Raw genomic sequence first — 71,122 nt, 5'->3', positions numbered from 1 at the left:
AAAACACAGCTGTGCATGAAATAATTTTAGAATAACGACGTGGGCCATCCTTTAATAGCTTATACTTTGTTTGGCTGAGCGTCCCGTTTTTGTTTTTCATGCAAAAAAAAAAAAAAAAAGTGTCAGCGTAACCAAATCAGTAGCGTTTCTGGCTCGCAACCGAAGGGCCGTGGGTTCGAATCCCACCTCCACCTAAAATTCCTCAACTTTTTCCTTTAAAGGGGCCCTCCGGAGCGTTCTGCGATGGTCTATATATGGCGGTAACTCAATCTATGGGTCCTAAGGATCCTAAAAATCGTAAAATTACAGTCATGCGCGGCGGATTTCCCTATTAAAATTGCTATCAAAGTCCCCGGCACGCCCCCCTTTCTGAGATGACCCCGGAAAACGGGAGGGGCATCTCTTTACGCATCAGCCAATGGCAATCGAAGGATTCCAGTGTCACTGCGCGTCACCGACCGCCGACCCGCGGAGGAATCTCTCCAACGCGCGGACCGTCGTCAAGGGGCCCGGACCAAAGTTGCCCGGACTTTGTGCTCAGCATTCGTCGTTCGTCGCATCCCACGGTCGCGCTATGGACCTTTCGGACCTAACGTCTCTAGAGCTCGAAATCCTGGAACGGACAGCTGACATGGGTGCCATATCCTACGATTCGACCCCGATGCGCGACGTCGACGAACGCAGCGCCGCGGGCACCGACTGTGGCAACGACGAACGGCCGCGCCGCGGTGAAGCGAGTCCGCAAGAGCTGGAAGACGCACCCGACGATGGAACCGGGCGGCTTGGGAACACGGACTGGTACGTGGTGCGCTCCATTATACCCCGCTTTAATGGGTAATTGATGCGTGTTTTCTGCGAAGGTGTCTATGTGGTTCATGCGCGCCGATGGAGACCGTCGTCGAGTGCGTCTGCTGCCGCGAATACCCGGCCGTCGCACGGAAGCAGCAGGGCCGGCAGGGCTGCGTAACGGGCCACCCGGACTTCGAGGCCCTGTGCCTCAACCCTGAGGTGTTGAGGTTGGCCTACCTCAACATGCGGCACTACGGGCAGCAAGGGATGGGCGCAAGTGCCAGCGAGTGAGTACGATGTCATGCTTTGCGCGTGAGCAAACTCACCATGTCTCGGTGAGGACCGTGCCCTCGGCAACTACGTTCACTGTCCGATTCACAGCGTACATACGTACTTGTAATAACTTGTTGTTAGGCTAGATGAACGTTTAGCACCATCCTGGGAAGCGGTCGATGAATTGTTTGTGTTGCCGATAGTGAAATTAATCATAACCCCCACTGTCCAGGCGCAATATAGCGCTCCAGGGAGGCTTTCAAGAGACTAAATGAGAAGCAGCCTGCCTAGTTACCACCCAGTCATTTGTTCAATACAGAAACACGGACACTTCCAACTGCTGTCCCACTATAAACTACACATATTCTTATATGTTCTAAACGAACTGTTCTGACGAGACCGCCCTTTTCGAGCGTTACACTTCTTCCCGTTAGGCCAGATCATGGAGAGCAATTTTTCCTTGCATTTACGGTTATCAGTTTAGATATGTCATTTTCTTGCTCTGTTTAGATGCAATGTTATGCAACAATAGCACTATGAAATATATGACAGTCACATGGCCTCGTCTCTAGTCGAGACGGCCTCGTCTCGTCGAGAGCAATAGAAGGCGACACCTTGGATGTACATATGCTTTGGCGTTGTCCCCATGCCCAATGCTCCCTTACCTCCCTCTTTTTCACCCTTCTCGACCCTCTGACTAGGCAGGCTGGCTCACCCCCCCCCCCCCCCAGCTTCAACTCGTTGATACACTACTGCTCCTACTGGTACAGCATGTCCATGCTGTACCGGGTGAGCACTGGTGGCCCCAATCAAGCACCGGACTATGGTGTAACTAATAAAGGTTCCCTCTCTCTCTCTTTCTCTGTCTCTCAAGAGAGCAGTGGATATCCCACACGTTTGGCTTTGGCGCAAACGACAAAGATAACGCAGTCCGTGTCAGAAACCCAAGTCTGGCTTGCAGCTTGCTCAAATAGTGTCTCTGAACAGAGCCGAATTAGCGCCTGAAGCCCCTCTACAAGCTCGCAGAGAGCAGGTGGCCGCAAAGGCTTGAAAGTCCTACTTTGTCAACGAGAGGCGAAGATTAACTCACTCCCGAGATTGTATTCGTCTCATGCAGTTTCCTTGCTTTTCTGTCTTAGCATAACTCAACAAAGGGTGAAAGCTACTGCCCTTGTGGGCCAGTCTGAGCGACGGAGCTAAGCACGTGCCAAAATTCCACAGGAGGAGTACTTGAAGACATTACGTTGTCACATGCATTGTTCTTACACGCCCCGATTGGCTTGCTGATGCCGTAGCTTTTGCATTTTCCCAAGTTCGGAAAAACGAAGAATTACTGTTTCCAGATTCTTTCCTGCTAGCTTCATGGACTGGACCAGCACTATGCTACAGAACAACACTTTTGAAGCAACAAATAAATAAGCACGAAGTTATCATATTGACGCAGTAATTCGCAACCGTGTTGGGGAAGGATGCTCCAGTCACTTTGTTTCTCAGAGCTAAGAGTTCAGAAAACTGCATACACCTACTTTATCTTGCATGCACCAATGCCTTGTTGCTATCTTAAAAATGAGCTTAGCTATGCCAGCTAAGTTGATGCTGGGCAATCTTTTTGAGAAGAAACAAACACCAACTGCTTCAAGTGCACTGTCAACGTCGACAGTACAGTTGGCACCTTCAGCTCAGACATCCTCGTTTTTTTACCTGGTCTAGTCTCTGCGTGTGACCTTCAAGCCCATCAAAACAGGGGCCGATATCAAAATGACGAAAATCAAAATGTAAAGGCCAAACATTGAAACGTCGAAAAATAAAATGCCGAACAGCAAAACGCCGAAAGGTGAGAATGCGTACATATCTGATCGCCATATTTGGTACGGTATTGGCGGATGCTAGCTGCACCAGTGTGTTGGAATCATGGAAGTGTCTTCTGCAAAATTAGGAGCATGAAAAATGTGCAAGCTGCGCTCGAAGACGATATCGAGGCAGAAATCAGATTAGAACCTCGCCATCTACCACACAAGAAGCAAAGCATGCGAGAAGAGAGCCTGACAGCCGCTTTGGGCAACTGGGACAAGCTCAACATCCTTAGCTTTCTTTGGGAAATACACACAAACTATTAGATCATATTCAACAAACAAAGAATTCCTCTGGCAGAACAAATGTTTCTTCCACTTTCTCAATCTAGAACCCTGTAGGTTCGTGTTGAACATAATATTTTGGAATTGTTTGGTCTCTGGTACCGGGTGATTCGGCTAATAGAGATTTCGGCGGTTTGTTCTTTCAGCATTTCGATAATGCATCCTTTCAATTTTTGGGTGTCCCAAGCGAGTGCAATGTTCTCTGGTCAAAACAATCAAAAACTTGAGAACGATGACATAGGCACAGATTGCTGTTGAGTCCATGGATGCCACTACGTCTTTCCTCTAGAAGGCAAGTGGAGACTTATATTCCAACCCTATCGGCAAAAGTCATATTCTTTACTCCAGTATCCAAATTGTCAGAAGGGGCTTTAGACGGTGTTTGCATGCTTTTTGGTCAAGAAACTACACAAAAAGGCAGTCATTGAAGGCTCATTGCTCTGGTTCGTGCACCGTTTACAATGCAATGGCAATGCGAACTAGAAACCTTCCATTCGCCCAGCGATGCAAAGTATCCCCCCTCCCCCCCCACACACACACACCAGCAATGTAAAACACCCCCCTGAAACAAATTTCTGGCTATGCCACTGCAGGCCATGCACTCAAAAAAAAAAAAATTTCCTCCTTCCCAAACTATAATTGTCAAGGCAGTGCAGCCATATGGGGGGCGTACCATACTGATTTACGATTTATTTTTCCGCAGATATTGTCCACTTAGGGGTCGGTAGGTGTGTCGACCTCCTCAACGTAGTCCCCCTGGAGACGAACGCACTGGTTCTAGTAGTGTGGCAGCCTTTCCGTTCCGAGACCACTCTTTGGGAGTGCTTCGCACCCACGCCTGGACAGCCGCTTCGAGTTCACCAGTGTCCATGAAATAGGGTCCTCATAGGTGGTTTTTTTCATGGTGCTGAATGGCTGATGGTCACTGCGGGCTAGGTTGAGGGAGTACGGTGAATGTAGGGATGGGCATTGTCATGCTGCAAGAGCGTACCTGCCGCCCCTTTCCCTGGCAGCTTCTCGTGAATCGCGCAATCACCTGAGGGTAGCCACATACGGGGCGATGTTGATGGTGGTGGCCGGTTACATGCAGTCAATGAGCATAATGCCCTCCGTATTCAGAAAGCCACGCGAGGATGTCTTTGCGGACATTGATGACTCGGAGGCATCTGTCCAGGCGTGGCTGAGACACACTTATAAACAGTGCAGGAATGTGATTGCTGCGCCAATTGCGCCAAACTGCACCAAGGGGCTAACTTTGCTACATCCTGCTACATTTCACCGAAATATGGCTAATCCGTGCCAAGCCTGCGCCAAAGAAGCAATTTTGGTCGCCTTTCATAAACGAAACGAAACTGAGGACCGTAATTGAGCATGCGTAAGCTAGGTCGCACAAGACGCCACCCGACACAAAGTACCCTGTATTAATCGTCTATTTGGTCTTGCATGATTTTTCCCCACGTCTCGCGTTTCGTGCACTCGTCGTCTCAGGAATCTCGTCTCGCGTCTTTTCTTTTTTTTAGCGGTAGACACGGGCGTGTGCGGACTCTCAGACGTTAGTGTATCGGGTGCCAAACATGCCGTCATGCTGTGAGACAAAACCACGTTTTTGCGCGGCGGGAGTTACTTTTTGAGCTGAAGCGCTCGCGCGACGTCGTGTGTTGCCGTCCCCACGTCGCTGCAGATATGGCGCTTACTAAACTGAAACGCATCGACATTCCTGCTCTTGTTTAAATCATACGCTGCTATAAAAATCCCTCTCTAACTCAATGACTGCTTGGCAAAGTTTTGATTACTTAGGTTTTTCCTGGTGGGCTTTCTTTCGAGAGGGACCCCGGTACGTGAAAAATCTGCCGCTAAAGAAAGTTGGTGAAGAGAAGTGAGCTAAAGCAAAGAAGGCAATGTCTGCACGCTGAACCCGCACAGCGTGCTTGTTTGTCTCGAGTTCAGTCGTTGCACGAAGCGCTCCAAGAACTTTTTTGACCTTGATTCGCAGTGTCTTGCATCGATACGCTCAGGTTCTTTTTTTCTGTGTGTTTAGCCTGTACCTCGCCTGCCGGCCTGGCAAGCACAAGTCGCTGGACTGTTTATTGTCGTATGCTGGACAGTTACATTTTGCATACTATTTTGGGAACCATGCAGTTGGCGACGGAGCGCGGAGTGGCATGGTTTCGGTTTCGGTCGAACAGCCGTTGTCTCCGCCCGCGCGACGAAGCACGTGTAACTGCAAGCCTGCCGAAGTTGCCCTTACGTGCATGTGAACATCATTGCAACAAAGGCACCAGCCGGGACGCTTGCAATGCGTTGTTTTACGTTTGCTTACTTTTTTTATAAAAATCTGCCACGTCAAGAATTTTGGCGGTGCCAGAAGAGTCCATGTGCGTATGGCAGCTGCCTAATTTGCTGTGCCAAGAGCTGTACAATAGTTTGTGCCCACTTGATTGTCACAAGGGGGGACGCCACAACAGCCACACTTGCATCTGCTCGTTTTCTCTGTCGTAACTTTGCCGGCATCTGACAGCATGACACTTTGGCTCCCGTAACATATTTTGTTGCCACTTTGGGACGGCTTTTGGTCCATGGGAGGTATATAGGGCAGTAAACACCCCAGTCAGAGACATGTCAAGGCGTCCTGCCCTCCAATCCTTCCTAGCTTCGATCCCTTAATCCCCTGATCTAGTTGAAAAGCCAAAATCTCAAAATGGGGTGATAATTATTGGGTGTCTGGGTCTTGATTTACACTATTTTTGGATGCAGATACCAGACACCCTGAAGCCGGTGGATGATCATCTCGACATGTTCCTTGTGGTGCCAGCAACACTTGCACCGCTGGTGTGGCATTCTTTGCACGCTATGCTGGGATAGTTTTTTAGGAGTGCCATGTCTGGACAGCTTATTCAGAAGCAGGCTGTCGTCGTCGAGATCCATGCCTTTTTTTTTAACGGATGATGTTGCAGTGCCCACATGGGTGAGTATGACAGAAAGGATTCGAGATTGGAATAGGTCACCAAACAGTATCGCATCATTTTTCGTTAAAATATTTTTCTAACAACACTATTCATTGAAATAAACACTGAAATTCAAAGTTTCTCGTGCAAGAATGGGGAGGCCTGGGGGTGCTCATATGTATCCCCACTACTCTGATGATAGTAGTGTCACCTCTAAATCAACACAGCATAATGGAAGACATATCGCAGTCTAAAACGGGAAAAAATGTTGATATATGTGTCTTGCAGATGCGTATATGACCAAATAGCAAATGATTGCGGTGCCCTGAGCCCTAAGGTATTCAGGACCAATAAACACATGGGGGTGGTAGCAGCTGTCATGGCAAATGGAAGCTGTCAGAATGACATGTTCGGATATTGACACGGATTGTGTCGGAGAGACATGAAATCACAACTGCTGGAGCCACTCCAGTATTGCATGAGCACTTCAGCTCGTATGTTTACACCAAAACTGTTCTGTGCGAGCTTCATAGAACACTCATGGCCAGGCTGCTATTCTCAAATCCCTAATCACCAGTACCAATGCCAAGCTTCGGCAGTGCCAGCAGCACTTTAGACAATGTTAAATTGGGACGTTCTCTGATGAGTTCACATTCCCTGGCACTTGTGTGCAGGAAACCTTTGCAGTAGGTGTGTGCGAATATTGGTTCAAATTGAATAGTATGTTTGCCATAACCTTTGCGCTGCAAAGGGAAGCCGATGCAACCGGCTCTTTTTGCGCTGTTGATGCTAGAAACGACAGTGCACTATTTGATTCAAACCAATATTTGCACACCACTGCTTTACAGGCTTACGAACTGCACGGTTTTGTCCCAAATTAAACAACATCATATGGGGAGCTTTCCACTGTTCTGGATGAATGGCTCCCATTCCCTCTGGCCAGTGCACATAATTTTCATGTGTCCTTCCCAAAACACAGCGATGCAATATTCGTCACCAACACCAATGACAGATATTATCTACAATTGTGAACTGGGACCCTGTGAACTTATTTTATGTATCATGACCACGCAACAGATATTCCTTCCTTGTTAATTCCGGTGTATAACTGGTTGTTGTGTCGATTGGAGTTGGAGGTGCGTTAGGAGAACCAAAGCCTATAGTTTTTTTTTTTTTTTTTTTTTTTTTAAACTCTGGAGCATTTAGAATGAATCTACAGCAGTTCACTTCAATTTGGCTTCCATGTCTAGCCCATCCGACATGGACTGCCAAATAGGGATTCTGCTATGTGATAGCTGGAGTGGACGTAACAGAAAAGCAGAGTATGATTACATGCCTAGAGAAATGAAAACAAGTGTAGAATTTGCCAACAGAGTGATAGGCTTTGCTTCTTACATCCAATCTCTGTCATTGTTCCAGGCACTACAGATTTGCAGCCTACAGGCAGTGTGCCCTGTGGCTGTGGAGCCGCTTGGGAAAGAAGAATAGGCGGCCCCTGCCATCCTGTGTGGTCAAGACAATTAGGGGCAGGTACCCTGCTGACGTGTATGCGGGCTACAGGGATGCAGAATAAATTGCGTTGACCTAGAGACCACGCAACCCCCTTCCCTTGTCTCTTCACCCTCCCTGCATGTGTGTGAAGTCGCTCGTAGCCATGAACGGAATCCTCCAAATCACGTGACCTATTATCTACGATATCACGTGACCATAACTATGATCACATGATCGTAGTCAAACCAAAGCCAGTGCACCTACGTCACATTCAGTCACACGACGAAGCCGCCTCGGTGGCTCCGAGGCGAGAGTGCCGGCCTACGGATCCCCATGTGGCGGGTTCGAATCCCGGCCGAGGTGCCTGCAATCTGATGGAGGTATATTGCGGAGAAGGCAGCTTGGTAATCGAGCTTTCGATTGCACGTCAAAAGATCCCCAGGTGGTCGAAATTAATCCTCGGTCCTCCGCTGGGGCGTGCCAGATGCCCGTCGTTGGTTTGGCACGTAAAACCCCCAAATTTGATTTGAGTCGCACAACCGGATTGCTTCATTTTCCTCCTAGAATCCAAAGGCTGTCATCAAAACTACTAGGGCGTGAGAAGTGCTCATTTGGAACACTAACCTAAGCAGTAAAATTTGGCACCCACTAATACCATTTTAAAGTAAAGATAGAAAAAAAGTGAAAGCCGTTTACAACTTCCTGTAACGCCGAATTGGAGCGCAGCTCTTGAGGAGGAGGAGTGGAGGGTATATTCCTCCTCCTCCCTCGTGATCATGCGTGCTAGTCCTCCTCCCCTCCTGTTCCCCCTCCCTCTCCTTTACCACCTCCTCGTCCTTCAAGCTCCTCCCCTCCCCTCGCCTCCGCCTCCTCCTCTATCCTCCCCCCCTCCTCCCCCCCTCCTCCACCTTCGTACTGCTTTCCTCCTCGCCGCTGAAGTCATGTGACCCCCTCCCCCCGAGGTCACGTGACCCCCCCGAACCAGACAATGAGGGGAGGAGGAGGAGGGGGAGGAGGAGGAGGGCAGAGGTCCGGGGGTTCACGTGACCTCGAGGGGACGGGATCACATGACCTTGGGCGGGCCGTCACGTGACTTCGGCGGGGGGGAGGGGAGTCACCCCCCGGGGTCACGTGACCTGGGCGGGGGAGGAGGGGGAGGAGGAGGAGCGGGGGGAGGAGGAGGGGGAGGGGCGACGCCGACGCCGACGCCAACGCCGACGCCGCACAGGCTGGAAACGGGTCATGTGACCCCCTCCCCCCGAGGTCACGTGACCCGCCCGGACCATACTACACAATGAGGGGAGGAGGAGAAGGAGGGGAAGAGGAGGAGGAGGGGAGGAGGAGGGGGAGGAGGAGGAGAGGGAGGGGCGCGGTTACGCCGACGCCGACGCCGACGCCGACGGCGACGCCGACGGCGACGCCAGCGGCGACGCCGACGCCGCTCAGGCTGGAAACGGGCCCCTAAGAGCTGCGCTCTAAAAGCACCGATGTCATGTTCGCACTAACAGTGTTGTGCAGTGTACTTCTACTTTCTTCTGGATCTGTTCTTTCAAATGGAAAAACTGCATATAACATGGAAAAATCTGACTGCATGAAGCTACAAGATGCTTCCCTACATCAGCCGTCTGAGCGTGCCGGTGCGATGAGGCGAAGAAAGGCGAATTGCGATTGCTGCAGTTTTCAGAGGGACGTGGTCGATTGTTCCGAGGGTCTGGATGACGACGTGGCTAACATGACAAACAAATGACGTTCTGCTTGGGTGACTATAGTCCACTTCAATGCAGCGAACGACGGAGAGGAGGTCGCCTCCTCTCCAGCATTCGCTCTACTAAAGTGGAAAGAGGTGGGAGGAGCTTCCACTTCGTTCTTGACCTGTCACCGACTATAGGCATGCTGTAAATTGTATTACTTTTTTTATTTAGAATTCATTGCCAACCTACATTTCATTACTGTACTCTCAACATGTGCTCTAGTATAGACTTTTCCAGTCCAAGCCTTCTGCGAAATCCTTTTTTTACTTGGCTGTGGAATGCTTTTTGAGCATGCACAATAGATCCCCTGCATGGAATATTCTATGCCTCCACAGCCCAGTTACCCTGGAGTTTTCCTCCCGGTGGTAAATAGGATCTGCTTATATATTTCAGTGAATACTACGATTGTTAGTTTATATTGTCGTTATAATTGGCAAGTATACCCTCACATCATGCAAATACTTTGAGGAAATGGCACAATTTCGGTCGGGTTTTTAGTTAGGCATAGTGCAGTATTCTAGTTACATCGACCCATGTATTGACCTCACAATGCAGAAATCATCCAGGGGATCACAAAATTAGTACTACCATCGGCATCACTTGTTTTCAATTATGAAATTATTTCCTTTTGGTCATGCAAATTTCTACACCTTCCAGGTTCTGGTACCGAGAAGTCAAGTTGTTGGAAAATTAATGCAGTTTATTTCAATCGTAAGGTTAGCGAATGTGCCTCACTTATTTGCAAGCAGGTCAATAATGACAGAAGACAAATGTTGCAGACGGGGGGAAAACCGTGGTGTAGACTGGAAAATGCAGCACTGTTTTTAAATTGCCATAAAAAACTTCTGTTAATATTTCCAGTGTTATATGCAACCACCCCACTTATGTTATTGCTGCATTACCAGCCTACCTCCTGGATGAAAACCCCATTTATTGGAAACACGGGCGGGCTGCCCCGCCTCGGTGCAGTCTCCACAGCATGTCCGCTCATCAGCACATGAAAAGAAAGATGGATAAGGCATTGTGTTACAGTCTTCAGAAAAGTGTCGGTTGGGTTCCGAAAATACTTCAATTTTCTAAAACTGCTGCGATGGGCTAAGCTTGTGAACTGGGGATGGGATCTCTGGTGCAGAACTACATCCTATTCAAAATAGCACTTGATCCGCCTTCATTGTGGTGTGCCCACAATGAATATGACAATACGGTCACCGATTTCCTCGATCTTGAAAGCTTGCACAAATTATAGCTAGAATCCTGCGTTCTTGAATTTAATTTTTTTTTTAGCAAAATTAGAGGGTGTTTTTTTTTGTTTTGTTTTTTTGAACCATCAATTTGGAGCTTCCATTTATGTACGCAAAGTTCGGAGTCTTTCGGCATTTTCGATGAGGCAAATGAAAGGTAGAAAACAGCACTTTGTGAATTTAGTAAAGCAGTATTTTCATATGAGAGCGCCGTATTCATCTACTGTCGTAGAGGGCCTACCTCATTTTTATTATAAGGGGCTACATGGCAACGGAAGTTGACACTGCAATAAGAGGAGAATTGCAAAAATTGTTCGAAGATTCCGGGAAATATAAAGACTGGTGGGGGACCGAAAAATTGAGTTTTTCAAATGAATCTGAATCAGCAAAATTTTAACGGCTAGTGTTTTTTGGAGTTTATCAGGTTTATCTGAGAACGCAGAACCCTAATTACAGCTAATGGACTGGGAAGAATTATAGCACTGGCCTGTCCTCATCTCCTAATGCCTCTACTGTTGGCACTGATGTGCCAACAATAGAGGTGCACCATGCTGGGCTTGAAAAATCCGGCTTGAGAGGGCAGGTGCCAATGCTTGCATCTCTCCATTACGCTTGATCGTGGCCCTAAAATCAAGCATTATCAATAGAGGAGATCTGCATTTCTGTGAAAAATGATTGCAGACAGATCTAATGTCCTCCTTACTGTCGGTCAGGGTGTCCTAACGGAAAACAATGATCTATTTTGCAGCTCGGCTGTTTTCTCTTGGGTCTGTCTGCTTGCATTCGCCGTACGTTCTGCAAAACAAAGCGGTTATTGCCTACCATGGTAGTTTTCATTAGGACGAGGCTCCTGTGTGCTTACCACTGGCAGCATGAAAGATAGAACCAGGTCTTTGCTTCCTGCTGCTGTCCACCTCGTTGACAGACTTTCCAGCCAACAGTGAAAATTCAGACTTGCATAATTACATTCCTAGACATTCCAAGTTGGGCTAGATGGGCGTTCACACTGAAGTTAGTGTCGTCCTCACCGCAAGTTGAGCTGTAGCCTTGAGTCTCGCTGTTTGGTGACTTTTCTGTGAGTCCGACATTGCCACCGGCTAAAGTTCCTTGCCCTCTTTTGAGATAGGCATGCCATGACCAGCTTGATTAGGCCCTAAAATGGAACATTCTCATGAGGAGAGATCTGTATTTCTGTGAAAAATGATTGCAGACATATCTAATGTTTTCCTTACTGTCGGTCAGGGTGTCCTAACGGAAAACGATGATCCATTTTGCAGCTCGGCTGTTTTCTCTTGGGTCTGTCTGCTTGCATTCGCCGTACGTTCTGCAAAACAAAGCGGTTATTGCCTACCATGGTAGTTTTCATTAGGACGAGGCTCCTGTGTGCTTACCACTGGCAGCATGAAAGATCCAACCAGGTCTTTGCTCCCTGCTGCTGTCCGCCTCGTTGACAGACTTTCCAACCTACAGTGAAAATTCAGACTGTTGCATAATTACATTCCTAGACATTCCAAGTTGGGCTAGATGGGCGTTCACACTGAAGTTAGTGTCGTCCTCACCGCAAGTTGAGCTGTAGCCTTGAATCTCGCTGTTTTGTGACTTTTCTGTACTTCGACATTGCCACCGGCTAAAGTTACTTGCCCTCTTTTGAGATAGGCATGCCATGACCAGCTTGATTAGGCCCTAAAATGGAACATTCTCATGAGGAGAGATCTGTATTTCTGTGAAAAATGATTGCGGACAGATCTAATGTCCTCCTTACTGTCGGTCAGGGTGTCCTAACGGAAAACGATGATCCATTTTGCAGCTCGGCTGTTTTCTCTTGGGTCTGTCTGCTTGCATTCGCCGTACGTTCTGCAAAACAAAGCGGTTATTGCCTACCATGGTAGTTTTCATTAGGACGAGGCTCCTGTGTGCTTACCACTGGCAGCATGAAAGATCCAACCAGGTCTTTGCTCCCTGCTGCTGTCCGCCTCGTTGACAGACTTTCCAACCTACAGTGAAAATTCAGACTGTTGCATAATTACATTCCTAGACATTCCAAGTTGGGCTAGATGGGCGTTCACACTGAAGTTAGTGTCGTCCTCACCGCAAGTTGAGCTGTAGCCTTGAATCTCGCTGTTTTGTGACTTTTCTGTGACTTCGACATTGCCACCGGCTAAAGTTACTTGCCCTCTTTTGAGATAGGCATGCCATGACCAGCTTGATTAGGCCCTAAAATGGAACATTCTCATGAGGAGAGATCTGTATTTCTGTGAAAAATGATTGCGGACAGATCTAATGTCCTCCTTACTGTCGGTCAGGGTGTCCTAACGGAAAACGATGATCCATTTTGCAGCTCGGCTGTTTTCTCCTGGGTCTGTCTGCTTGCATTCGCCGTATGTTCTGCAAAACAAAGCGGTTATTGCCTACCATGGTAGTTTTCATTAGGACGAGGCTCCTGTGTGCTTACCACTGGCAGCATGAAAGATCCAACCAGGTCTTTGCTGCCTGCTGCTGTCCGCCTCGTTGACAGACTTTCCAACCTACAGTGACAATTCAGACGGTTGCATAATTACATTCCTAGACATTCCAAGTTGGGCTAGATGGGCGTTCACACTGAAGTTAGTGTCGTCCTCACCGCAAGTTGAGCTGTAGCCTTGAGTCTCGCTGTTTGGTGACTTTTCTGTGACTCCGACATTGCCACCGGCTAAAGTTCCTTGCCCTGTTTCGAGATAGGCATGCCATGACCAGCTTGATTAGGCCCTAAAATGGAACATTCTCATGAGGAGAGATCTGCATTTCTGTGAAAAATGATTGCAGACAGATCTAACTTCCTCCTTACTGTCGGTCAGGGTGTCCTAATGGAAAATGGTGAACCATTTTGCAGCTCGGCTGTTTTCTCTTGGGTCTGTCTGCTTGCATTCGCCGTACGTCCTGCAAAACAAAGCGGTTGCTTACCATGCAAGGCTGTATTAGGACCAGGGTGTAAGATAGACAGGTGGGGAAACGAGAGCCAAATGAGCGACCGGATTGTGTACCCCTCGGTTTTCTTTTTTTCTGTGGCGCCATCGATGTGGAGCACCGCAAACTCTCACTCCAGGTGGGCGACTGGCTAAACTGACGGAGATGGTTTCTCGTGGATTTTCAATAAAGACTGTCGTGCTCTCTGTTTATTTTGCGCACTCTCCCATAAAATTCCATGCAAATCCGATTCCGATTTTTTTCCTCTCGCCGCAGCGCCATCTGTTGCAAATCGGGGGTACCCGCAAGCAGACGAGTACACAATCCGGTCACGGCGCTGCGGTAGGCTTCTATGGGCCGTTTCCCCACCTGCTTATCCTGCACCCTGATTAGGACCAAGGTCCTGTGTGCTTACCTGCGGCAGCATGGAAGTCCCGACCAGGGATTTGATGCCGTTACTGGGGACTGTGGCCGAACCTGGACATTCGTGCTGCCACGAGTTCCTCTTTTGGAGGCCTTGTGTAGGCTGCAGTCATCGGTGCCGGGAAGACGACGGTGTTGGCCCTCGATGCAGCAGCCAGGGACCGCCACTGTTTGCTGCTCTCCATTGCCTCCTTGATGAGCTTTCCAACATACTCTAGAATTCAAACCTTTGCATGATAACATTCCTAGGCTCTCTGGACAAGGCATTCACACTGCAGTTAGTGTTATACTCACTGTAAGTGGGATCCGTAATCTCTGGTCGTGCTGTGTGGTGGCCCTTTCGTGCTTTTGATGTTACGACCGACCAACGTGGCTTGCCCTCTCGTGTGACGGCTTGGCAGCGGTTTGAGTTTTCGTTGAAATGGAGGATTGCAAGTCGAGTCCTGCAAGATGGTTACATTTCAGTGATGGTAAAGTGTGCCACTTACAAAGAGTGGTTATTCTGGCATCAATCCAATTCCATTATCTGATCATTAGGAAGAGACTGTCAGGTTTGTCGCATTGTAACCAATGGACTGGATGAAAGTGTCCAAACAAAGGAAATGTGATTGTAAATTGGTTGACTTACTTTGCAAGCATGCCTTCTGGGCTGAAAGCCTGGGACTTCGGGGCGAAGTCTATCAGGACGCTGTGGAACGCCTCCAAAGCATATGTCTGGCCATGTGGAGACATCTGTGCAAGGTCCTTCAGGAGCAGTTTGTTGCCAGTGATGCTCTTGAATTGGTTGTAGGCCTGCGAGTCTGAGGATGATACAAGTTTTAGAAAAACCACCTTCATTTGGAAGAACAAAAACATACTGGGATCCATCCATGGTCGTGTTGGCTCTGGCATGTCACCATGGAGGCACCTTCCATAGGTTCCTTCGTGCCCCGAGTGTTTGTTGATGACATGGTTGTGCATGCTGAGCCAGATGTCGATGAGCAGCTTCTCGTCGCCTCCTGCAGCCCTTGCTGACCAGTACATATGGTTTGTAGCTGTCTGGATCCAGATTTGCAGGTCTTGGCATCCAGCCCGTTTGCTTGCTGCTGTCAGCTTCTTTTTCACACCTAAAATTCAGAGTCGTGTCAGGGAAACCTGCAGCGTGATCGCTGGAAAATAAAGGCTACACGAATGGCCTGTTAGGATTGCTTACTTTTGGAGATGTGCCATATGTCAAAGAAGTGGTCAATCCCGGGTTCGTGCGTCTTCATGTGCTTTCGTGTGGCAGGGTGACGGTCAGTCACCAACGATCGGATCTTGATACCTGCACCATTAGGTTTCCGAAGATAGCAAAAGAATAAGTGATTATGCCAATTTGAACAGAGTGCCTGAAAGGCCGCCGAGTAGTGATATACATGAACTAAGCATGAACATACCTTTCTCCTTGAAGAATTGCAGCTGCTTGAGGAGGCCCTCCTTCTCCATGTTGACACTGGCCATGGCCTGTTCAGACTAAAAAAAGGTGTGAAATGAATATTTTACCAAAATAGTGCATAGCAGTGAAGTAACTGATGACATAACACAAGAGAAAGATTATGAGATTGTTGCAACTGGTTCACGTAAATTCGACTACTTGCCTCTTTTAGCTGGACCTGGACAGAGTGTAGAATCTTGTTAATTTGCTCGACGTGGACTGTGTACGTCAGGTACTTGGCACAGAACCCAGGGGAGTCAAATCTCCCGTCAGCAGAGATGTCCACCTCTTTGTTCTGCAACTCGTTGAGAAGTTCTTGTTGCTCTTGCAGCCAGACCTGTTCATGCAGATAAATATTGCTTTAGAAAGGCATGGAGCATACTACAATAGTCCCATCTGTTTATGTATGCATAGTGTAGTGTTGTAGAATGAATGACTGAGTGAAAGAAAAAGGAAAGCACAATGCAGCGAGTTTGAATGTGACTTAGATTGTGCTAGGTTGTGATTTGTGTTTTTATGTTTGTGTATTTCATAAAAGAGGCAGCAGGCCGCCCGTTACCTCGAAGCTGCCCTACCCTTTTCCATTCTGACAACCACCCTCTGTCTCTTGACTCTCACGGGGAACCTGACTCACTCAACCCAATGCCAGACAGGGAACTGCCCCAGGATACTACACATAGCAGAAATAAATTAAAGTATCGTGGATTTAGTAGCCCATGGCACATATGTAACATGATGTATAAAATTTTATCTCTTAGCACTATACCATTGAAGTGGCATACTACAAGAAGATATTTATTCATTTAACCGAAGTGTGACTGGGGCTCCAGTTTTGTACCTCATTGGAAAATTGGGTATATGGGAAAAAAATGCAGTTGCAGTGTCCCGGAATATTGCTCACCTTGTGGATTGCAGGTAAAGCGAAGGCCTTCCGATGCTCGTAGAAGCTCGAGTCGGAGATGACCTGCACGTTCATATGGCGTAGCATCCGCAGCGTAGGGGCAATCTTCACTCCAGAGAAGACCAGGTGGCTGGTCAGCAGTATGTTCCCTGCTGGTCTGCCGTTGACGATGGGCTGGCTTTTCCATGTGCGCACGTGCTCCACAGGGCAGATGCTGTAGACTGTGATCAGTGTGCCGGTAGTTTCGATCGTTGTTTGGCACAGTCTTGAGCACTCTTGGCACGTCTTGAAAAGCTCCCTTAGGCAGCTCTCGAACACCAGAAACTGGCGCTCTTCTTCTGGTGGTGGTGGTGGAGCTGATGCACCATGCTCGATTCTGAAATGGGATCATGTGAAGCATTCTTTACAGATTCTATGTGTTTATATGCACAACTTACCTCTCGTAATCCTCGCTGTGAGACGGAGAGTAGGTTGCGTCAGAGTCTGGCATGTTGCTGGGAACAGGAGATGTGCATTCATATGGCACCCCACTGCTACAAGTGGAGAAGGCAGACTCGGGTGGATGCGACTGTGCAGGCACGTCTGCGACAGGGACAGGTGGCACCACTGCAGGGATGTTTGTTTCAGCAGTACAGTCCCTGAGGGTCATTTCTGCCTCGCAGGGTGCAGGCAGTCCAGTTGCCGAGGCCTGAGTCTGCAAAGGGCACTGTTTATTACACATTTCATATTTTTAAAATTAAAGGGTGCAACTCGAGCACTCCACACAATGCCGTCACCGCGGCAAACATCCTTGATGCCTAGTTTTTTAGCTGATGGCAAACATCCATGAATTGTTTTGTAGCCTTTCCATAGCTTAGAATTTCATGCACTCAACCAAAGCTCTCACTGCAATACAAATCTAAGGGATGCCTCACTCTTTATATTTGTTTTTATAACTTACATTACCATCTATATTTTCAGTCTCTAGCTCAGCAACAATAAATGTTCATGTCGCGATATGATGTCACATTACATACATACGTAAAGCTGCAGCTTGACATGTATTTACCAACCACTGAAGGAAATGCAACCAACGAGCACTTATAGCCGCAAGTGGGAAACATACAGCAACTGCCATGAGTTCTCAGTGTCCAGAAGTGCCACCAAGCAACAAAATCATGGCGTGCATTTGCTATGTGCATACAAATTTGCAAACGCGGGTTTGCACGCAATCGTGGGTGCAGGATTGTGAGAAGAAAAAAAAAACTGAGTTTGCTCACAAGAGTAGATATAAAAGAAAACCTGCTTGTTAGTAGTCACGGACACTTGGAACTTTGCTAAGCTGATACGAAAGGGTTCCTGTCTGTAAACAAGCTGGGAAAACATGTATTGACTTTGGGTGGGTCAATAGCAGAGGGGGGTGGTGATGGTGGTACCATTAGAGGCGATTTATGACTCTGTCCTTTTATCTTATTTGTTCGTGTTTTCTTTTTACAAATGAGTTCGATCCTGCAGATGGTGCATGCTGATAGGGTTCTTCGTTTTCGGGTAAAACCCGATAATACCTAATTTTTCTCCCCCGAATAGTTCTGATGAAAATCGGGTTAAACCCGATTTCTCCCCGAAAAGCAGTGTTGAAATCACCTGACTTGATAGAAAATATGAACCATTCTGGATCTGTTTAATTCCTTGGTCATCAGTTGATGGTTACAATTTTCTTCGATTTGCGTGACCTCCGCAAAGATTCACTTCAGCGCCGATCAGAAGGTAGAAACATATCCTATGCCTATATAATATATTTTGTTTACTTTTGTTCATGTAAATAACACATTGCACGTATTTGTAATTGATAAAGAAATCCCGAAAAAAAATCCGAATTTCGGAATGGTTTCTGGAAAAACCCGATTTCTTCCCGATTATCGCCCGGAAAAATAGCGCCCGATTTTTACCCCCCCGATTTTTGAAAAATATAAAACCCGAAAATGAAAACCCCATGCACCGCACCATTCGCGCGATAAGCTCTCGAACCGCTAGTCCGGAACATTAGGCACCACTGATCGACTTGACGAATGCCATGTGGATTCCCATGTTACACAAATGCCTCCTCAGTTCTTAGTTCAGAATATAGATACCAGAAGCAGCCGCACTGCGCAACGCAGAATGCCATGTTCGTGACACTCCCAAAAATATTTGAGCCATCGAAAAACTCACCACGACTTTTTGGCGCTTTGGGGGAGGATCGTCGGTCTCATCGGCGACGGGAAGCAGAAGCGTCGGCACAGCATCTGATCGAAGACGGGAACGACGCAGGTCGTCCTTTCGGAAAGCAGTCGGCTCGAAATGTTCGGCACAAAAACGGGGAATGAGAGGCAGGTTCTCGATGTCGTGCCCTCGCCCGGCGCAGCGTAACCACGCAGTCCTTCGTGGTTCTTTCTCCGGCAAAGAGAAGAATCGCAAGCCCTTGCGAACGTTCTTCCCAGTTTGATGGCGGCACGTCTTGACGAAACAAACGTTCGGCATTTCAGGGAAATCGCTCACTCAAAGGATAAAAGAAACTACTGCAATACGCAGTCGCATTCCACAGATGACAAGGAAAAGTTTGACTCATTCACGTGGAAGGATCGCAAAGCTGGCTTCGGAGTCGGGATCCACGGGAAGAAGGAACACGTGTGTCGCAAACGCACGCTTGCACACGCCCCGGGAAGCAGACGACCCGACGCGCCGACGCATCACCCCCTAGCAACAAGCTTGCGGGGAGAAAACATAGTTCGCTGGCTTTGGAACGATAATTGCAAACTATGTTTCCCGCACCACAATCAGTTTACGTTTTTCTCAAACTCTAATTTACAACAAGCTTAAAAAGTATTGCAATAATAACGTTCGCATTCACCGCGAGATGCAGCATTTCCATTGGTCAAGTTTTAGCGATGGCCAGGGAATGGGCGATTGTCTTTCAAGAGAAAATAGTAACGATATATTTCTACTGCCATTTACTTAATAAACGGTTTTGTACTCTAAAACTTTGTATACATATTAACTTGCACCTACTACGCAATATAACAACATAAACAGACGATCGCAGAAAGCTCCGGAGGGCACCTTTAAGGTAAATTAATCACTTGGGAAAGTTAAATTATTTGAGACAAGCTGCGACATAAAAGGCGCATTACATGTCATGTTCTAATCGCGTTCATTCCACGTGTAACAAGTGGGTTGTTTAAAATTTCCGCGCGAGGTCATGTGGCTGTGACGTCATGGTCCTATCAACCAATCAGGATTTTTTCGTCCCACCGGCGCCGGCTTTTCCACGACATGAGGTCCTGAACGCTATCGCATTAATACATATAGCCCTATATTAAGCCATCCAACGTCTGAGACGAGCAGTTAGGAAACAGTAATATATCCGAGCTTACGTGCCCTTTCCTCGAGGCTGGAGTACGTGGGCGTGTTTTGCAGCAACCCGCAGGTGGTTAAAAATAGACCAGCAAACTTCCGAAGGTTCAACATGTAGGACAGAAGGACATCTCGGCTCACCAAATCTCCGTTTGAGGGAGTGGTATTCTCGAACACCTACGTGTAAGTGCAAGCAGTGGCTCATAGAGCGAAGAGGAGGTTACACTGGATGATATTGATCGTTAGAAACTGCTGACTTTAGGTGCGAGACTTCAGGCACGAGAGCCTCGCCACTGGTTATGTCTTAGCTAGATACATAAGATAGAGTGGCCAACTTGTTGTTAGACTTTGATGACGTAGAGATTTGACAACACCGATACTCCCAGGAGGGTTTTTCTGTACAAATTCCTTAATTAAAAAAATAAAAAAGAAAACGCGAGTTTTACGTAATCCTAGGCGTTTTCCGTTTAGCTACAAAAGCCCTTCATTGATTTGTTTAACGGCAGAGAATGAAGCCATGAAAAAATCAATGCGGTTTACGAAAGATCTCGGGGACTAAAATATTCAGGCAACTAACGTTTTAATGCAACATCATTGTCTGATCCCGTAGACTTTGAACATGGGACTCATATCAATATTCTTTGAGTTTTTATGAATGGACATTTAGAGTAAGAAATAAATTTTCTCCGCATTTCAGTTTTAGCTAATTGACCTAACTCAGCGTCGAAACAAATTTTGTTTACAGTCGATCTTTTTAAAAGATCTGATCTCATGACAGCCGCCCAATGACACAGAAAGAGACACATGTGCCTTTCAACCTTAGGTTTGACACCCCTGCAGCACATAATAGCTGGTTTTGCCCGGCACTAGAATACAACGATACTGCAAAATACCTTTGAATGTAAATTTATTGTTATCTGAAATGCAGAATTCACGTAGAACAGGTATGCAAGAAATAGAGAATACTGACGACAGATATGTTTTATATTCAAGATATAGCTCCCCGTTTTGTACATCGATTGATATAGAATTCCTTAGAAAATCGGTTTTGCAGTGTGGAATAACTGCTTAAGGGCACTGTGCCCGTAAACAGCTTAAAATCAGCTTAAAATGAGGGCCATCTTAATTTTGCTTCTACTTTTCACAGATCACAGCTCATAATCTGTCCTATCAGGCTCTTCAAAAATGCTTGGCAATATTAATTTTTTTTTCTTATTTTACAGAGCGCTAAATATACACAATTTCGCCAACGGGAGTATAGAAAGATAGGACGTTGCCAATTTCAAACAAGGCCAAGAAAGGGGTTGAAAAAGAATTTGTACAGGTGGGTGCTCAAAGTATATTAAATGGACTGTATGAAGAAGTTTGACTTCTTTAAATAAAAGAATGAACAAACAAATTAAAATATTCAGAAACAATATTTCGTTATCTTTGCGTGATCTTGATTGCATATTGCTCTGAATGTTTTAGGACAATACTTCATATAATCGTAATCATAATCGTTATCTTTATTGGTTGAAGAGAGCCGTGGTACCGCGGAAAGGCGGCAGCCCGTACCATGGAGGCCCGCGGTGCCACGTTTAGTGATTATGATTATGAGATGATATATGCAAAGGGAGGACCACGCCGTCTTGTCAACATCGCAAGCACCGTTGCTCGAAGGTTAGGGGTTTGCTACAACTCTTCTACCAGCTGTGAGAAGTGTCTTGGCAATGGGTAATGTCCGGAGGCTTCACCGTGCGTTGGGGTTGCGAAAGCTCTGGAGGTTTGATGGTGCTGAGGACAACGTGCGCTTCTGACCCGCCGCACGGGTCGTGAAGGTTTGGTAGCGGTTCAAGCCAATAGGCCAGGGAGCCAAGCTGACCTTTGGTAGGTTGTTCAATGCACCTCGTCTTATGTAAATATATATAAATACATCTATATAAACGCTACTTGTTTTGCAAACGCTAGTTCAACAGCTAATAGTAAAGTAACGTTAGAATCTGCACCAAGAATTGTTAATAATCAATCCAGGCATGAACAAAAGTATTATACAAATGGAGACCCGGCCGTTCATACGTATGTTCACATCAGACGAGCGAATCTTCTACGTGCCCCTCTTTCATTGGCTGTAAAGCAGAAATGAACAATAAAAAAAAAAACAAAAAAAAACAGCGGTGGTACGCGGTGCAGCTCAGCTTTTACACATCTACGGGACCACCTGCGCATTAAACGGGATGCACGGGCGCTTTATGAATATGCTCCAGATGTTTGCAAGCGACCGATAAGCAGCGGTGGGTCTACATGAGGTATGAAGTGTACTTTTTTCGTTATACTGAAAAATATTAAACAACGACTGAATTCAGAAAAAAATGTCTGGGACAACACCTGCGATTGCGGCAGATGTCAGGGCAGAATTGCAATGAGCCAACACGCTTCTCTAAACAGTATTCACCCCAGAAGACTAAGCACCTCCAACCTAACCTTAATGTACTTGTATCCTTTGATAAATTACAAAAACAGACAAGTTAAAAAACACTGAAGTGGGAAAAAAGTTTTCTTTAATTGGTTTAGTTTGTTTCATTAAAAGAAAAACATTTTGGGGCATTATTAACGTTGTTAGGCGCAATTTAGAGGGGAAGAAGGGGGGGTTAGCTTTTCCCCAGGCCCTTCCCGGTGTTTACAAACCTAAGCACCTTTTCTCGGCTCTCATTGGGTGAAGAAATGATAGACGTGTAAAATGCTGGTTGTGAAATTGTCTCTACGTGCCGTAATAGTTATTTAATCGATAATAATTTTATGTTTATGAAACAAATAATCTAGATAGAGGCATTATTGTTTGAGGAAAGATCCGGAGATTGCTTTTCCGCTTCGGTTTCAAACGATAAAAAAAGATGGCTGCCGTTGTGTGCGGAGTGATCAACGAGAGCAGCTCGTCGAGATCATGTATTGTAATCCGTGCGAGTCGTTCTGCTTTCACCGAGGTGTAAGATCAATATCTCCTCAACCGATGTAGTTTGCAGCAAACAAATGTATCAAGTACACGTTTTCAAAAGCGCTATTGGCGCTGTGCGAGTGCTTGGGTTCGTAGCGGCCGCTAGCGGTCTTGTTACTCTGTGAATCGCGCACCGTTGTAATTGCAACGATGGTTTCAATACCGAGAGGATACCTGCACAGGTAAGATTTTGCGAGCGATTTGGCTAAAGGCAGTATGGCGTTCGGCTCGCATAAAGTTTGTCCAGGTTTTTTGCCGTCATTTTGCTTCGAAAGGAAAGTAGCTCTTCGTATTGCAGTGCGCCTGGCCTGCCAGTGCGAATATTTTTAGGTCGCGTTATAGTTGTGCGTCATGACACTCACCGACCTTGCTCGCGGATACCAGGCGAAACAATTACGACAGAAAAGCTGGAAAAACACATATTTGTTTTGTTGATTCTTGTTTTTCTGCTCTCGGTCGCTTTTTACCACACTTCGACAGACGCTGACAGACGCTTTAGTATTGGACCGTGGCTCGTGCGTAATGGAACGCTAAGACGTCGCTTTCATGGTCGCGTCTTGCGAATGTTTCAGAGGTTTTTGGAAGGAAGGGAAGTAGCAGACGGACGAGGGCAAAAACGGTCGCCGACGCGCAGCATTCATGTACGCGTGATTGCAGACGACGTTAGGCGGTGGTGTGGAATGGCAGACGATGCAGGAGGCTGCCGCGCGTCTGCACGCACGACTAGCAGATGTTGTGTGACTTCCAGACTAAACGCACTGGTTATCGGGATTATGGCTTCCGAGTATGTTCGGTCGAGCAACCAAGACAGCCCCTTAATAACGGGCGGGATCACTGATCCGTGGGCAGGGCGCCCACAGATCAGTGGCCCAACCCATTAGAACGGGTCATGGGGCGCTCATTAAAGCGGGCCGCGAACACCACGTAAATTGCGTCTAAAGACGTAAATATTGCACATATATTTTTTCGTGGAGAATTACGAAAATAATTACGTGCACCAGTCTACTTTCTCACGTAAGTGTTTTATTTTATTTTATTTTTTTTTAAGAAATGCGCGGCATGGTTTGTTTCGACCATGTTATTATCGACCATCTCAAAGAAAATTATTGCGAAGAAAGGCTCCAACGCATTCTTGTTGGACGACAGAAAAATATGAAATGCCAGCAAATTTTTTAAAAGTGCTGAAGACGCCATTCCTGCGGTTACGGGACCTGAGTTGAATGCTCTAAAAATTAAATTAAAAACGTCACTCAAACAAGCCAAAGAAAGATTCCTTTCAGTGACTCTCCACAACTTTATGAAAACTGCGCCTCAAAAATTTTAGCTTCTTTAACAGGGAAGAGGGAAACGATCGATCAGATTGCTGAAAGCGATCTGCTTATTACTGACAGTGCAGAAATGGCAGATCGGTTTAGCTTGTTTTCCAATCAGTCTTGTCACCCCACCACGACTTACCAAATCTTAATGAAGTCTTTCATCAAGAATGAAAGATGAAAGATGAAGTCTTTCATCTTTCATTCTGATGCCAAAAAAATGACATAAGCCAACCCGGAATAATAAATAAGCTGTTGTCCATAGATACAAAAAAAAATCAATAGGCCAGGATAAAATACCGAATAAATTCTTAAAGCAATATGCAGAGTGGATACTTTTTTTTTTTAACTTACCTTCGACAGATCCTTACAAACAGAGTCACTCCCGCAAGAATGGTTATCCGCACGTGCCGTTCCTGTGTTTAAAGGGGGAAGCTACCGGCCTACTTCATTGAGCAGCGTTTGCTGTAAAGTGATGCAGCACGTCATTTCAAAATGTATATTTACTTTTCTAAAGAAGCGGAAGACGTTATACTTTCATCAGCATGGCTTTAGAAGCGGCTTGTCAAACGTAACACAGCTTGTGGAAACGTTTTATGATTTTTCTTTATCTCTAAATAATAAATAACAGATCGATACAATTTTTATAGAGTTTTCAAAAGCATTCGACCGCATACCTCAGAAAAAAAAACAAAAAAACTTCAATATTGAAATTAAAAGAGGTAGGGTTGTGTGATAAAATTGTCAACTGGGTAAAAGCATACCTGTCAAATCGGAGTCAAAAAGTTGAGATAAATGGAAACATATCTGCACCTCTATCTGTAACCTCAGGAGTCCCCCTGCGCTCAGTCTTGGGACCATTATTGTTTTTGATATATGTAAATGATAGAGCAACGCACATCGAAGAATCAATAAAACTAAAACTATTGACAGATAACTGCCTTTTTTACACTTTAATAAAAATTGTAATGATCAATTAGCCCTCAATAGGAACCTGGAAAATTTATGGAAATGATGTAAGGACAGGCAAATGCCAATAAAGTTTCGTAAGTCGACATATATCCAAACAACGATTTAAAAAAGCGTTTTAAAATTTTGTTATAATATAGGCCATGTTAAATGGAGTATTGTAAATCGTTTTAAGTGCCTTGTAGTGATGATCTCACACGATTTCCCGTGGCGCACCCATATAGGTAATGTCTGCTTTTCTGCCTCTCGAAGTTTGTGCGTCCTTAAATGAAAGTTAAAAAATGCAACTAGTAATGCCAAAATGGCAGCTTATCAGATAATCATCCGTTTAATCTTAGAGTGGGCCAGCGTTGTGTGAAGTGCAAACAAAAAAGTAGACATCAATAAACTAGAAAAAATTCAAAGGAAGGCTGCACGTTTTATTTTTAACAAATAGAAACGACTCTGTTACTGAAATGCTTAACAAGTGTGGACTTCAATCATTAGAAACTGGGCGGAGAATTGCGCGGCTTAAACTCTTATTTGCGGTCTATAACAAACACTTAAACCTTGAACCTGAACTGTATTTAAAGCAGACACATAAGCGATCGCGCTGATTAAATCACAATAAAAACAATCCGACCGCAAAATAGTAGGATAGACGTTATTAAATATTCATTCTTTGTGCAAACAATTGAAGAGTGGAACCGACTCCCAGATTATGTTATTAACTCTGCAGATATGTCCCGATTCGACTCTTCTGTAAAAAAGGCATTCATCCAGCAATAAATAAAAATGGGCGTCTTTCTACTTCTTTTCATTTTTACTTCTTTTTTTTTCCTTTTTTCAAAGTGTAGCGATATCTTCAATTGTCTTCAATTAAAAATTGTATAACAGTCTTCTTCAATAATGTACTATCGGGGAAAAATGAAATGCGAACAGAGGAGCGCGTGGCTCGCGGTACAGGCTGCGCCGCCTGGAAGTGAGCCTAGGAGCGAGGGTGCGTGGCCTACTCCGACGTGTTCACGCCATTCCCTCTGCGCTCCCCAAGCTTCAGCAGTGCGCCTCTTAGTGCGCTCAAAGCTATCACCGTTATCTTTGCTGGCTCAGCGCGTGCGGTGCAAAGCTCGCCGCACTCGCCGAGCAGGCAAAGCTAGCGGTAACAGCTTTCAGCGCACTGAGAGGCGCACTGCCGAAGCTGGGGGAGCGCCAATCGAGGGGCGTGAACACATCGAAGTAGGCCACGCACCCTCGCTCCTAGGCTCACTTCCAGGCGGCGCAGCCTGTACCGCGAGCCACGCGCTCCTCTGTTCGCATTTCATTTTTCCCCGATAGTACATATCTATTGAGTTCGAATTTTCATATGACTATATATATTATTGTTACCTCTCCAGTAATAGCCTTCTAGCGAAGGCTCACAGTATTGCTAAATAAATAAATAAAAAAAATAAATGCTTGAAACTACAGCTCTAGTCAACGGTGCAATTAATGGGATACTTCAACGAAATTTGAAATATACCCGTCGTGTTCAAAAATAGGCTGACTACGATCAACAACATTCGTAAATAACAATTGCACGTTTGTATTTTGAGCCCGATGGCCGCATTTTTAGTTTAATACAGCCCACTTTCGCTCGGAGAGCAGCCAGCAGAGAACGCATCATATCCGCCGCAATCATGACGTAGTTTGTCGCGGGACAAGCAAAGCTGCGGCGAGGCTGACGTCGTCATCATGCCCTAGCCGTTCTAGTCACCGAAGCGGTCGAAGCACGCCAGCGATCGGGCCACTGAAACTAACCGCAAATCTGCTTTTTTGTGAATTTTGAGTGACTAGCTAGTATTCTAAAATCCTGTATGGGGAGAATAGCGACGCCTGGTACATAGAAAGGAGGGTCCTTTTGAGTGGGGAGTTTCTCCTTCTCCTCTTTTCTTGTGCTGGACGTAGAGCTTTCGGGATCATGTCAGGTTCAAATCATGTGTAGTTCGAGACGAGACAGTTATCGTCAACACCTGTCAAGGTTTTTAGACGGGTATTACAAACGAGGCATTAGCGGCATCCACCAGGTGCTCTTTGGTAATCGTTTATTTTGTTTTAAAATTTCTTTTCGTGTCTTTTTTTTTTAACAAGACATTGGTGTATCCGATGTGATATTGCTTCGTTTAATAGGTATGGGCCAAACAATTAACCGCCGAAATTTCGTTGTAGTATCCCTTTAAAGGTCTCAGTCAAGACAAAATCATTTACAACTTGAATACACGTTTCGGTGCTGCCATCCGCAACTTTGATACATCATGTGATCATGTGATGTATTCTTTTCAAGAGCCTGTAGTTTCCGATTCTTGGTAGAATTCAGACCCATTCGCGGCACCTTTGAAGGCAACAGCTTCTTAAAAAATGGAGGCTTTTGTGAGTGGCATGTACGGAGGATCGAGTGTGATGGGCTTATCAAGAACGTTGGACATTTTTTTTTTGTATCCATAGCTTCGGAAACGAATCGAAGCAGATAATTTATACATGTTTATCGATACTTTTTGTGCCTAGACATTGGTGTTACAGACTCCTTTGTAACCAAATATAATTCCGAAAAAAAATTGTGTTAGAGTTTTAAATTGTTTTATTTTATGAAGAAAACAGCAACAAAATTACCCCCGCGGGCTCAAACATTTTGTAGGGATCAGTTTTATTAGTAATTAGAAAGATGAAGCCATTAGAAAACACTTTCATTCCGCAGCTTTATCCTTGTCGAGAATTTGCACTTTTGCAAGATATCAATAACACCCGGCGCTGTAAAGTCTTCGCAAAATTTTGGTTTTGTCAAAGTAGGTTTCACAGTAATATTGATCTTTGGAATTGATGTGAAACACCTTTGTTTCGATTGTAGCTATGCAGCCTGCTCCTGATGGTTGTCATTGCCGTGGCTCAGGCCGGATACGAATATAGGAGCTACGGTAGGCACGGAGGCTACAGACACGCTGTGACCCACCACTACGACAACCAGAGGGCGTATTACGGCCGTGGAGGATACGATGGCTATGGAGGACAGGGTGAATACGGATGATATGTTGGATATAGCGGATCATGGATATGGCGGTTATGGCGCGGTGGGTGCGGAGGATATGGTGAATGTGACGGCGAATATGGCGGATACGGCGGAGGTTACGGTGGTTACAGCGGTCACGGAGGATACGGCGGCTATTGTGGCGATGGTGGTTTCTTTGGCTAGATGGCTCTTCAGTTGCTGGTTGTGATTGCGGTTCACGTGCCACATGTGGTGAAATATCGAAATGTTTTTTAGTACTTAAACAAATATTTATGGCAATGTTGTTTTTTTGTTTTTGTTTTTTTTTAATTTGAGTTTCGAGTATCTGCTTCACAATTCCGTATAAATATATTCAAAATTTGGGTTATAAAGTTGTTTACCGACACTATAGTTTGAACATGGATCTTAAAAACCGTTTCAATGGATCCATGCCCAAAATTATGGCGTCTTTTAATCCAGGTACAGAATCGGCTCATTTTTAAACAAGTTTCGAAAATGTAAATTCTGAAACGGCTGTCTTTTTTTTCTTTTTTTTCAATTTTTAGTTAACGTGTAATATAAGCATGCGTTTTGTGTAGTAGGTCTGAAACACCGCACGATCGCTATTGCTCGTATCTCCAATTTCACTGCCCATCCAAGGACCTTAGAGCAATCATTGTGCTTATTGAACGTTTCCTTGAGGGGCCTGTGGCCAACTCCAGATATACCCGAAGAGATAATGGCAAGCAGTGAGTTAGTATGACACTATTATATATATGTGACCATTGCTGGCCAACCACAAAACGCTCTCTTAATCAGCAGCAACCATTGTCGCTTCATACATTAGTAAGCTAGATCTTGCGTCATTGTTGACAAACTGTGTCCGCTTTCAACGCCTACAAAGCAAACAGCGAAGACTATTTTACGTTGAACAGGTAAAGGGGCGGTGGCACGATATTCACTTGGAGCATTTTTCACTTTACAGGAGTTTACTGGCACTAGTAGGGGGGACCCAAGTATACTCGCAAGCAACGCCCTTGACCGAGAAACCACTTTGTGGCGGTCTTCTTTTAACGATAAAAACGAGCGTTTTCTTTCAGTCTCTCCTTCGCAAACATTCATAAAGTACCGTGGAGGCCGCAGTGTCGGCATAGTCCCTCAGCGACGATATAGATAAATGCGGGCTCATAGGTTGAACCCAAGCATTGCGTGAGCAGCCGATTTGGGCTCTCTGATACTCTATAGCTCGACAAGCATTCGGGTTGTGTCTCGTGTCCAATCGCGGCAATGGCGCCGGTAGCCGAACTCTAAGAATGTCTGGAACTCAGCGCGTGGCTATGATCAACATTGGCGGCATATAATCGGCACCAGATCACGAGGCCGCTTGCTCTGGCTGCGAGTTAAGAAAATCAACGTCAATCGTTTCTGTTTTTTTTTTGTTTTTTTTTTTGCGACGGTTTTGTTGCAGGGAGGAAAACGAACGCGAGTTTCATTGGTCATAAACGCCAGGGATGCGTTTTAAGCGGTATTCACGCAAAGAACAAAAAAATGTTGCACCGACCCTTTAAAGGGCAACTCCGGCCAAAACTCAAAATGAAATAAATTACTGGTATCTCTGTAGTGACACAAAATACGACCCCAGCCAAAATATTACGCCTGTGGGACGCCGCATTCTCAACTAATGCCGATAATAAAAATGCGACGCGCCGCGAGCCGCGGCTCCATAGCGGGCGGCCAGCGGGTTGCCGATCGCTAAAGCAACATTGGGCCGTGACGTCAGTATCGTTCTCTTTTTTTCCTCCGGTCCGGGCGTTGCGCGGAATGCGCTTCTTTGAGCCGCTGCCAAAGCTACTTCGGCTTGTAATTGGCGTGTTTAGCCGTTGCTTTTAGCTGTAGCCCGTGTAGCTTCGGTATAGCCTTTTGTTGTTTTTTTTTTGTTTTTTTTTGCCCTTGTGAGGACTCCAAGACTCGTTTTAGCGAGCAACTCGGTGCGCCCAAGACTGCCCAGCTGTTCCTAGATGTCGAGTGCAACTTGTAGCGCTGTGGGCTGCTCAAGCAACCCGCTGCGCAACACGGAGGTGCTTTTTCACAAGTTTCCAGCGGACCGGAAATTGGAGAAGGTGTGGGTGAACGCTGTTCGACGAGTGAACTTTGGACTTCGGCTTTTACGCGCCCGAGGAAAAAGAACGAAAAAACAGACGTGTACAGCCCAGCACACATGTGTTCGGGCTCCGCAGCCCGCGCAAGAGAGCCTCAAAGCTTCGTGTCTGGGACTGACCCGCAGCACGAAAGCGAGAGGGCCCCCAGTACTGTACGTCACTGGCAGCGCGGCGTAGAGCAACGCCGCTTCATTCACGGAGCCCCGATGACAATTTAGGCCTAGCGACGAGTACGGAAGACCGCACACACGGCGACAGCCACCGAGTACGGCACCGAACGAGTTCACTCGTTTTCCAGTCGCTAGCTTTCGGGTATGCAAGCGACGAGTACGGCATAGCTCACGCACGGCGGCGGCCGCCGAGTACGGCACCGTACGAGTTCACGTGTTTCCCAGTCGCTAGCTTTCGGGTATACGCAGTAGCTCTTGCTTTATATGCTGGATAACTACCACGTATACAGAATTAAAACTAAATCAGCTTACCTCCCATCTTTAGACGGCTAGCGCAACAGAAGCAGTGCCGCTCGGCTTGCGTACTCGTTGAACGAGAACGATACTGACGTCACGTTCACATAGCGGCTGATTTCCAGTGTTGCCCGGGTTTCGAGCGGCTAGTTTCGGTTTTGTTGGCTGCGCCCCAAACAAAACTTTAACGCGTCGATATTTTTGAAAACTACCCAAAATAACGAGGAACAAAAATTACAACTTGCAATTCAGGGACGCTGACTGCACTAAAAACAGTCATAATCCCAATATTGAAAGTATGAACCGGAGTTGCCCTTTAAGATTCAAATAGTGTTATTCTACATCACTGGATATTTCGAAGTGCAATCGGACGCCGGCTGTTTCGTACCTAATAAGAAAAGCGTGAGTGCGCAGGCGAGGTGGTGGTAACTAATCATGACGTTTAACATCTGAGAATTTCCCCTTTATGCGGTAAACAGTAAATAAGACAAACTGGAAGGTGTGTAATTGACAGATTAAGAGAACATAACAACAAAAGCCAAATAGCTAACTCCGTACTTTTAGGCATTCACTGTCGTAACGGTGCGTGCCCTCCGGACTTCAAAAATAGCTCCTCAAGTGAAAATAACTATCACCAATTAAAACGTGAGATCATTGAGGCAGCTAACATCATAAAAATGAATTATACTTGTGTTAATAGTCCGTCTATTACGCTTACTAAAAAATAGTTGTTATAACTTGACACTCGAGGGTAATATGTCTGATAAACATTGCCATATCGTTCGTACAGATGACAACGAAGCAAGAAATAATCAATTTTAATACGGGTAAAAAAAAAAGGAAGACGAAAATACAAACCGAGTTGCAAGTTAGCGCGACATGAGTGATTTTGTTTTACGGGGTGCGGGTATTTTCTGTGTGAATGAGTTCAATTTTGTGCTATATCCTACATGGGAAAACAACTTACAGAGAAAATCAAGTAGACAGGTTGACTACACTATCCTGGAAAGATCACAGACGAAAATCGAAACAACAGATTCTGGGAGTTGGTTCCACTTTATTGGGGTGAGTGGTAAAATGATTTATAAAGCGCATATGATTTGGTATGAGGAATTCCAACTTTATAATTGTGATCAACACTCAAGGAGACATAAAGAAGGAGTGAAATAAACCGTTCACGCATTGTAATTTTTTAGTCAGACTTGCACGTATTACGTTACAAGTAACGCAATTACTTATAATCTCTGACATTTATCAAATATTTTGTAAGGAAATTATTATATACTTCAAAAAGTAATTGTAAATTAATTTCCTTACTATTTTATGTAAGAGACGATTTCAATCCTTTATATTTTTGTTTTAATTCCCGCAAAAAGACTGCGGGAACATTGAAGATAGACGCCAACAAAAAATTAAAAAAAAAAAAAAGAAATATACATATATATAATTTTTTCTTTTTTTCAGGGGTAAGTTTTATTGGAATCACACTTTCACCTGATTTTACAAGACGCTAGGCCTGAAATTTTTTAGATGCTAAAATTCTTTCTCATGTCACATAAAACCTCAAGTCAAATATTTTTTGTTGTGGTTTGTAAGTAGTAACTCGTCAGCTTGCTCGTCCCGAAGAAGGCGGGAAGCATCGTGATACAAAAAACCGGGCTCTCCGTGCAAAAAGAAAATATTAGACGAACTCCCGATTTCAAAGTGTTTCCTTCCAGTAAAAAACAAATGTAAAAAAAAAAAAAAAGAAAAAACGTCAAAGTGCTCGCGAGCTGGTGTAGAGGATCTGTGCCCGTCTTTTCTCTTCGTCTCTTTACTCTTTCTTTGCTTCCTTCTGGCCGAGAGAAAGAGAGATGACTTCTTTGTATCAACTTCAGGGGCCAAGATAATCTAAACAATTTTAAGACCAGATCATTTTTGTTGTTTTTGTTGTTGTTGCTTTTTTAAGTTTTGTGTTGTGTTAGACTGCCTAATTTTATATTATAGAACTTTTTGGTATACTCCAGTCCTCACCCACCTAATAGGCGTATCGGGTATAGTTTACGAAAAAAAATTATAAAACGTTTCAACCTGTAAATGTAAAAAATAGAGGGGAGGCAAAACGAGAATGTGTGGCAGTTACGCTCATGTACTGAATGTCTTGTATTCGCGTGACGACTGCAAAACACTGTTTTCGCCCATACAAGAAGTGACGACAATTCAAGATGGCGGCGCCAATGTGAAAAAAAGTCAATATATGTGCCCCCTTGGTCCGCTCCCCCCTGTAATGTTTTCGGGCCCTAAGGAACTCAATAAATAAATAATTACACTGGGGAAAGAAGCTAGCTTTGGTGGAGCTCTGGATAGGACACAGCATCTTGATGAGTGAACAGGATCTAGCTATCGTTTTGAGTGTCGAGCGAGTTGGTGAGGCCTTGCGAACGCGTTGTTTTCTAGCCACTCAGTCGCAAGTTCAGGTGGTAGCACCTATTTGCAGAAAGGTGGATCGAAAAAGTAATTAGTGCTGTGGATGACATCTTTACATTGAATCGAGAAAGACGTCCAATGAGGCGTTTCTAGAGCCAAATGTTGTCCAAGGTCACAAAAGTGTGAGCTGCTGCATCAGTAAGCGCTTCCAGAAAAAGTGTGTCTTGTTTCTTACCCTAGAATAATAGATTTTAAAGTAACGCCACGAAAGTAATTGATTACTTTTTGAGGTAACGATTACTTACTTTTATGGAGGTGTCATTCTAACTGTGATTATTTACATCTAAGGTATGGGTAATTGTAAATGTAATTCCTTACTTTCTTTTTCTTTTTTTTGTAACGTGCACAAGTCTGGTTGTCGTAATACATTTTGAAAATAGTAGGAAACATTCACTTTCCTACCATTTGTGTTCTTTCGAACGCAGCGAATTATGGGAACGTACCGTATATTCCTTCTTGCTTCTTCATCACCTACCTTAGACAGGCGAGACCTTGCTACACGGAGCTCTCCGTTCATTTGTTGGGTTTCCCTCTTCCTCGTGAGCCTACCGTTTGAGAAAGCTCGGAAACTCGACGAGTCATTTGGTTCACTGAGGCAGTGACGACACTTCGGACGCTACTTGGCCTTTGAGCCAAGCTCGTGGGTATACAGTGCCTGGAACGCCTCCTTAACTGGTCCGTTTAGTGTCCTATATCTTACCCTTTCATCAAAAGTTGTCCCGAAGGGGCACCAAATGACGTCACGTAAGCCGAAGCGTCAGGCTGTCGGAAGTCGCGATTTTGGCAGTTGGTGCTAGAAGAACAGTCTAAAACTACAAGAGGATGCGAGTGGTAAACATGGTATAAAATCAGCGAAAAAGGGTGGGAGGCTGCGAAAGAACACAGAAGACAGGACAGACGCGACCACTGGGACCACTGTGAGTGTCGCAGCAGTCACGAAGCCCCAGCTCCAGTATGGCGGAGTTTCCGTGGTCTGTAAAGCTGGAAAGCGACTTGGAGCAGAATTGGTGTCTGCTGCATCCATCACCCCACCACGGCTGTAACACCGCCAGGATCGCGGCCGTCGAAAGAATAACAAATCTATAACAAAATTAAAAAAAAAAAAAATTCCTTAAACAAATTTTAAAAATATATGCGGTAAACACATCAGTTAGAGACGCGTTTCAGGCACCATACGGGTTTCGATACGGGTTTTTCAGACGAATTTCGTTCACGGACTCGCTGTGCTACGGCTAGATTTCTCTCCACCGGTATACAATGGCAGCTTCAGGACGAACCAGGCCACCGGTACTCAAGCTATGTGCTATGGAGTGGGTTTAACAGGCAGCGTTAAAAGTTCATCGTCATGGAACCCGTCGTATTTGTGCGTTTCCTATAGTCGTTTACAAGTACTGCTTCTGGGTGCCGCCATCTTGCTTCTGGTGTTTGTAGATCGTCTGATAGTCAAGCATTGCTGAGCCCAACCTTGTTGGCTGAGCCATACCCACTGTTTCCAGACTGGCGCCCAAACAAAGTGTTTTCCATCAACGTTGGTCAGATTTTCTCTCGAAGTGTGGGTACTTACAAACGTTAGTTCCCAGCTAGAATAATGAAGCACATTGACTGCCCATCATTCTGAGCTTCGTTCTGTGAAGGGTTGGTTTAACCGCTGAAAGAAACGCACAAAGACGATAAAACGCCGTGACGATGTACTTTTGCCGCTGCTTGATTGGCATTGTCGAATCGCAGTGTCAGATGAGGTCGGACTTCATAAAAACGGATCATAAGAATATGAGAAAGTTTAAGCACAAGCACACGTTTATTAAAGCGTGCTAAACGAAGATATCACGCGTATCACCTCTCAGGCCTTTTTTTATTTTCTAGCCTGTACAACATCTTTCTCCGTCAACTCGCAGCAGCTGCTCTACATCAATCAGTGCGGGATAGGCACAACAAGAATAAGTAAACTGTGAGCGACAGCACTAGAATTAAGGTGTTGGGCCAACAGCTTCTAGATAGCAATGATGTAAGCAGGTGCTAGCGTGACACCGCTTAAGGTCGTGGTTTGTGGGCGCGCACCAGAAACATGCAACAGGGGAGGGGTGAGGAACCGGCCTCTTTGCCAGCCCACAACCTGGCCGTAAATTCGGTGACGTCCTTGAGGAGGAGGGGCTTCTCCTCTTCCGTCACAAGTGCCGAAAGGCAATTCACGGTCATCAAAAACCCTGAAAACAAGAACAAATAAAGTAAAAGACGTTTACAAGTTTCTGCAATACGAAACTAGAGCGCAGCTTTTGAGGAGGAGGATTGGAGGGTAGAGAGGGAAGCGTACGCCCCTCCTTCTCCTCCTCCTTTCACGTGTATGCAAAGAAGTGAAACCATAGTCGTCGACAGTTTAAGAAACGCGGGAAGTGACAAGTTTGTAATCTGTCAGTATCGCCCTCAGCCGATTCGATTGCAGCTTTAGCCGATGAGATGGCGCCAACCATCAATCACGAAGAAAAGTGAACATTATACGCCACGCTCCACGTTTCTTAAGCCGTCAGTGACTGCAGTAATAGCTATTGTGGCGTTGTATTCGAGGCAGTCTTATTTAACTGTATCGTCGAAGCAAAGATATCAGGTATGAAAATTACAGGAGAACGCTTAAGGTTCGCCTTTAAGAGTGGAACACGATAGCTTAACATATAAACCGCCGCTCGTTCACAAATCGTGCAAGCGTGTCTTCTTGGCCTGAGTTCGCTTCCGGCTACCGACGCGAGCGGACGGGAAAATCCTGCGCTCTGATAGAGGCGCGTTATCGGCCCCGGCAGACCGAGGAAACATCAATGCCGCGATAAGCGGCGGCAGTGAGTACCGTATATTGCTGCCACGTTTTCCGGACGGAAAGTTGTGCAGGAATTCCGTTTTCTCGAACACAGATTTATTGGATCGACCTTACCGATCCGTAAACTCGCCAAACAAAATCAAGGATATCGTCGACTGCCGAAGTAATGTCAATCGGCCAATTTCAAATGAGCCACATCTGAACGGCCACGTTTGCAAGCGTGGCAGCCACGGAAAAGGTGAAGCAAGCAGGACAGCTCAATATTAAAGTAAAGAAGTGCCTGGTGCTGGAGCCCAGCGCCAAGGACATCGAGGTATAGTTTCTTTGATTTTCAACCTACTTCGAAGACAGACTTGTCGCGGTTGAATTTGAGCCGTTCGGCAAAGTCCCAAGCATCGTCAGGGAAAAGTGGGGAATCCCCGGCATGGAAAACATGAAACCGTGAACCGAGATGTCAGTTCGACGCCAGATTACCCAGTCACCACATCGGACCAGCCCCACATAATCAAGATATATGGTGTGCACTGTGCAGTCCCTTTTAATCAGGCCTTTCATACCACAGCTGTGCTTGCGGTGTAAAAAGGTAGGCCATATTCGAAGGCAGTGCCGAGCACCAAAATGTCCGGCCTGCAACAAATTTGGCACGATAGTGAGAGTGCTACTCTATGTATGCCTCCTCAGTGAGGGAAACTGCAGAGAAGGCAGACCAGAACCTAGAACAGTTCATGGACGTAACAGAGGTTGTGCAGCCCGGAGGTAAAGTGGGGGCAACCGCAAGTGCTACTGCCGTCAACGTACCCTCCCTACCGGGTGGGTCCGGAGCAGAAAGTGACAAGCAGCCGCAAAACCAAGAAGACACATCTGTGGCCACGAAAAAAAACGCCAACTCAACTGCGAACGAGAGCCCCGGCTGTGGCGACGAGGCAACAAAATAACTGACTCCTACACCAGAACCGTCAAGAGAGCGATCTCCTGAAAGACCATGAAGACAACCAGGACATTTGCATCGACACCGGGACAACGGGCCGCGCCGAGGGAAAGCGCAAACAGCTGGACCCTGCAAGCACGTAAGTACGCGAGTAAGCGCTTACACTCAACACGAAAGTCGCTCACACGTCAGGACCGAAAAACCCCACCCCCTTAAAGCATGATTTACGGCCTTCGCTATGTTAGTTTAAATGTACTACGTGGTCTTTACTCGCGAAAAAGCATTATCAGTTACAACGTTCACTTGACGATAAAAATATTGATTTATTTTGCAATACAGGAAACAAAACTATCCTCAAAGAAACAAGTGAATCGCGCCTTGAGCCTGTTTCTTAGCAGATACGAGGTGTGTGTCAGCCTTGCTGTACGGCCTTCGGAGGGAGTGTTTTTTATTCATAAAAAAGTATGTTCAATTATGTGATTTACCTTTCATGGTTGACTTTCAAGGACGGTTTGTTCTGTGCGATGTTCGAATACAGGACTTAAAGCGGATGGTGATCCGCATATATGCCCCAAATAATGTACATTTGCGCGTTCATTTTGTCAATCATTTCTGAAAAAATTCAAGGCGTGATACGCTGGTGGTGCTCCTTGGAGATTTGAATTGTGTTTGAGAATTAAATGATCAGACGCCTACTAGGTCCCCTCTAGATAAGAGTGAACGCTTGTTGCTCGAAGTAGTTTAGGAGAATGACTTCATCGATCTTGCACAAATGCAACTTGGCGGTAAATATATTAAATGTACGCACTTTCAACGTGGGTCGCATGCCGCCTGTACATGTTATACTGCTTTAGTTACCTACTACACTTGATAAGGGTCTACGCAGTGGAACCCGCGTTTTTCACGGAATACTGCATAATCACTGTAACGATTGGAACAAGGCCGAAAAATTAAAAGCGTATTGGTTGGTGGCAGTGCAAACTAAATGCCCAGCTACTTAAGCACGAACTTTTTGTGGCCGAGACGCGTAAACTACTTCAACAAACGGGCCAGAAAACAGACCAAGTCTTTGTAAGATGCGAGCCATTTAAACGGGAAGTGAAGCAGCTTGCAATCAGTAGAGCAAACACCCTCACCTTTTATAAGCGCCAACTAAAAAAACAATTTCAACATGACCTGCACTCTTTATACGAACTTGAGTGTAACAATCCCGGCCAAGGAACTAAGGACATAATGAATGTAAAAGATAAATTGAACAGTCTTTATCAGGATCGTTATAAAGGTGCATTGGAACTTTCTGGCAAAGAAAAGTTCCTGCTTGAAACTCAGCAAAACAAAATGCTTCGGAAAATGAAAAACGAAATGCGCTGAAAAGAAACAAAAATAAAGAAAATAGAACATCGCAATAGATTATTCGCTGATAAAGAGGGAATAAAGCACGTCTTCCCTGAACACTATCAAATGTTGCTGAGTAAACATGCAAGGACAAATGATACCGAAAGCCTTTCCAAACTGATAGCGTTACTGCCGGGGCTAAGCGGCCACAATGTGAAGAGCCTATAATACCCCTGTCAGACGGCAGCTAAAATGGAATTTACGCCAAATGGCATTCAGTGTAAATGTAAAAGCGGTGGAGCACAGCTTGTACAAGGAAGCGCTCGCTTCTGTACACTGATATGGTCGCACGCATGGCAGTCACTTCACGCTCCATGTGCGGCCGGCTCACATCCACGAGGTACCGAAACGTGGTCGGCATCACACGAAAAGACTGCTTGAAAAAATAAGCAGGCAAGTTTGGCAGTGTATCTTCAAACCACCGCTCGTTCCTCACGAACGCCTGGACGCTGCGCGGCACGGTGTCAGTCATTGACGCAGCAGCAGCGGCAGCAAGCAAAACGCTGTTCGCAAGAAGCTCCTCTTCGAGGAGATCCGCCTCCCTCCTGGCAGACCTGATGTCCACGCCATAAATTAACAAACTACAGAGCGGGCACGTACATAACATACGCAGCACACGACAGTACGTCCATCGCAACGGCGGCAGCCGGATCAGGGTCCACGGCGTCCACCGCAGATCCATGGCACGTGGAAAAGTGGGGGAAGCTCGTGCGGAACAAACAACGACGGCAGCCGAAGAGAAGCAAAAGAAACGAGACACGGCGCTGAACAAAGGAGGGAGCCCACTGAGCAAGCCAAGCAAGCCAAGCCGCCAAGCGGCAAGCGTCTCATCAAAAAGCAGACTTCGTTTAAAAAACACTTTGCGGTGTTTCATAAATTTCATCTACTTCAAACAAAATATAAAAAATAGTTTATTGCGGAATTAATAATCGCTACCGCAAAAGCATACTCTGTGTGACTGATTCGACTTAGCGAACGCAATCGCAATGAACATCACACAAATGTCATTTTAGTTGTCGTCTGGCAGGTCCCATCTCGAATGTCATTTGAAAACCTGAATGTCATTTGGCGTAAATGCCATTTTAGCTGCCGTCTGACAGGGGTATAAGAGATGATTAGTTTAACAAAAATTATCAATGAGGTTGAATGTCCTTACCAAAATAAAACACTGGGCCCGAACTTCATTATATCTAAATTTCACGAACTGCACAAGAACGTTTTTTTTTATTGTGTTATTAGACATTTTCCGAGAAACATCGATCTAGAAAAAGCGTTCAATCAGGTCCACCACGATGCTTAATTAAAATTTTTGTCGCATGTTGGCATAGAGAAAAATAATATCGCGGGGCGTTAAAATGGCGCATACAGAATATTACGAGGGCCTGGCAGGCAATGATGGCGTGACTTAAAGCATCCCTGTCATGTCTTCGCTGGGGCACGGATGTCCGCTGTCCCCATTGCTTTTTTTTTTTATTTATATATGGAACCGCTTTGTCAAAGGATAATCGAGAGCTCAAATGTCCTTGGTTACACTTTACACTGCATGGAAATCAAGGTACTGGCTTATGCAGACGATGTTGCGTTTTTCGTCGCAAACAAGAAAAGTGTGAGTCATGCAGTGGCACTGACGCGCAACTTTTGTCGAGTCGCAGGTGTTGCAACGGACCTCCAGAAGTGCAGGGGTGTCTGGCACGGAGCGTGGGAAGCCACTCCTGAGAAATTTGAAGACATTCAATAAAGTTGCACGCCCTGCAACTACCTTGGCGTGCCCTAAAAAGCTTCCGAATCAGCATGGCATATTGGTCGGACGTAGTGGCGGATATCGACAGGCGTGCTTACCGATGAGCGCACGGAAACCTCTCAATTTTCAACAGAGCAAGTGTCTGTAATTAGTTTTTGATAGCCAAGCTTTGGTATATCTTACAATGTTTGCATTTTGCAATGCGTAATATTTAGAAGTTTGAATTGCATATTTGCAGTTTTGATCTGGAATAAAACTTGGGTAGCAATGCGCGAGGAAAATCTCTATCGCAGGACCGCCGGCAGTGGTGCGGGCTGTCCCACTTATTTATGAGACAATTAGTAACATGTTTTATTTCTTCTTTTTGAGATACAGGGGAACGCGTGCCCTACGTTTATTCACACGTTTCTTACGTCCTCTTTTGAAAAGCCCCCCCCAAATGGGTAGGGTTTCTAAAAGAGGCCGTCGACGCATTTAATTTTTTAACAGTCCGAATAAGACAAGATAAGAATTAACGCGAGAACTTTTTTAATATTGTTTTCCCAATGCCAATATATCGCGTTTTGTATTGGGAATACAGAGGCCGCGATGTTTTCTGTCGTGTAAAGAAAATGGGCGTTCCCCCCGGGGCTAAAGTTTTCTTTTTTTAAATTGCACTGTTCTGCTCTCCCTACTAAAGTATGGTTTGACAATGTTTTTATTCGATGTTGGGACGCTATTTTCCTTTTGGGATGTTTTACGGCGCACTCTACAAAAAGAACTAGAAATTTCTTCACATTGTGTTTCGTTTCTTTGCGTTTCTTACCAGCAGAGTCAAGATACAATGTATTGTATAATCTTATGATACTCATTGGCTGATATGGTAGGTGGAAATTCAGAACGGATGTACGGAACACTGTGCTGTCACCGAAGTCTGTCCATTTTTATTTCGTTCAACTTGTGGTACAAATTAGCAGCGTGTACCAAGGGCAATTCGTAGTGCTTGAATGGGTGCCGGAATTAAAAACATGGCTGGATATGAAAGAATTTAAAATGATGACGTTGGCCATCCTTTAATAGCCTATACTTTTTTTGCGTTGTGCGTCCCGTTTTTGTTATTCGTACCAAAGAAAAAAAAATTAGTCGGTGTGACCTAGACGGAAACGTGTCTCGCTAGCATCCGAATGGCCGTGGGTTCGAATCACGCATCCTCCTAAAATTCTTTAAAGTTTTTCTTTAAGGCAAACGAATCACTTTAGAAAGTGAAATAAGTTCAGACAGGCGGCGACCTATAAATTTGCATTACATGTCATATTTTAATCGCTTTCATTCCATGTGTGACGTCACGTTCATCGTGTGCATTATGGGTTATTTAAAATTCTCAGGCGAGGTCACGTGGCTGTGACGTCATGACCCTATCAACCAATCAGGATTGTTCCGCCTCGCCAGCACCTGCTTTTCTGCAACATGATGTTCTAAACGCAATCGCATCAATGCATCTAGCCAGGTGTTAAGCCATCAAATGTTAGAGACGAGTAGTCACGAAAGAGTAATATACCCACGCTCACCGGTAACTTCTTCGAGGGTGGAGTGCGAGGGTGGTTCTTGCAGCAACTCACAGGTGGTTGCAACTAGACCTGCGTTCTTCAGAAGGTTCGACATGTACGACAGAAGGGAATGTCGGCTCACCAAATCTCCACTTGGGGGAGTGGTATTCTCGAACACCTGAGTGCAAGTGAGAGTGATGGTTCAGAGGGTGCAGAGAATATTACATAGGATGATATTGGTCGTAAGAAACTACTGAATCTGTAAAATGAAGTCTAGAGGGACCAGGGCCTCCCCACTGGGTATTTCTTACCTAGATACATAAGATAGAGTGACCAATCTGTTCTTAGACTTCGATGATGTAGAAAGTTGACAACACCAATATTTTCCGGAGGGTGTTTCTTAGCTTCAATGGTTTATAACAAGTTCTTTAATTTAAACAAAAAAGAAGAAACCTTTAGCTAGAAGTAATCTCAGGGTTTTGCCGATGAACCTCAGAAGGCGTTCGCTGATTTACTTAGTGGCGGAAAACGAAGCCAAAAAAATATTCATGCGGATTACGAAACATCCCGGTGATTGAGATATTCACAAAACCAAGTTTTTAATGCAAAATTGTTGTCATATCCCGTATACTTTGAGCACGTTACTTAAACCAATATTCTTTAAGTGTGTATGCATCAATAAATAGAGTATGAACTTGATATTTTTTTATATTTCAATTTTAGCCTATTGCACCATTCTCAGCGTCAAAACAAATTTTGTTTACAGTTGGTTTTGTTAAAAGATTTGGGGCTCATGGCAGACGCCCAGTGACACAGGAGACACATGCGCCTTGCAAGCTTAAGTTTGAAAGCCCTGCAGGACAGTATAACTGTAACAACTCTTCTTGCCAAGCACTGGAATACATCGACAATGTAAAATACATTGGAATGTATATAGATCGTCATCTTAAATTCACAATTCATATAGAACTGGTATACAAGGAATTGACAATACTGACGGCTCATAGGTTTCATATTCAAGGTATAGTTTCCCGTTCTGTACTTCAAATAATATAAAATTCCTTAGGATAATCGGTATTACAATACCGAATAACTGTTTATGGGCCCTGCGCCAAATATCTGATAATAAAAATCGAAACAATTCAAAAGACGATATTTAAGAACGTACAACATGAACCGAAAAACAATGTATTTTAAAAAGTACATGCAGGAAGAATTCCCTCTAATGCCGAATCAGAGCGCAGCTCTTAAGGAGGAGGAGGAGGAGGTAAGGGTACGTAGAGGAGGGTATGCTCCTCCTCCTCCTCTGTGCCTTTTCCTCCTCCCCTCCTCCTCCTCCCTCCCCTCTCTTCCTCCTTGTCCCCCTCCTCCTTCCCCTCCCCCTTCTGCATCCTCTTCCTCCATCTTCCTCCTCTCATTCTTCTCCCGTCCTTCTCCCTTCTTCATCCTCCTCCTCGCTTTCTCCTCCCTCGTGACGTCACTCGTGAGCTTCGTGACGTCCCTCGTGAAAGCCTCGTGAAGGTCGTGACCTTCACAAGTGAAGATCACGTAGTCACGACCTTCACGTGACTTTCAGGATTGACCTTCGTGACGTCAGTCGTGACCTTTGTGGCGTCGTGAAGGGAAATGTCCCATAATGCAACGTGCGGTTGCGTCGACGGCGACGGCGACGGCGATGCCGCTCAATCCGAAATCGGGTGACAAAGAGCTGCGCTCCAAAACGAAATATCGAGAGGCAACAAAAAATACTACATCCTTTAACTTTTTAGCGAACTGCTTGAAAATATAACTCAATGCAAAAATCGAACAAAATAAAAAATAACAACTTAAAAAATGTATGATTGAGGGATAAAAGGTAACCAAAACGTCAATTAACTATATATGAAAATTAGATTCAATAAAGCGAACCACACTTCCGGTGGTGTCTACTATTATAGATGTTATTTTATTGCCATTCATTATAGGTTGTTCGAACTCAGTTCGTAAATGAACGTTAAAACAAACTTTAATATTATAAAAAATTTTGTTTGATCTTGTTCTAAACTTTGAAAACAGAGTTCAACATGCATACTATTACAATTAAGCTATTGGGTTGCCAGAGACAGAAATTTCATTTCAACATAAGTGTGTGTTTAGCTGAGCATGTACCTGCCGCACCCCACGTACAAGCCTAATTGGCTTATGTGGGCCCAGATTGTAAGATGTTAAAAACCGGAAATATAATGTATGCACATATGAATTGTAACGTTGTGAAATGATGACCTTCCCTAGAAAAGGTGGACCACTGATACGGCCAAAACAATGTGCAAAGTGCAAAACGTGACCCATCCCCTGAAAATTGCGTAGACGGGATCCACAGTTGAGTGCGCTCACGGGACTACATAATTGGCAGAACTAGTTCACCTGCTCAGTTGCCCGCACCGCTATGAGCGCGAAGCAGTTATACAATAACTGTCAAAGAGAGTGTGCTCGAAACATCAAATGTTGTAATCCCACACCCTTACATGTCAAATAGGGATTTCGCGCATCTGTGTAAACGATTTAAGTCTGCATTGAGTGTTTTTGCAGTAGCGGTCTTAAAACAAAAAATAGTACCCGTTTAGGCGTGTGTGTGTCTGTGTATTTAAAGTAAAGTAGTTGTTTTTGAGCACAGTGTTTGAAAGATAATCTGCAAAGTTCCCTTCATCCGACAACGAGTGTTTCAAAACAAAAGGAAAATAAAAAAAAACAAGAAAACTTGATCGACTGTCCTGTTGAGAACGAATGTCACCTCACCTTTCGGTATTTTTTCCAATGATCCATTGTTGCCAGTGTCTTATTTAGACGCACACCGCTTGATGAAGCGCCGAAAAGAAGCAGACATCCTCCGCCGGGCTTGAGCAATCCGCCGATGTTTTTGAATACCGCTTCTTGGTTGTTCGTCCACTGAAGGCAAAGGAAGGAGTAGACGCGATCAAACTGACCGTACCTCTCCACGAAGTCAGCCACACCGTTCCCCGATATGTCCAGGACATCGTAAAAGATCTTGGGATGGGCGAAGTTCTTCTTAGCATACTCTACCATGTCCTCGGAGACATCGACCGCAACCATTCTTTCAAGTGGCGTGCAGCGTGGAAGAAGATGGTCGCGAGTGAAATCGCCGGTGCCGCAACCCACGTCCAGAAACTGCTGCTCCTTGGTGTCTTCCATAAACGAGGCTTGTAATAGGTCCAGTATTCGGAGGTTAAATGCCCGCTGGGGGTTATTGTTGACAATGTAAATATCCGGATCGATGGTGGCATAAGTCGTCCCGTTGTTTGCCGGCGTGTTTGCTGCGATGGGTAGGGGGGTGGCCATCTTGATAAACATTGAATGACGGAGGAGATTAGAAATTGTGTGAAACGTTGCTCGTATCCTGTTGAGCAGAAAACAAATGATCAAAGAACGTGATAGCGGTGTTATGTACCGCAGAGCCTTTGCACATCTGCGGGCCGCCTGTACATTAAACAGGATGCACGCGCGTCGGTTGCATTTGCATTAGATGCCTGCAGGCAGCTGATGAACAGTGGCGGGTTAACATAAGGCATGAAGTGTACTTCGTTCGTTATATTGAAAAATACTAATCACCAAGTGTCAATTCAGAAAAAAATAAGGATTTGGGACCACGCTAGCGATTGCAGCAGATGTCGGTTTACGATTACAATGGGCGAACGTGCTCCCCTAAAGAGTAAGAACCCCAGTGGTTTAAGCCTGCAGATTTACTCATATGTTCTTGTCTGCTTTGCTAAATTATAATACCTGAGAACTTAAGTAACTCACGGCGTGGCGAGTCTCGACAATCTTATCCTCGTTTCGCAGCCGACGAGATTAGGCATTAGCCATTAACAACGGCAATTGAGCTCGTGTCGCGCCTAAAGGTTACATTTAGCGATGCACTGCGTGGTTAACCATGTCCTTTAACACCTGAGGCTGTGTTGCAGAAAAGAAGAAAACCTTTAGTCGAAGGATTAGACACAGAATGGAAAGTCTCAAGACGTTCCCTTCTCTGTCTGTTTCTTTCACTAAAAGTTTTTTTTTTTTGTTTTTATTTTTCTGCACCACCATCTTAGGTGTTAAACAACATGATCAGCTACCACCAGCTTGACTGCGCAGTTACAGTTTCTGCAATGCGTGGTCTGCAACTAGACGGCTTAGAAGCGCTATGACGTTACATTCCTACAACACTACAAAACAAAATGTGTCGGAAATAAAAATAAAAGTATTATTTTCAACTAGTAAATTTGATAACACGCACAATATTTTGTTCGATCAATGAGACTTGTTAAACTTAATGTTGTGAGCGGGGAATCTCATGCGTTTGTTTTTGTTACCAAAAATGACAACATGCTTTCCAAAGACCTCGAGAAATTCTATTGGTCCTAAAACACAAAAGAACGATAAAACGCAACAATTTAGCAGCCAGCAGTGTCCGGAATTGCGACTGCGCAGGCTGCCGCGGCATGCTGGCCAGAAAGGCGCACATCCCAGCACAGTCGGGCAACACCGACGTACGCTCTTATACCAACGTTGCTCTAAACTACCTGGTGAGAGAAAAATGCAGAGGGGGAATAAATTGGCTTAGAAGGCCGAGGGAATGAATCATACTTTTGGTTTTTAGGCTAGGTGGCGCAAGCTACCGTCTTTTATCGAGGGGAAATCGGCATCTATTCATCCATCCGTCCACCCATCCAACCAGGGACGTAGGCTGTAAAGGCATCGTACGAGCCTCCCGCTCGAAATGTCTGCTCACCGTTTTACCTAATATCCGGCCGGAGAGGATGCTAGAAGCCGTCATAGCCAGTCCAAGGCCCTGTAAATGGCCAGTGACCTACGAGAGGAAGTAGAGTCACGTACTGTGTTCACAGAACTGGATTGGCTGCGATGGTTCGTAGCGCCCGCTGCGGCCGGACGTGGGATGAAGCACAGTGTAGGCTTTTCCCTCCTTCCTGGGGCTGGACAACACGCGCGCACATACCTCTAGTGTATAAGCAACGAGCATCGTAAGCTTAGTCAGGAAAAGCAAATACAGACAATGCGACCAGGGTAGCATTACCCTGTTGACTGCTCCACCACTTCACGGTGTACTTGACCATTGAAAGGCAGTTATTTGCCTTAAACCGCCTCAGCATTTAATACTTATACACCGAAGCTGTTTTTGGCTAGAGTTCTGTGGATTTTTATGTGCAGTGACACGGCCTCCGTAATACTGACAAAACCTGACAGATCGCCCGATAAGCGGCCGCCGAAATAGAAAAATTGGAGCGGAAATAACGGATGAGAGGAGAGCCACGTGACGGGCGCCCCGTTGTGGCGAGACGCCAAAACACACTTTTCTCGTGAGAGAGAGAGAGAAAGTTTATTTTAAACAAAGAGTGGAAGCTCTTCGATCTTAGCCCAGGTCCGGGCCTATGTAGCGGTGCCAGTCTCCGTCACCCATCGTAGTTTGAATGTGATGAACGAGGGGTGGCCACCACAACATCTGGAGCTCTGCAGGGGGAGAGGACCATTCCTCCCAGACACCTGGAGTGAGGTCGTGGGGTAACTGGGAAAGGAAAAGATCTGCGAAAGCACAGAGTAGCTGCAAACTCGTGTCAAGGCCTGCACGTACCGCTTTCTGTCCCGCAATTTTGAAAATCATTAGTGAGTGCGTGCCGGCATGTTCAAAACTGCAACTGTGAACTCCTTGGCTCCTACAGAGTGAAAACTGATTCACAGTTATGTCGAACTAGTAAAACAAAAAATCTGTGCGCGTTTTTTTTTTTTGTCTCTTTACTTTTTCTTTCCTTCCTTCTGGCCGAGAGAGGGAGAAAGGGAGATGAGTTCTTTGTACCAACTTCAGGGACCAAGATAATCTAAACAATTTCAAAACCAGATCTTTCTTTTTAAGTTTTGTGTTGTGTTAAACTGCCTAATTTTATATTATATAACTTTTTTTCTATCCTCTAGCCCTCAACCACCTAATAGGCGTATCCGGTATGGTCAACAAATACATTATGAAACGTTTCAACCTGTAAATTGTAAAAAATACAGGGGAGGCAAAACCAGAATGTGTGGCAGTTACGCTTAGATACTGAATGTCTTCTATTGGCGTGGCAACGGCAAAACAATGTTTTCGCCCACACAGGAAGTGACGTCAATTCAAGATGGCGGTGCCAATGTGAAAAGAGTCTATATATGTGCTACTTTGGTCCACTCCCCTCTGTGATGCCTTCGGTCCCCGGGAAACTCATTAAATAAATAAATACATTGAAGAGAAAAGCGAACATTGGTTGAGCTCTAGATAGGACACAGCATCTCGATGAGCCAACAGGGTCTAGCTGTCATTTTGGGTGTCCAGGCCTTGCGAACGCGTTGTTTTCTAGCCACTCAGGTGCAAGTCCAGATTGTAGCACCTATTTGGAAAAAGGTGGATCGAAAAGGTGTTTAGTGCTGTGGATGACATCTTTACGTAGAAAATAGAACAAGATGTCCGATGACGCGTTTTAAGAGCCAGATGTTGCTCAAAGTCACAAAAGTGTGAGTTGCGGCATCAGTAAACGCTTCCACAACACTTGTGTCTTGTTTCTTAACCTAGAACAATACGTTTGAAAGTAACGCCGTGAAAGTAATTGATTACTTTTTTAGGTAACGATCAGTTTTATAGAAGTGTAATTGTAACTGTGATTAGTTACATTTAGGGTATGGGTAATTGTAAATGTAACACCTTACTTTCCTTTCTAATGTGTACAAGTCTGGTTGTCGTAATACATTTTGTAGATAGAAGGAAACATTCAGTTTCCTACCATTTATGTTCTTTCGAACGCACGGAATTATGGGAACGTACCGTATGTTCCTTCTTGTTTCTGCCTCACCTACCTTAGCCAGGCAAGTCCTTGATACACAGAGCTCTCCGCTCTTTTTGTGGCTCTTCCTCTTCCTCGTGAACCTGCCGTTTGAGAAAGGTCCGAAATTCAAAGACTGATTCGGCTAACTGAGGCAGTGGCGACACTTCGAACTCTACTTGACCTTTGAGCCAAGCTCGTGGGTATACAGCGCCTGGAACGCCTCCTTAACTGGTGCGTTTAGCGTCCTATATCCTACCGTTGCATCAAAGGTGGTCTCGAAGTGGCATCAAATGACGTCACGGAAGCCGAAGCCTCGTGTTGTCGGGGGTCAAGATTTTGGAAGTTCCTGCTAGAAGTCCCGGCTAAAACTACAAAAGAATGGGAGTATTAACATGAAAATAAATCAGCGAACAAAGGGTAGGAAACTGCAAAACAATACAGAAGACAGGACAGACGAGACCACTGCGAGTGTCGCAGCAGTCGCGAAGCCCCAGCTCCTGGCAGCCGAAATTTCCGTGGTCTGTAAACCTTAAAAACGACGTGGAGCAGAATTGGTATCTGCTGCATCCATCACCCCGGCTGTGACACCGCCAGGATCGCGGCCGTCGACAAAATGGCAGATCTATGACGAAATTACCAAAATAAAATAATTCCTTAAAAAGTTTTAAAAAATTTACCGCATCTCCACGTGGTGAATGATGTTGATTGGGGCGAAGCTTTGGTGGTGCTGATGATACTGATTTTATTGTTCATATGTAGTGCTGGTGGTGCTGATTTTTTTTATTGCTCATAGGTAGTGCTGAGTTCCGGGTTGAGTTCCGGCTCCATTATTACTGCTTTATGGCCGGTGAAATGCAGAGCCAGTGGTTCTTCTTGCGGATCAGCCTGGATCCACTAGAAGCTGTGGGAACGCATCTCCACCGCTTAAGTCAGCGCTCCATGTCAGAAAGAGAATGTGTGGTATGGAACGTGGTTCTATACGCATTTGAGCAATTGACCGCAGCACCCTCTCTTCAATAAGCGTTGAGCCAGTGCATGCAAAGCTTAACCCGATTATATACGCATTTGACCGCAGCGCCCTCTCCTGTATACACGTTGAGCGGCTACATGCAACTTTTCATCCATGACATCCCTAGCTCTTGAGTTACTACCACATCTCAGAGCCCCCTACTCGTCCCGCAGTCGTGGCCGAGTGGTTAAGGCGATGGAGTAGAAATCCATTGGGGTCTCCCCGCACAGGTTTTAATCCTGTCGACTGCGCAAAACATTTTTTTTTGTTTTTTAAGAAGACAGATGGGATGTCAATCGATGGGAGCACGGACGCCGAACGGACAAGGATAGACCCTAAGGAGCTTCGCCCCTAAAAAGGCGCCGTGAACACATCAGTTTGAGACACGTTTCAGGCACCATACGGATGACCAAAGAAGGGATTTGTTGACTGACTCGCTGTGTTACGGCAAGATTTCTCTCCATCGGTATGGCAGTTTCAGGACAAACCAGGCCACCGGTACTCAAGCTACGTGCTACAGAAGGAGTTTCAAGGACAGCGTTACAAGTGCATCCTCATGGCGCCCGTCGTATTTGTGCGTTTCCTATAGACGTTTAAAAGTACTGCTTCTGGGCGCCGCCATCTTGCTGCCGGTGTGGATAGATCGTCTGATAGTCAAGCACTGCTCAGGCGTACCCACTGTTTCCAGACGGGCGCCAAAACAACACGTTGATCAGACTTTCATTCGAAGCTTGGCTACTTACAAACGTCAGTTTCCAGCAAGAATAATGAAGCACAGAGATTGCCCCACGATTTTGAGCTTCGTTCTGTGAGCGATTGGTTTAAGCACTAAAAGAAAACGCACAAAGACGATTCAATGCCGTAACGATGTAGTTTTGCCGCTACTTGATTGGCATTGTCGAATCGCAGTGCCAGCTGAGGTCGGACTTCGTGAAAACGTAGCATAGGAATATGAGAAAGGTGAAGCACAAACATAACGTTTATTAAAAGGTGTTAAACGAAGATATCGCGCGCATCACCAGTTAGGCCTTTTTTTAATTTGCTAACCTGCATAACTTTTTTCTCCGTCACCTAGGAACAGCTGCTCCATATCAATTGGAGCGGGACATAGGCACAACAACAATAAGTAAACTGTGAGCGACAGCACCAGAATTAAGGTGTTGGGCCAACAGCTTCTAGATAGCAAGGATGTAAGCAGGTGTTAGCATGACACCGCTTAAGGTCGTGGTTTGTGGGCGCGCACCAGAAACATGCAACAGGGGAGGGATGAGGAACCGGCCTCTTTGCCAGCCCACAACCTGGCCGTAAATTCGGTGACGTCCTTGAGGAGGAGGGGCTTCTCCTCTTCCGTCACAAGTGCCGAAAGGCAATTCACGGTCATCAAAAACCCTGAAAACAACAACAACAAATAAAGTGAAAGACGTTTACAAATCTCTGCAATGCGAAACTAGAGCACAGCTTTCGAGGAGGAGGTTTGGAGGGTAGAGAGGGAAGCGTACGCCCCTCCTCCTCCTCCTCCTCCTTTCACCTATATGCAAACAAGTGAATCAATAGTCGTCGTCAGTTTAAGAAACGCGGGAAGGGACAGTTTGTAATCCGTCATTATCGCTCCTCAGCCAATTTGCTTGCAGCATTAGCCGATAAGATGGCGCAAACTACCAATCACGAAGGAAAGTTAACATTATAAGCCACGCCAGACGTTTCTTAAGCCGTCAGTGAAAACAGTAATGGCTATTTTGGCGTTGTATTCGAGGCAATCTCATTTAACTGTATCGTCGAAGCAAAGATATCAGGTATGAGAATTACAGGAGAATGCTTAAGGTTCGCCTTTAAGAGTGGAACACGATAGCTAAACATATAAACCGCCGCTCGTTCACAAATCGTGCAAGCGTGTCTTCTTGGCCTGAGTTTGCTGCCGGCTACCGACGCAAGCGGACGGGAAAATCATGCGCTTTGATAGCGGCGGGTTATCGGCCCCGGCAGACCGATGAAACATCAATGCCGCGACAAGCGGCGGCAGTGAGTACCGTATATTGCTGCCACGTTTTCCGGAAGGAAAGTTGTGCAGGAATTCCGTTTTCTTCAACACAGATTTATTGGATCGACTTTACCAATCCATCGACTCGCCAAACAAAATCAAGGACATCGTCGACTGCCGAAGTAATATCAATCGGCCAATTTAAAATGAGCCACATCTGGACGGCCACATTTGCAAGCGTGGCACCCACGGAAAAGGTGGATCAAGCAGGACAGCTCAATATTAAAGTAAAGAAGTGCCTGGTGCTGGAGCCCAACGCCAAGGACATCGAGGTAAAGTTGCTTTGATTTTCAACCTACTTCGAAGACAGACTTTTCGCGGTTGAATTTGAGCCGTTCGGCGAAGTCCCAAGCATCGTCAGAAAAAGTGGGTAATCCCCGGCATGGAAAACATGAAACCGTGTACGGAGATGTCAGTTCGATGCCAGATTACCCATTCACCACATCGGACCAGCCCCACATAATCAAGATCTAAGGTGTGCACTGTGCAGTCCTTTTTAATCAAGCCTTTCTTACCACAACTGTGCGTGCGGTGTAAAAAGGTAGGCTGTATTCGAAGGCAATGCCGAGCACCAAAATGTCCGGCCTGAAACAAATTTGGCACGATAGTGAGAGTGCTACTCTATGTATGCGTCCTCAGTGAGGGAAACTGCAGATAAGGCAGACCAGAACCTAGAACAGTTCATGGACGTAACAGATGTTGTGCAGCCCGGAGGTGAAGTGGGGAGAACCGCAAGTGCTACTGCCGTCAACGTACCCTCCCTACCGGGTGGGTCCGGCGCAGAAAGTGACAAGCAGCCGCCAAACCGAGAAGACACATCTGTGGCCACGAAAAATAACGCCAACTCAACTGCGAACGAGAGCCCCGGCTGTGGCAACGAGGCAACAGAATAACTGACTCCTACACCAGAACCGTCAAGAGAGCAACCTCCTGAAAGATCATGAAGACAACCAGGGCATTCGCACCGACACCGGGACAACGGGCCGCGCCGAGGGAAAGCGCAAACAGCTGGACTCTTTAAGCACGTAAGTACGCGAGTAAGCGCTCACACTCGACACGAAAGTCGCTCACACGTCAGGACCGAAAAACCCCACCCCCTTAAAGCATGATTGACGGCCTTCGCTTTGTTAGTTTAAATATACAACGTGGGTCTTCACTCGCGAAAAATCATTATCAGTTACAGAGTTTACTTGACGATAAAAATATTGATTTCTTTTGCAATACAGGAAACAAAACGGTCCTCAGAGAAACAAGTGAATCGCGCCTTAAGCCTGTTTCTTAGCAGATACGAGGTGTGTGTCAGCCTTGCTGTACGGCTTTCGGAGGGAGTGTTTTTTGTTCATAAAAAAGTATGTTCAATTATGTGATTTACCTTTCATGGTTGACTTTCAAGGACGGTTTGTTCTGTGCGATGTTCGCATACAGGACTTAAAGTGGAAGGTGATCCGCATATATGCCCCAAATAATGTAAATTTGCGCGTTCATTTTGTCAATCATTTCTGAAAGAATTTAAGGCGTGATAGGCTGGTGGTGCTCCTTGGAGATTTGAATTGTGTTTGAGAATTAAATGATGAGACGCCTACTAGGTCCCCTATAGATAAGAGTGAACGCTTGTTGCTCCAAGTAGTTTAGGAGAATGACTTCATCGATCTTCCACAAATGCAACTCGGCGGTAAATATATTAAATGTACGCACTTTCAACGTGGGTCGCATGCCGCCTGGACAGGTTATACTGCTTTAGTTACATACTACACTTGCTAAGGGTCTACGCAATGGAACCCGCGTTTTTCACGGAATACTGCATAATCACTGTAACAATTGGAACAAGGCCGAAAAATTAAAAGCGTATTGGTTGGTGGCTCTGCAAACTAAATGCCCAGCTACTTAAGCACGAACTTTTTGTGGCCGAGACGCGTAAACTACTTCAACAAACGGGCCAGAAAACAGACCAAGTCTTTGTAAGATGCGAGCCATTTAAACGGGAAGTAAAGCAGCTTGCAATCAGTAGAGCAAACACCCTCAACTTTTATAAGCGCCACCTAAAAAAACAATTTCAACATGACCTGCACTCTTTATACGAACTTGAGTGTAACAATCCCGGCCAAGGAACTAAGGACATAATGAATGTAAAAGATAAATTGAACAGTCTTTATCAGGATCGTTATAAAGGTGCAGTGGAACTTTCTGGCAGAGAAAAGTTCCTACTTGAAACTCAGCAAAACAAAATGCTTCGGAAAATGAAAAACGAAATGCGCTGAAAAGAAACAAAAATATAGAAATAGAACATCGCAATAGATTATTCGCTGATAAAGAGTCTTCGCTGGGGCAGGGATGTCGGCTGTCCCCATTGCTTTTTTTATTTATACATGGAACCGCTTTGTCAAAGGATAATCGAGAGTTCAAATGTCCTTGGTTACACTTTACACTGCATGGAAACCAAGGTACTGGCTTATGCAGACGAGGTTGCGTTTTTCGTCGCAGACAAGAAAAGTGTGAGTCATGCATTGGCACTGACGCGCAACTTTTGTCGAGTCGCAGGTGTTGCAACGGACCTCCAGAAGTGAAGGGGTGTCCGGCACGCAGCGTGGGAAACCACTCCTCAGAAATTTGAAGACATTCAATAAAGTTGCACGCCCTGCGACTACCTTGGCGTGCCCTAAAACGCTTCCAAATCAGCATGGTATATTGGTCGGACGTAGCGGCTGATATTGACAGGCGTGCTTACCGATGGGCGCACGGAAGCCTCTCAATTTTCAACAGAGCAACTGTCTCTAATTTGTTTTTGATAGCCAAGCTTTGGTATATCTTACAACTTTAGCATTATGCAATGCGCAATATTCAAAAGTTTGAATTGTATATTTGCAGTTTTGATCTGGAATAAATCTTAGGTAGCAATGCGCCAGGAAAATCTCTAACGCAGGACCGCCGACAGGGTTGCGGGCTGTCCCACTTATTTATGAGACAGTTAGTAACACGTTTTATTTCTTCTTTTTGAGATACCAGGGAAACGCGTGCCCCACGTTTATCCACACGTTTCTTGCGTCCTCTTTTGAAAAGCCCCCTCGCAAATTGGTAGGGTTTCTAAAGGAGGCCGTCGACGCATTTAACTTTTTAACAGTCCGGATAAGAAAAGAAAAGAATTAACGCGAGAACTTTTTAATATTGTTTTCCCAATGCCAATATATTGCGTGTTGTATTGGAAATGCAGGGGCCGCGATGTTTTCTGTTGTGTAAAGGAAATGGGCGTTCCCCCCGGGGCTAAAGCTTTCTTTTTTTTAAATTGCACGGTTCTGTTCTCCTTACCAAAGTATGGTTATGAAAAAAAGGTATATTTTTTACTATGGACTGAAAACTGCTTATTATGTAAACAGCTTAAAACTGTTTACAATGTTTTTATTCGATGTTGGGACACTATTTTCCTTTCGGGATCTTTTATTGTGCACTCTACAAAAAGAACTAGAAATTTCTGCACATTCTTTGTGTTTCTCACCAGCAGAGTCGGGAGACACTGTACCGTATGATCTTAAGATACTGACTGGCTGATATCGTATGTGGAAATTTAGAACGGATGCACGGAACACCGTGCTATCACCGAAGTCTGTTCATTTTTATTTCGTTCAACTTGTGGTACAAATCAGCAGCGTGTACCAAGGGCTATTCGTAGTGCTTGAATGGGTGCCGGAATTAAAAACATGGCTGGATGCGAAAGAATTTAAAATGATGACGTGGGCCACCCTTTAATAGCCTATACTTTTTTTCTGTTGTGCGTCCCTTTTTTGTTATTCGTACAAAAAGAATTGTCGGCGTGACCTAGTCGGAAGCGTGACTCACTCGCATTTGAATGGCCGTGGGTTCGAATCACGCCTCCGCCTAAACTTCTTTAAGGTTTTTCTTTAAGGCAAATGAATCTCTTTAGAAAGTGACATAATTTCCGACAGGCGGCGACCCATATTTCTCATTGCATGTCATATTTTAATCACTTTCATCTCATGTGTGACGTCACGTTTCATGTGTGCGCTGTGGGCTGTTTGAAATTCCCAGGCGAGGTCACGTGGCTGTGACGTCATGACCCTATTAACTAATCAAAATTTGTCCGTCCTACCAGCGCTGGCTTTTCTGCCACACGATATTCTAAACACAATCGTAATAATACATCTAGCCACGTGTTAAGCCACCAAACGTCAGAGACGAGCAATTACGAAAGAGTAAAAAAAAGAAAGAGGTCCGCGCTTAATGGTAAAAAGAGAAAGAGCTCCGCGCTTACCGGTAACTTCCTCGAGGCTGGAGTGCGAGGGTGGTTCTTGCAGCAACTCGCAGGTGGTTGGAACTAGACCTGCGTTCTTCAGAAGGTTCGACATGTACGACAGAAGGGCATCTCGGCTCTCCAAATCTCCGCTTGGGGGAGTGGTATTCTCGAACACCTGAGTGAAAAGTGAGAGTAATGGTTCAGAGGGTGAAGAGAATGTTACATTGGATGATATTGGTCGTAAGAAACTACTGAATCTGTAACTGAAGTCTTTCAGGACGAGAGCCTCGCCACTGGGTATGTCTTACCTAGATACATAAGATAGAGTGACCAACCTGTTGTCAGACTTCGATGATGTAGAGATTTGACAACACCAATATTCCCAGGAGGGTGTTTCTTAGCTCCATTGCTTTATAACAAGTTCTTTAGTTTAAACAATTAAAAAAAAGAAGAAACCGTTAATTAGAGGAGATCCCGGAGTTTTGCCGATGAACGTCACAAGGAATTCGCTGATCTGCTTAGTGGCGGAAAATGAAGCCATAAAAATATCCATGCGAATTACGAAATATCCCGGTGATTGAGATATTCAGGAAACTAAGTTTTTAATGCATAATCGTTGTCATATCCCGTATACTTTGAGCACGTTACTTAAACCAATATTCTTTAAGTGTGTATGCATCAATAAATAGAGTGTGAACTTGATATTTTTTATATTTCAATTTTAGCCTATTGCACCATTCTCAGCGTCAAAACCAATGTTGTTTACAGTTGGTTTTGTTAAAAGATTTGGAGCTCATGGCAGACGCCAATGACACACAAGACACATGTGCCTTGCAAGCTTAAGTTTGACAGCCCTGCAGCATAGTATAACTGTAACAACTGTTCTCGCCAAGCAGTAGAATACATCGACAATGTAAAATACATTGGAATGTATATAGATCGTCATCCTAAATTCAAAATTCATATAGAACTGGTATGCAAGGAATTGATAATACTGACGGCCTCATAGGTTTCATATTCAAGGTATAGTTTCCCGTTCTGTACTTCGAATAATATATAATTCCTTAGGATAATCGGCATTACAATACCGAATAACTATTTATGGGCCCTGTGCCAAATATCTGACAATAAAAATCGAAATAATTCAAAAGAAGATATTTAAGAACGTAGAATATGAACCGAAAAAGAAATCTATTTTAATATGTATATGCAGAAAGAATTCCCTCTAATGCCGAATCAGAGCGCAGCTCTTAAGGAGGAGGAGGAGGAGGTAAGGGTACGTAGGGGAGGGTATGCTCCTCCTCTGTGCCTTTTCATCCTCCCCTTTTTTTCCTCCCTCCCCTCTCCTCCTCATCCCCCTCCTCCTTCCCCTCCTCCTGCATCCTCTTCCACCATCTTCCTCCTCTCATTCTTCTCAGTTCCCTCTCCCTTCTTCTTCCTCCTCCTCCTCCCTCCCTCCTCCCTCGTGACGTCACTCGTAAGCTTCGTGACGTCATCGTGAAGGCCTCGTGAAAGTCGTGACCTTCACCAGTGAAGATCACGTAGTCACGACCTTCACGTGACTTTCACGATTGACCTTCGTGACGTCACTTGTGACCTTTGTAGCGTCGTGATGGGAAATGTCCCATAACGCAACGTGCGGTTGCGTCGACGGCGACGGCGACGGCGATGCCGCTCAAGCCGAAATCGGGTGGCGAAGAGCTGCGCTCCAAAACGATATATCGAGAGGAAAAAAAAAAACTACATCCTTTAACTTTTTAGCGAACTGCTTGAAAATATAACTCAATGCAAAAATCGAACAAAATAAAAAATAACAACTTAAAAAATGGATGATTGAGGGATAAAAGGTAACCAAAACTTCAATTACTTATATTTGAAAATTAGAATCAATAAAGCGAACCACACTTCCGGCGGTGTCTACTATTATAGATGTTATTTTATTGCCATTCATTATAGGTTGTTCGGACTCAGTTCGTAAATAAACGTTAAAGCAAACTTTAATATTATAAAACATTTTGTTTGATCTTGTTTTAAACCTTGAAAACAGAGTCCGACATGCATACTATTACAATTAAGCTATTGGGGACGGCAGAGACACAAATTTCATTTTAACAAAGTGTGTGTTTAGCTGAGCATGTACCTGCCGCACCCCACGTACAAGCCTTATTGGCTTATGTGGGCCCAGATTGTAAGATGTTAAAAACCGGAAATATAATGTATGCACATATGAATTGTAAAGTTGTGAAATGATTACCTTCCCTAGAAAAGGTGGACCACTGATACGATCTAAACAATGTGCAAAGTGCAAAACGCGACCCATCCCCTGAAACTTGCGTAGACGGGATCCACAGTTGAGTGCGCTCACGGGACTACATAATTGGCCGAACTAGTTCACCTGCTCAGTTGCCCGCACCGCTATGAACGCGAAGCAGTTATACAATGGCTGTAAAAGAGAGTGTGCTCAAAACATCAAATGTTGTAATCCCACACCTTTACATGCCAAATAGGGCTTTCCCGCATCTGTGTAAACGATTTAAGTCTACATTGAGTGTTTTTGCAGTAGCGGTCTTAAAACAAAACATAGTACCCGTTTAGGCGTGTGTGTGTCTGTGTATTTAAAGTAAGGTAGTTGTTTTTGAGCACAGTGTTTGAAAGATAATCTGCAAAGTTCCCTTCCATCCGACAACGAGTGTTTCAAAACAAAAGAAAACTAAAAAAACAAGAAATCTTGATCGACTGTCCTGTTTAGAACGAATGTCACCTCACCTTTCGGTATTTTTTCCAATGATCCATTGTTGCCAGTGTCTTATTTAGACGCACACCGCTTGATGAAGCGCCGAAAAGAAGCAGACATCCTCCGCCGGGCTTGAGCAATCCGCTGATGTTTTTGAATACCGCTTCTTGGTTGTTCGTCCTCTGAAGGCAAAGGAAGGAGTAGACGCGATCAAACTGACCGTATCTCTCCACGAAGTCAGCCACGCCGTTCCCCGATATGTCCAGGACATCGTAAAAGATCTTGGGATGGGCGAAGTTCTTCTTAGCATAGTCTACCATGTCCTCGGAGACATCGACCGCAACCATCCTTTCAAGTGGCGTGCAGCGTGGAAGAAGATGGTCGCGAGTGAAATCGCCGGTGCCGCAACCCACGTCCAGAAACTGCTGCTCCTTGGTGTCATCCATAAACGAGGCTTGTAATAGGTCCAGTATTCGGAGGTTAAATGCCCGCTGGGGGTTATTGTTGACAATGTAAATATCCGGATCGATGGTGGCATAAGTCGTCCCGTTGTTTGCCGGCGTGTTTGCTGCGATGGGTAGGGGGGTGGCCATCTTGATAAACAGTGAATGACGGAGGAGATTAGAAATTGTGTGAAACGTTGCTCGTATCCTGTTGAGCAGAAAACAAATGATCAAAGAACGTCATAGCGGTGTTATGTACCGCAGAGCCTTTGCACATCTGCAGGCCGCCTGTGCATTAAACAGGATGCACGCGCGTCGGTTGCATTTGCATTAGATGCCTGCAGGCAGCTGATGAACAATGGCGGGTTAACATAAGGCATGAAGTGTACTTCGTTCGTTATATTGAAAAATACTAATCACCAACTGTCAATTCAGAAAAAAATAAGGATTTGGGACCACGCTAGCGATTGCAGCAGATGTCGGTTTATGATTGCAATGAGCAAACGTGCTCCTCTAATGAGTAAGAACCCCAGAGGCTTAAGCACCTCCAAATTTACTTATGTGTTCTTGACTGGTTTGCTAAATTATAATACCGGACAACATAAGTAACTCATGGCGTGGCGAGTCTAGACAATCTTATCCTCGTTTCGCAGCCGACGACATTAGGCATTAGCGATTAACAACGGCGATTAAGCTCGTGTCGTGCCTAAAGGTTACATTTAGCGATGCGCTGCGTGGTTAATCAAATCCTTTCAAGGGGTACGGAAACGAAATTGTAGCGCCGATCTTTCTGCATACATATGGGCTAGGGACAGGCACCACCTCGGAACACTATCGCGCTGTAAAACACAGGAGAACTAATTTTAAACCTAATTAAACGATTTCAATTTCACATATGGTGGATGGTGAGAAAGTTTTGGTGACATCACTTGTGGCATAGGAGCAGCGCCGTTCTGCGGCAATACGGCGTGCCGGCAGAATTAGCGTACCTGAATGCGTTCGCAAAGCCTTGGCGGAGAAACCCAAAGCGTAGTTGGCCACAGTGAGCTCCTTCTCGTTGCGGCTCTTTGCACGACACGACCCGAGCATGCTTCTGGCACGGCCGGTATTAGTTACTGCGAGTCGCGAGCTGCGAGCCGAACAGGGATTTCCCTAGACCCCCTAGGGGAAGTTGAGACTCCCCCCCCCCCCCCCTAGTTTTCCTAAACACCCCCCCTTGAATCTAAAAAAAAAGGAAAAAATAAAATAAAATTATTTTTTTCAGATTACGTAGAAAACACCACCTCTCAGGTGTATATAGAGAAAGGGAAACATACATTACGGGTATGAGCATTTAGTTAATAGACGTTGTAATTTAGCTAGTGGACTAAAAAAGAAACAGTTTTATATGTTATCTAGCCTCGCCTCGCATCGCCTCCCCCCCCCCCCCCCCCCCCCTCGAGCCATTGGGACACCCCCCCTTGATTAGAATCCTGGGGAAACCCCTGGAGCCGACGTTAAAAAAGATATGTTTACACTACGGGAGCGTCAGCAAGAGTTACGCAAATACCTGTTCACACTCGGAGCGGACACGCGCGTTTGATCGAAGGGCTGGATTCGCTCTGTTAGGCCGCGTTTCGGTAAGCGCTTCTGGACCGATCTTTTACGATTGCAACTCGATACTGACAAGACACTCGGCAAAGAAAGGTTGGACCGACAACGCGTAGCTCCCACGGACTGCTATTGCTCGACAATGACGTAGCGTCGTGTCAGAATAAAAATGGCATACTAATAACAAAGTGTACATACCGTGTTGTGAAGGTAATTCGTATGGCGTTTATTTGAGCTCTATGTCACACAAAACAAGGAGATAGAATCAATGAGAGTCCTTTTCGACGACAGCGTTCGTCACCGCTGTCTCGGAAAACAAGGGGATCGAGATGACAAGGGGAAAAAATTGACCTTTGAAATTTAGTTCAGGGATCAAACTATTCATCCGGGAAGGGTCCACAAAGGTCACGCGGGCATATTCCATTCAGCAGGCCACCCGGTCATGGGCAGACAGACGGTCTTGGCCAAGGACAGCCGGAGCAACGGTGCGCCGAGTCGGTGTTGCTCCTAGGCCTACTATATTCTGCCGAGCTCGCTCGGTCGGTAGAATCGTGACCGTTGTAGCTCTTCTCGGATGCTGTGGATCCTACGTTCTTGATCGCCGTGGTCTGTTTCAAGTACTCCTTCCTTTTTTCTTGCTGGTTGAAGTCGGGACGTAGGAGAAGAGCACGTAGAAAAATAAATGTCCGTTGGTCATCGCTACCAAGTAACTGAGCGACACTGTCGGCCATGTTGATTTGATCGTAAAAAGTGCGTAGGATTGTGTCGTGGGATTCTGTAGTAGGAAAAAGCTGTCGTAGGATTCTGTCGTAACCTGCGCAAAAGTTACGACAATTTCGTTTCAAAAATACGGTTTTTCTCTCAAATTTGTCGTACGCACTTTTTTCGTCCTAAGTTCGCTATGAGAATCCGGCCTCAGAGCTGGTTTTGTCAGTGATGCCATGGTTGCCGACTTGCCGTGGTGCAGCGTGCGTGCAGCCCTTGCACATCTCAAACGGCCACGTTGTCACAGGTCGTAAATCGTCGACGCGCCACCAAGTGGTAACGCTCGTAACCACAACATCCACGCCGTAGCTTTTCCCGTCTGGCACAAGTGACGTCACGAATGCGCCCAATATCCCAAGACGCGTCGCGCTCTCCGATGGCTGATTTTTGAGCGCACGCTCAATCGGGCCCCTCAGGGTGAAAAATATAACCATTCGTTCAAAATACAAACGCGCGATTATGGTTTACGGATATCATTGATCATATTAAACCTATTTCTGACCATAATAGGTGTATTGCAAGTTTCGCCTCAGTATCCGTTTAACACCTGAGGCTGTGTTGCAGAAAAGGAGAAAACTTTTAGTCGAAGGATTAGACACAGAAGGGAATGTCTCTAAACGTTCCGTTATGTGTCTGTTCCTTCAACTAAAAGTTTCTTTTTTTTTTTTTTACTTTTCTGCACCACAGTCTCAGGTGTTAAACAACATGATCAGCTGCCACCAGCTCGCCTGCGCAATTACAGTTTTTGCACTGCGTGGTCTGCAAGCTGCAAATTACAACTAGACGGCTTAGAAGCGCTATTACGTTGCATTCCTACAACAATACAAAACAAAATGTGTCGGAAATAAAAATAAAGATATTATTTTCAAGTAATAAAATATGATAGCACGCACAATATGTTGTTCGATTAATGAGACTTGTTAAAATTAATGTTTTGAGCGGGGAATCTCATGCGTTTGTTTTTGTTACCAAAAATGACAAGATGCCTTTTCAAAGACCTCGAGAAATTCTATTGGTCTTAAAACACAGAATAACAATCAAACGCAACAATTTAGCAGCCAGCAGCCAGCAGTGTCCGGAATTGCGACTGCGCAGGCTGCCACTGCACGCTGGCCAGAAAGACCCACAGCTCGGCGCCGTCGGGCAACACTGACGTACGCTCTCACAACCAACGTTGTTTAAAATTGCCTGGTGATAAAACAAAATGCAGAGGGTGATCAAATTGGAGTAAAAGGGCGAGGGGTTGAATCGCACTTTTGGTTTTTAGGCTAGGTGGCGCAAGCTGCCATCTGTTATAAAGGGGAAATTAGCATCTATCCACCCATCCATCCTACCAGGGACGCGCTTTGTAAATCGCCTCGTACGAGCCTGCCGTTCGAAACGTCTGCTCTCTCTGTCACTTTATATCCGGACCCAGAGCATGCTAGAAGCCATTAGCCAGTCCAAGGCCGTGCGAGTGGTCGGTAACCAACGAGAGGAAGCGTAGTCACGTTATGGTGTACTAGAACTGGGCAGTGTGTCGTCCGCGCCGAGAAGCAACGGAGGGAGGAGGTCGGCGCAGCGATGACAGCGCGCAAGGACGCCAGGGGGCGCTGCGGGTAACAGGCGTGCTCCTTCCCGCTCGGATTGCCGTGTGGTCGTACTGCTTGTGATCGCGTGGTTCGCGTCGTCGCCTTGTTTTGCTGTAGTTTTTTTGTTTTTTTTTTAATGGTTGAGTGAAATGGATTGTGATCGGCGCCGTTCAGTGGGATGTAGACGACGCGTGCAATTACGGAAAAACGGCGGGACAAGAGAGACGGGACGTGTTTTGTGCCGGGGCAGTGATTTCCCTGCACCCCTCTACGGGGGTGTACTCCCTCCTTGTTTTTCTGAAGGCACCCCTTTAATTCGCAACTACTCTTATATTCTCAATGCCCCCCGAACCCCCCCCCCCCCCCCCCCCCCCTCCCTGACCTCAATTCCTGGGGCCCGTGCCGGGTTGCAACAGTGGCTACCGGTCCTGCAGAGAAGCACGTTCCCTTTTTCGTGCCCCTCTCGAGTTCGATCGGCGTCAGTCGTCGTCCCGCAACATTAAAAGGAGTGACAGGGAGACTCTGCTTCATGTAATGCAGGCAGTCATGACAGTCGTCCTCTACATTTTTTTTTTTTTTTTTTACTTTTTGCACTCTAAAGTATCTGCTAAATCGGCTTTACAGACACTGGTTTGGACACGCCGAAGGGTCCTGTGCACGCTGACTGCATTAGAAAGGCTTGGAGAAGTGACTGTGAAATTGTGACGTTAAACGTTATGGCCTCACATCAGCAAATTGTTTTTTCCTAACAGCTTTAAAAAGATGAGGGTTGGCTCAGCACTCCGTCTCTTCAATAAGGCGGTGTTAAGAGGCCTCTTTTTTACCGCAAGAATATTGAAGGGTCTTATGGCCCAGCGAAAGATACTGAGTCATTTATCCTGAAGGTGTCGAAGCTCATCAAGATCATGACCTCACGTTGGAGAATGTAGAGGTACAAAACGCCACAGGCGCCGACTACGGGGGAGCTCGGTAGCCCCCCTCTCCCGAGCTCTTGGGAAAAGCAAGTACCATCGCCTCCGGAATCCTTGGGTGCACCTCATTAATCTCATCTGTGCGCTGGTGCCCAGTGCATAGTTAAAAAATTATCTGTGCTCCCTGGTGCCCACACATATCAATATAGCTGGTGCTCAGTGGATAAATAAGAATTTATCCACTGTGCATGGTTACTACCAGAGCTGGTGAGTGGATACATTTTTCTAACTATTCGCACAGTCCTGTTTGAAGGCCCTACGTAGTAACAGCAAACACGATAAAGGCTAGTACTAGAAATTCCTTTGACAGCCCGTGGAAGTAGTTGCGAGAGTCGACAGTGGCACCTCCATGCAGCCTAAGGAAGTAGACGATATAATCCGTTTTGTAAGCCCCATTTTGTTTTCCCAAACGTTGAAACAATTAATTACGGTCAATGCTCTTGAACCACGGAATTCATTGATCACAACTACAGTGACAGCGAAATTATAGGGTCACAAAAGCACACATTTGTTAGGTATCATGCCATCAGCATGCTTATCCTACGTTATCCAGGGGATTGCACAGGTTTGGGACGCCTCTTTCAAGAGACTTCCCGAACGTTTCCCTGGGGGATGGATTTCCCGCCTATTCAGAACGCAACATTGTTAGTGCGAACAAGCGATCGCCAGTTTTTCTATGAGAAACCAAAGGATCTCAGCAAAGTTCTAATTGCTGGGGAAAAAGCTCATTCGGGTCTATAATGCAGGTGATCAAAGTTCGTCCTCACTAATACTCTTTCGAAGTAAATCCGAGAAAGCGCCAATGTCTTGTTCGCGCTAGCAGTGTCGGAATGTGTACTGTGGCGTCCTGCCCGAAGATGCACGTCTCGGGCCAAGCATTTGGCAACGAATTAGTGCGATAAATAATATGTGAAACAGCAGAAATAAAGAATACCGTAAAAAGTTAGCCAAACAATACTAAACAATCGAACTCGTGAGGAACGCCAAGCCAGCCAAGCGCTACCGCTGCCTGCGCTCCGCACTCTGGCAGCACGCCTACTACACGTTGCGCCCTCTCGCGGCCACCGATCCGGTCATCGCTGAAAGAGCCCCCCTTCCGCCGGCGCTCGCTACACTGCCCAGTCTTCTAGTACACCATAGTCACGTACTACATTCGCAGAGCAGGATTGGCTGGGACGGCTGGCTGCGTTCGCTGTGGCCGGACGTGAGGTGAAACGAAGTGTAAATGTTTTTGGCTTCTCCCTGGGGCTGCACTACACACGCGCACATACCTCTAGTGTACAAGTAACGAGGATCATAAGCTTCGTCAGGAACAACAAATACAGACTATGCGACCATGGTAGCACTACCCTCTTGACTGCTCCACCACACAACAGTGTACTCGACCATTGAAAGGTAGTTATTCACCGTAGACCGCAAAAGCACTTAATACTTTCATAGCGAAGCTGTTTATTTATTCATTTACCCTAAAGGCCCTTTCGGGCATTACATAGAGGGAAATTTATACAAAAAGAACACGTTGACAGTAGTGATACAGAGAAAACAGGAGAAAAAAAAAAGAAAAGAACACAAAAAAGCAGTACATATAATCACAAAGTTCAATTGATGCACTTCGATGGTAACATTATACAAATACAAAAAGAAAACCAACGACAGACTGCAGAACTATGGCTTATCTGCGACGAGGGACAAACATGATTATGTTTCTTTGTGAAATGAAAGGAATCAGGAGATTTAAAAAAGCCTAATAATCCTGTGTCACCGCAATATCATACGGTAAGGCATTCCATTCAGAAACGGCAAGGTTAAAAGGAGAGCATTTGTATAGGTTAATGCGTGCAACAATTGGGGTTACTTTGTTGGGATGGTCTAGCCGTGGGAAGATACGGTTGGCTCGAACAATGTGTGTTTGACGGAAAGGTGTAGAAGAGTGATATATTTTATGAAATAAAGAAAAACAAGCGATTCGCTTTCTGTTCTCGAGAGATGCTAAATTTAAGGAGTCTTTTTTGTACTTGTTATACTACAGGTGGTTGAATAATTGCGTGTTATAAACCGGGATGCTTTATTTTGGAGAGACTTTATTTCATTAACTAGATAGGCTTGGTGGAATTCCAAATAACTGACGCATAATCTATTTTGCTTCTTACAAGGGATGTATATGTCTATACTTTTGTTTTTGTGTCAGATAAAAACAAGTTTCTTCTCAGGAATCCCAGGGTTTGATTAGCCTTTATTTATTTATTTATTTATTTGATACCCACCGCGCCTTTCGGCATTACAGTGGGGGGGTTATACACAAAAAATCAAGTATGAAGTCACAGGTACTACATTGGAAACATTCATAAAAAGACAACCAATCGAACAAAAAGGATTTCGCGAACATGAAACAACAAAGTAATATTGTCTCAATATGTAATTTCCAAGATTACTTTACTGTGAGGTGAACACCTAAGTACTTAAATGTTTGCACCTTTTCTATATCTACACCATTAATTTGATAAGTATGCTCGGGAGTGTTGGTTCTTGTAGTGAACGTCATATATTTCGTTTTATCCGCATTTATCTGCATTTGCCAATCAACACACCATAGTGAAATTTTGTCTAGATCTGCCTGAAGTAATGCGCTATCAGAGGGGGAAGATATAGTTCGGTAGATGACGCAGTTGTCTGCAAAAAGTCAGATCGCGGACTGAATGTTTACGTGAATATCATTAATGTATAGTAAGAAGAGGAGCGGCCAAGTACTGATCCTTGCGGTACACCAGATTTTACGGCTATTGGGGGAGAGATTATGTAATCGATAATGACACACTGACGTCTATTTGAAAGAAAGTCAGATCCGTTTAATGAAACCCATTTCTAGATTAGCATCTGTCAGTTTTTTTTATTCACCTTGTATGCGGAACACGAACAAAGGCTTTAGCAAAGTCAATAAAAGTTGCGTCAGTTCTGGGGGAGGAGTGAATACTTTTATGAAGGTCCGTAATTAAATCGAAAAGTTGAAGTTCACAGGAACGTCCCTGTAGAAAGCCATGCTGGTTTGAAAAGAGAAGGTTAATTGTTAGTCACGAGATACTTCATAGTCTTAGAATAAATTATGTGTTCCAGTAATTTACATGATACGGAAGTAAGAGAAATGGGTCTGTAATTTGTGAGGGAGTTGCGATTGCCGGATTTGTAAATAGGAATGACATGGGCCAGTTTCCAATCGTCCGGTAGGGCTCCAGTAGAAAGTGACGTTTAGAAGAGTGCTCCTAAAAATTTGCTGGATATGTCTTTTGTTAATTTCAGCGATTTCGTGTTATTTCCTTCCGGACCAGGGCTTGAATTTGTTGGCAGTCGATCTATTGCATTGGCAACTCCCTCACTGGTGATGATAAAAGTGTCCATTTTAGTGGACGTTGAAGATATTAACATATTATTAGTCAAGGGCATTTCATCCGTGAAGACGCTACCAAAGAAAGAGTTAAAAGACTTTGCTGTCTCCAATGTGTTCAAAGCACTACCCCTTCTGAAGAAATAGAGAGGCGTAAATTCTTTGGTTTAGGGTTCACTACACTCCAATATTTCTTCGGGTTGGTTTTCAAAATGTTAGACAGGTCGCTGTTAAAGAATTTAAGCTTGGCTCTCTTGATTTCTTTTTTGCAAAACCTTGAAAGTGAACGATAAGACCCCCAGACGTCCTGGGCGTCCGAACGCTTGGCTTTTGAATAAAGTCTCTTTTTCCTATTTATACACCGTCGTATCGTGTGCACTGACATAACCTGATTTATACTCACAATCCTGGCAGATCGTCACGAGAAGCGGCCGCCGAAATAGAAAAGGTGGAGCGGCAGACAACGGATGAGAGAAGAGCCACGTGTCTAGCGCCCCGCTGCGGCGAGGCGCTGAAACACACTTTGCCCGAGCAATGGAATATCCACTCGTGCTCCTCGCGTTCCTCGCTCCACCGCTTCTTTTCTCGTCGGGTGTGAAAACCATTTTTCGGGTCCTCGCCGCTGAAAAAGGTGTGCGCAAAAAGTCCAGGTTCCCCGAGAAATGGCTTTTTGGTGCTCTGTACTACCAGATCCTCGCGCTCCAAATCCGCGACCGGGCACTCTGTGGCTGTGTTCCAAAATTTTCTCGATGCGACTCCGGGGTAAAGGTTTCGTACCGTCGCGTTTCAAAGCTTACTCGTACTCACTCAATGACGTCAGAACTCGCGTCCCAGAAGCGGATTGTTTACTCCGGAGTAATTACTCACGCAACCCTCCTCGGTCGGGGGGTAACGTCGAATCAAATCAAGTTAATGCCTCACGTGATCTGTTTGCCGTCTGCTCGCCGTCTGCTTTCTGCGCCGACAGTCGTCAAAGCTCGTTTGCTCCGTTGGCTTTGGTGACAGACGTTCGAAATAACAAATAATGAGGTGCAGCCATTTATCTGTGGTTATTGCGATTTGCTGTTTTCAACGCAAGAATTGTCGGTGCACCAAATCCAGACTGCGCACGTTCCCCGGCATGGCATACCTGTTGTTATTATCAGATTGCGAGCGTAAACAGGAGCTTCTCCGCATTCACGTCCTCGACTTTGAAGGCAACTCCGTATTCTTCTGTTCAAGACTACGCATGTGCGAACGCAGTGAATGATGTGGAAGTTTTTTTGTGTTTTTTTTAAGTGTGTGTCATGGCAGGACAACGCCAGTAAAGCAGTCAGGGCTTCGAACGTTCCATGTATATGATCAGTCAAACACCCCCTCTCTTTCCGCACAAAAATCCCCCATAGTGGTTTGGAAGTTCCCTGTGTGATATGGTAATCATATTCGCGTCAAAGCGAACCTAAGTTACATATTACTGTTGAAAAAGCCACCTGCGCTGTACCGCTAGACCGTGTGGAATCAATCTCTGCAAAACGTAATCGGGGCAAATTACGATGCGTGGATCGTATGCGTTTAGAGCACCTGGGCCCGTTTGCTCAAAGTGCTAACTTCGGCTGAAGTTAGCCGCAGTACCTAGGAGAGGGATTTTAAAATCACGTAACTGACTCACTAGGGATGCGGGGAAACATGGCGGTTCCCCGGTGAGTGAGCGCCGCTCGCTTTGGAACTTATATCTTGTTGTAGCTGCAATATCGGGCGCGTTAGTCAGCAATGAATGGTGCAGGAGGCTTTCGCTTTGCCTTACCTTACTTCAATCGCAAAGCATGAGCAATGAACTGGCCGCATTTTTTAGATAGACTTTCGATTCTGGCCATTCTTATGCCTAAACGAACGCGATAATTGTCGGCATGGAAACTTCTTTGAAATGTGGATTGCCTTCACTCAGTCGGCCGGGTATTGATACCACACGAAAGCAGACAGCGTCCCAATCGACATTTTGCTATATTACCCAAGCATGAAGGAGGATGCAGGGATTGGTGTTCCACGCTCCACACGCGCACGCCTTCCCCATATAAAAGATTCGAAGTAAATAACTAAAATAAAGCGTTGACGAACGCCCGTGCAAGATGCCCTTTGTTTTAGGTATTTGCATTAGAAAAGTTACTACTGCCGACACCAGCACATGCGGCGCGTAGAACACCAATACCTGCCTTCGCCTTGATTCTTGGGAAATATAGCAATGGGTCTTTAGACCTTTTTCTAAATTTCCCAAACACCGAGGTCCGTGATACGAGTGTAGTTATACACGTTGCACGTGCTGGCGTCTGCAGTAGTAATTGTTCTAAAGCAAAAAGTCTAAAACAAATTTTGCCTTGCGCGCGCGTTTGTCAAAGCCTTATTATGCATATTTAATTGAAATCTTGCATAAGAGGAAGGCCAGCGCGCGCGGACCGTAGAATTACACTTTCAGCGTTCTCCTCGATGCTTGGGTAATTTAGAAAAAGGCCTATTGGGACTCTGTCTGCTTTTGTGTGCTATCAATACCCGGCCGATTGAGTCAAGGCAATCCGCTTTCCAAAGACGTTGCCATTCCGACAATGAACCTTTTCCAAATACCGACGGCACTAGGCGGTGGCTGCACGAACTAAAAATTGAGGAAGTGACCTACCTGCGCTACCAATCGATAATGGGAGCTACGCTACCAGTTGCTTCGCTCTCTGAGCAGCATCGCGTGCCCAACCAACACCCCAACGCGACTTTAAAGAGGGAAATCCGTAGCGTCCATCCGAACGTCGTGTTTTTCTTTCCGTCCACTTAATTTTTTTGTGTAACACAATTATATATATGCTGCAATTACGTGTTCTACTCGTCGATTTACAGCCTCATTCCGAATTTCCTCGATTTTTCGTGCCGACTTCCACCGCTTGGCATCGGGCGCTCGCGCGTGCGCAGAACGGTTCTTGGAAAAGGTCCATTATCGCGTTCATTTAGGCTTAGGAATGGCCAGAATCGAGAGACTATCTAAAAAATGCGGTGATGTCATTGCTCATGCTTTGCAATTAAAGTGAGGTAAGGCAAAGCAAATGCCTCCTGCACCATACGTTGCTGACTAACGCGCCCGATATTGCAGCTACAACGACATATTACTTCCAAAGTTAATGGCGCTCACTCACCGGAGCACCGCCATGTTTCCCCGTATCCCTACCGAGCCAGTCACGTGATTTCAAAGTCCCTCGCCTAGGTACTGCGGCCAACTTTAGCCGCAGTTAGCGCTTCGAGCAAACGGGCCCTGGTCTGAACTTACAGCGATTGCGCTGATTAATAAAAACTTTTTTTTTATGTCTAACTGAAAGGAGTAAGTACTTTCGATCTCAATATACAATCCAAAAAGAAGGTGAGCAGAGGTAGCTGGTGGAGCCACCTCAGAAAACACAACGTCAATACCGTCACAAAAAAAAAAAAGAATTCGAAGCGGTTGTAGAACTTAAGGTCATTATTGCGATCTTAAAACTTAAGAATAGCGGAGCTTGTGACGTGGATGGTTTACAAATAAATCTGTTAAATATGACGTTCATTTATTAGCTGCAGTGCTAACCCATATATTTAATCTTTCTTTGGTTACTGGTGTTTTTCCTAAACGATTGCAAATAGCCAAAGTGTCAGTACACACAAAAACGGGAGTGTAAATGGCATGGGAAACTACAGACCAATTTCTACATTGCCAGTTTTTTTCTAAAGCCCTTGAAAAGGAACTTTATACACGTCTAACTAATTTTTCAACTAAGCATAATTTGATAACTGCTTCGCAGTTTGGTTTCATAAAGCATAAATCTACGATGCTGTCCCCCTCGTCCAGAAAGAATTCATCTTGCAAAATCTTGAAGGAAAAAAAATTGTTTTTGGGATATTCATAGATTTCACAAAGGCTTTTGATAGTCTAAATCATGAAATTTTACTAGTAAAATTGGATACGTATGGGATTCTAGGGCATGCTTTGCAGTTATTGAAGTCTTGTCTAGAGAATCGAATGCAACTAGTTTATATTGACGCATATTCGTCAAGATGGAAGCGTATTCTTACTGGTGTTCCCCAAGGAAGT

At 45.3% G+C, this 71,122-nt stretch overlaps 3 protein-coding genes and 1 long non-coding RNA gene across 5 annotated transcripts; all 4 read right to left on the bottom strand.

Annotated features, from left to right (window-relative positions):
• Positions 1-10,157: 10,157 nt before the first annotated feature.
• On the bottom strand, positions 10,158-11,647 carry LOC121837669. Its single transcript, XR_006078284.1, has 3 exons — positions 11,488-11,647; positions 11,329-11,420; positions 10,158-11,249 (listed from the first exon to the last, which is right to left on the bottom strand). It is a non-coding gene; the product is annotated as an uncharacterized LOC121837669 (long non-coding RNA).
• A 1,802-nt stretch (positions 11,648-13,449) lies between these two features.
• Positions 13,450-19,034, bottom strand: LOC115315457. 2 transcript variants are annotated; one of them, XM_042293385.1, is made up of 11 exons: positions 18,536-19,034; positions 16,783-17,039; positions 16,346-16,721; positions 15,608-15,781; positions 15,407-15,482; positions 15,184-15,294; positions 14,849-15,097; positions 14,620-14,791; positions 14,286-14,434; positions 13,984-14,218; positions 13,450-13,541 (listed from the first exon to the last, which is right to left on the bottom strand). In XM_042293385.1, exons 1-11 carry the CDS (start codon positions 18,842-18,844, stop codon positions 13,466-13,468), a joined length of 2,184 nt encoding a protein of 727 aa, XP_042149319.1. In that variant the 5' UTR covers positions 18,845-19,034; the 3' UTR covers positions 13,450-13,465. The 2 variants fall into 2 exon arrangements, with proteins under 2 accessions (XP_042149319.1, XP_040063948.1); XM_040208014.3 differs by having other exon boundaries at positions 13,481-13,541; positions 13,984-14,205.
• A 16,057-nt stretch (positions 19,035-35,091) lies between these two features.
• LOC120838204 (juvenile hormone acid O-methyltransferase-like) lies at positions 35,092-44,792 on the bottom strand. The gene is made up of 3 exons (XM_040208015.1): positions 44,232-44,792; positions 41,478-41,634; positions 35,092-35,264 (listed from the first exon to the last, which is right to left on the bottom strand). Exons 1-3 carry the CDS (start codon positions 44,790-44,792, stop codon positions 35,092-35,094), a joined length of 891 nt encoding a protein of 296 aa, XP_040063949.1.
• A 5,731-nt stretch (positions 44,793-50,523) lies between these two features.
• On the bottom strand, positions 50,524-58,918 carry LOC115308351 (juvenile hormone acid O-methyltransferase-like). Its single transcript, XM_040208017.1, has 3 exons — positions 58,358-58,918; positions 55,610-55,766; positions 50,524-50,696 (listed from the first exon to the last, which is right to left on the bottom strand). Exons 1-3 carry the CDS (start codon positions 58,916-58,918, stop codon positions 50,524-50,526), a joined length of 891 nt encoding a protein of 296 aa, XP_040063951.1.
• Positions 58,919-71,122: the final 12,204 nt, after the last annotated feature.

Source organism: Ixodes scapularis, unplaced genomic scaffold, assembly GCF_016920785.2.
Source record: "Ixodes scapularis isolate PalLabHiFi unplaced genomic scaffold, ASM1692078v2 PGA_scaffold4__175_contigs__length_147842914, whole genome shotgun sequence".
In the NCBI taxonomy this organism is placed as follows: domain Eukaryota; kingdom Metazoa; phylum Arthropoda; class Arachnida; order Ixodida; family Ixodidae; genus Ixodes; species Ixodes scapularis.
The sequence above is the reverse complement of the archived record's forward strand: the minus strand, read 5'-3'. Positions and strand labels throughout refer to the sequence as shown.

Bases quoted from the DNA above. Each gene is read 5' to 3' on its own strand.
- LOC115315457 (XM_042293385.1), bottom strand. From the start codon at position 18,844: ATGCCGAACGTTTGTTTCGTCAAGACGTGCCGCCATCAAACTGGGAAG. The intron at 17,040-18,535 runs GTGAGTTTTTCG...TGCCCTTTGCAG, and splicing joins CAAAGCGCCAAAAAGTCGTG to ACTCAGGCCTCGGCAACTGG. The intron at 14,792-14,848 runs GTATGTTTTTGT...TATCATCCTCAG, and splicing joins ACGACCATGGATGGATCCCA to ACTCGCAGGCCTACAACCAA.
- LOC120838204 (XM_040208015.1), bottom strand. From the start codon at position 44,792: ATGGCCACCCCCCTACCCATCGCAGCAAACACGCCGGCAAACAACGGG. The intron at 41,635-44,231 runs GTGAGGTGACAT...ACTTGCACTCAG, and splicing joins ATTGGAAAAAATACCGAAAG to GTGTTCGAGAATACCACTCC. The intron at 35,265-41,477 runs GTGAGCGTGGGT...TCTTGTTTTCAG, and splicing joins CACCCTCGAAGAAGTTACCG to GGTTTTTGATGACCGTGAAT.
- LOC115308351 (XM_040208017.1), bottom strand. From the start codon at position 58,918: ATGGCCACCCCCCTACCCATCGCAGCAAACACGCCGGCAAACAACGGG. The intron at 55,767-58,357 runs GTGAGGTGACAT...CTTTTCACTCAG, and splicing joins ATTGGAAAAAATACCGAAAG to GTGTTCGAGAATACCACTCC. The intron at 50,697-55,609 runs GTAAGCGCGGAG...TGTTGTTTTCAG, and splicing joins CAGCCTCGAGGAAGTTACCG to GGTTTTTGATGACCGTGAAT.